This window comes from Delphinapterus leucas, chromosome 15, assembly GCF_059928025.1.
Source record: "Delphinapterus leucas isolate spDelLeu-1000000601 "Yukka" chromosome 15, BTC_Dleu_Yukka2, whole genome shotgun sequence".
NCBI lineage: Eukaryota > Metazoa > Chordata > Mammalia > Artiodactyla > Monodontidae > Delphinapterus > Delphinapterus leucas.
Window position 1 is genome coordinate 81,488,607 of NC_143143.1, and position 72,089 is coordinate 81,560,695.

The window sequence follows — 72,089 nt, forward strand, 5'->3', positions numbered from 1 at the left end:
TTTCCTTCAACAGAGTGTTGTATATCACTCATATGGGATAATTTGAGGAAAAATAAGGGGCAGCATTTGCCCTAAAATTTGTCACAAAATACCCTAAATTTTGAGTTCTTAATTGACTAAAGTTATAACTGCACAATAATTTCTTCAAGTTAAACACTACCTCTTCATTTCACGCCCACCTTCCTTCATTTATCCGTTTATTCATTCATTCATTCATTTAACAGTCATGCACTGAGCATAAAATTAGGTATGGAGACAGCCAGTTGAATGAAAGAAATGCACAGAAAGAACATCAGATCCCAAGCAAGAGGATGCAGATTTTGATTAATTCAGCAAATGTTTATTGAACCTCTCCTGATTATCAAGCATTGTGCTAGGCTCTGGAGATAGAGCTGTAAACAAAATACAGAAGTGCTGTCCTTATAGAACTTAAAGGATAGTGAGTCAGAAAACAAACACCTGAATAAACAATAGCGTGATCATTTCTATGAGAGTCATACATGGGGTGATATGATAGAAATCCGTTGCTGGTTATTTTCAACAGATAGGGTAGTTAGAAAAGACCTCTGAAAAGGTGGTCTGAGAACTGAAGGAACTGAAAGATGAGGACAAGCCATGTGAAAAGACAGGGAAAAGAATGTTCCAGGCTAAGGAACAGTATCTGCAAAGGTCCTTTTACATAAAGAATGATCTGGAAAGGAGACAAGGGTGGGTTAAGCGAAATAAAACAAGATGAGAAGTGGGGAAGGGTGCTAGATAAGGTATGCCTTAAGACATGGTAACAGTTTTGATACATTCCCTTTGATTAGAACTATGGTATTAATGGCCAACTATCATATATCCAATAACTATGTGTTGTATAAGGGATCAGAACATCAGGAGAAACTATATATCCTATATGAAAGATACAGAAGCAATTTCAAATTTACAGAGGAGTTGAAAGAGTAGTGCATAGAACTCCCATGTATCCTTTGCCTAGAGGCTTCTTTCAGGTTTCTAATTTTCCCGTTTATGTCCTTTGAAGTAAAAGGATGCATATCCAGGATTGCAGGGCACCAGCTGTCAGCTCTCTGATCTCCTCTAAACTGGGACAGGGCCCTAATGTGGCCTTGACATTAATTTTCAGTGCTTACAAGCCAGTTATTTTGTGGAATGGGGTTTCTCTAGTATTTGTTTATGATTTGACTAAGGTATGCATTTCTTCTTTTTTGACCAGATTATCACATATGTGATATTTTATTCTTCTGTCTGCATCCTACTGCATGGCTTGTGACACAGATTTGTTTCATTACTGGTGGTGCTAACTCTGGTTACTTCATTAAGATGGTACCTGCCTGGCATTATTGCCTCTACAGAGTAACTTTCCTCTCCCTTGTAATTAACAATGTTTTGTAGAGAGGTAACTTGAGACTAATTAAAATCCTATTCTTCTCACTTTTACCACTGGTTTTAGCACCACTGATATGCCTTGCCTGAATTAATTATTAGTATGATTATTACCATGAAATGGAGATTTTCTAATTACATAATTTCTTTTATAGTTGTTAGTTTGCATTTTTTTGTATGGAAAAAATCCCCCCCTTTTATTCATACAACTATTTGTTTATGTTAGTATGGACTTGTAGATTCCAGTTTAATTTAGTGAGTTATAATCTCTTAATATCTTTATTAATTTTGAGGCTCAAATTTTCCCTGATTTTAGCCAGTGGGAGCCCCTTCAAGCTGTCTTTGCATCCCTTTGACATGTCCTTATCAATCTTTGAGCATTTTCTTACTTTCTGGTACAACAAAGTGCTCCAGGCTATCTTGTGATTTTCCGGACCTAGTCCTGGGAATCTGCCATTTCTCTGATGAGACCTGGTTCCTTTCAATAGAGAAATGATATTTAGAAACCAAGATCTGGACACTAGCTGTACTCATGGCCACTAGGATGTCAGTGATCTTAGGATCTCAGGGTGGAGAATTCACATCAATATCTCCAATTCCAATCCAACAATAAAAAGTTCATTCTAGCTTTTCCCCTTTCCATTTTTCCCCTCCCTTCTCAGACAGTGAGAAACCTCCCTGAACTGTCATCTTATTGCATTTCAATACCCTCCTCATATGGACCACAGCTGTCACCAGACTGACTGAAAAAAAAAAAAAAGAAAGGAAGAAATGAAGGAAGATAGACATTCATTTTTTTTTTAATGAATGAATTTAGTGATACCACAGTGAAATCATTTCTATTGAATGTATTTTGTTTCAGGATCACTCCGTTTACAACCATATCCAGACTCTTTCAATCTAAATTGTTAGTCACCCAACAAGCTTCCCTCCTAGGGTCTTTTGGAGTCCAGCATCACTGTTGTGTCATTTTAACCTAGCCAGTGGCTGCGTGGATCTGCTTTTAGAAAGTTCTTGTTTAGGCACAGGTGGGGGGGCTGTAAAAAATATATAAGTTACAGTTCTTCAACCAAAAATGAGGGACTCTGCTCTAGCAGAATGGCTAATCAGTCAATGACTCTATCTCAGAAAAGACTGAAAATGTCATAAGAAAATGTCATAAGAAGAATAAACTGCATCAAAGGTGTAAAGGAGGGAAAACTGATAACTAGAAACAAACTGTTCTCACTAGGGCTTAGTTTGTATTCTACCTCAGTCTTACTTGGCGAACAAGTAAATACCTAAGAAAAGATAAAACTGTTAGATTTAATAGAATTTGCAGAAGACCTTAAACTAAACACATCTAACAACAGCAACCAAAAAAAATGTGATGATGGAAATGTCAATTTCCTTAACAGCTTCCTCTATTTTACTTTCTGATGCCAGGTACAAATTCACTCTAAATTCTGTCACAGGGATTTAGATGCACATGTTTGAGACATTGACAGTTGCTCTAGTGGATTTTAAAATACCATTGGTTTGCAGGAATGCCTGATAGAGGATATGCATGATTCATGGGGAAGTGGGCCTTCCTGACTCATTTTCTAGGCTGCTTCTATCACCAAAGGCAAACATTTGACCCTGAAATCCCCGACATTAATGTATCTTACCCAACTCTAAGTCTTGCTGCGTTATTTTTATCTTCTCACAAAGAAGTCATTCATCCGTTAATTCCTTCAGTCAATCAACAAACACCAATAATTCTCTTCTGTCCCATCAGCATGGGATAAAAAGATGTTTCTGAGATTCATATATTTATTCACAATTCTTTACTAAGTAGTTACTATGTGATAGGAATTATTCTTGGTGCTGGGGATGAACAAGGCAAAAGTTTCTGTTCTCATGAAGTTTGTGGGAGATTGACATATAAAGTAATGAGTACTTTTCAGAAAATTATAAATGCAGTGAAGACAATGAAACAGGCAACATGATGGAGTGTTGAGGAGTGCTACTTTCAATTTGATGGTCAAGGAAAGCCATCCCTGAAGAAGTGTTGCTGGGTCTGACTTTGAGAAGAGTATTTGAGATAGTGATATCCATTACATTTTAAAGAAACAGTACAATACAAACCGGACATTCGCTGTAACGATAAGTTCTTCAATGGAAGTATATATAGTGAGTTTAGGCAGACAGAAAGTAGTGCATTAGGAAGGCTGGGAGCATGAGACAGATATTGGAGATTAGGGAAAGCATTGCAGAAGGGTAGTATTTCAGAAGAGTTGATGGTATTTCTGAGCTTCTTAGGCAGATAAGAGAAAGACATGAAGTCAAATTATCATGGGCAAAGGCTGAAACCACACGGTATGTTCAGGCAATAAACTTTGGTGGATACACTTAGAGCTTATAATGAAAATGAGACTGAATGGAAATGAGTGGAAAGGTAGGAACAGGGAAATATATTTTTTAAGTTCTGCACTGAGTACTTAACACTCAGTTGAGCTACAATTTGATTGCTGTGATTTTTAAAAAATAGGTTAATGATCCTCACAAACCACCTAGATCTATGATATTCCAAGCATTTCTCCCAGTGTCTGGAAATTCTTAAGAGGGCCCCAAAGCTTATGCTAAGGAATGAGGGAGGGCTGAATGGGAAGACCTTGAGTATTCATGCCCTTGTTAAACTGGAGCTCTTGATTTTTTTTTTTTTAATGTTTCTCGCTTGTTGGGATTCTGTTTCACAGGTTGTTTTTGAATAATGAGTTTTAATATTAAATTAAAAACAAACATAATTACACAGATCTGAGAGTTTTACTTCTGGCTATGGCAGAATGGCTTCTGGCAGACTAATCCCCGCTCCCCCCAGCCCACCTCCACCCCACAGAGCACAACTATAAAGATGGAAAGAAATAAAAAGCCCTCTGAAAACCCTGGAGAGTGACCAAGATAGCTGGAACTTTCTCATAAATGATTAGTGATTGGTGCTACTAAATATTCAGTAAGAGAAGCATTTTCCCCCTTTTCCTATGTTCCTATTTTTGCCCTAAGTAGGAACTTTCCGCCTTTTAGAAGTAGTGGGAATTTCAGTACCTGGTCTATTATCCATCCAATTCCACACGCATTGGATTGGTGCCATTTGGATCTGAGCTTGTATATGTTCTATCTTCCCTGGACATGCCTGTGTACTTGGTTGTGCTTCTGTATTGTAAGCACCCTTGTGTAAAGAATCAGTCCTGTGTGTGCCCACTGTCACCACCTGAGCATATAAAGAAGTGACTCTGGGTGTCTGGATAAGTGTCCACCCCTGAGACCCTAACTCTTCTTGGGATGGACCACGGATTCAGCTCAGGAAGCACTGCAGAGCTTGACTGTGGCTGCAGATTGAAACGAAACTCTTCAAAATAAAGCCCACTAGTGTGAAAACCTAATTAAAAGGCTGAAATTTTGATTTCCATCTGTCTGACTCTTCTCTTTATTTTTCAGTTTATTCAGAACTTACAGGGAAAGAGAAGTGTCGTGATTCATTATCTCTCAAATCTCAACACACAATACAAATCAATAAATTATTGGTACTGTAGCTCTAAGAGAAGAAATTCCCAGGCCTAGAGCCTTCCTCATTTCGTGTCTTGCATTCCACAGTTCTGCTCTAATCCACTGAGAAAATGGGTTATCTCACAGGATTCATCTCAGCAATTGTTATTGAGTCACTTCCATTGGCCAAGTCTTGTGCTGGGTACTTTTGGGATATTAAAATCTTGCAGTTCAGTAGGGGAATTCCAATCTGTGTGAGTGAACCATAATCCGTTTAAGTTTGCAGCAAGGCCATTCTTGACTCCCCTTTGATAAAGCAACCTGAACCCTGACTCCATTCTCCACCCACCCATTTACTATCATGTTATTCTATCTATTTGCTTTGCTGCACTTGTCACAATGAACTGAGTTACCTTGTTTATTTCCATTGTTAAATTATGTATTTCTGGCCTAAAATGTTAGCTCCATGAGGCCTACAATACTGTTTTGGTCACCACTGCCTCCTTCTAAGCTAGAATATGATACTTGCACAATAAATGTGTTTACTGTCAAGAGAATTAATTAATTATAAATTAATAGTAGAATATCACTTTATAAAAAAGTCAATGATAGGGTATGGTGCCATTTTGTACTTCTTCCTTGGAAAATTAGGAAAGGCTAGGAAGAGGAGGTGTCATTGCCACTGGACTTGGAAGCTAGGTTTGGGATGTGTAGAGAGGAGAAGCATTCTGGGTTATGAGAGAAGCCTAAATACAAACATGGCACCGAAATCGCAAGATTATTTTCATTCAATGAGTATTAGAATAATGACTAACATTTATTCCTCGTCAACTTGCACATATTTCCAGTGGGACGAATCTTACTAGTTCTTTCCACTCCTACAAAGAAATTTTAAAATACAGTCAGATTCTCTCCTTGGGTTCATACAGAGAAGACTCACCATGCCAGAGGTTTTTTTAAATTTTGTTTTGTTTTTATCCCTCTTTTTGTATAAGAAGCTCTCTGTCTGACATTAAAGGGAATCTATCCCAACTGCAAGATTGTGAGTCAAGTTTGAGCAACAGTTCACTGAACAATAATTTTCTTCAATCGAATCTTGCTCTTGCTGGGGAAATTCTCTCTACACTTGACAGTACTGAGAGCTCCAGAATAAGAGTTATCTATCTTGTGCTCTCCAAGTCAAGCCTGTTGTCACCATCAGAAATCATTCATGGAGGGCCAAATCATCTAGATTTAGCCCCAGCTTTATCTCTGAACAAAACAAAATAAATGGACACCCTGTTTCTTCACATCACCTATGAACAAATTTTATCATAGTGTCTTTAACACTTTATCATCAGTTATTCATTTTTATGCTTGACCTCCCGTGGACAATGCGCCTTTGGTGGGTGCAAGCTTGTCTTATTCTCCTTGATATTCTTGTGGCCTGGCACCCAGAAGGGCCTCAAATATTAGCTGAATGAATGGGTTTTGTAAATGATAACATGAATAAACATCAGACTATGCAAATCACCATAAACATTGAACATATAAAGTATACTGTGTACATATTTGCAAGGTTTCTCAAGAATAAATAGGAAATTTTTAATGTCCATCATAAAGATATCTATTAAAACTCCTGTTCAGGTTTACCTTTTAAAAACGATAAACTATGTGTTAGAGGTATAAGCATCTAAGATTAGAGCCAGAAAATTTACTGGTTGGGGAATAGGAAAGAAATGTGACCTCAGATTTCCTTGTAGAGATACTATGTTTCTGTCTTCATTGGATTTTCATTGCATGGTACCAAATATAAATTCAGCAACACTAAATTCAGCAACACTAAGATGAATATTTTAATGTACTTTTGTATGTTGGTTTAGTTTCTTAGAATTCTTACACAGTGGATATTTCCTTTGATAATGTACACTATGGCAGGCGTCTTGACTCAGCGATCATATAATACAAAAAAAATTCGACTATTAAGCACCTACTAAATGACATACTATTCTGACAGCTGCTGATACCATAGGAACAAGAGAGATACGTGCTTATCATTAAGCAGCCTTATCAGGTGAAGTCTAAAGACACTGAATTAGTAATAATTAGTATGGTAAAAAGGAATATGCAGTGAACACATGTTGGAAAAAAGATATCAGACCTAAATTTCTTCTGTATTGGGTCACTGTAAATGTAAATTCTACTTATGATTTTCAAAAAATGTATGGAACTTGTGTAATTGTCACTCTGTTTATCCAGCCCAAACGGAGACTTGAGGAAATATCCTTGCCAGGCCCTTTCTGATGGAATGTATCTGAGGCCCAGGCAGTCTCTGTGATATTTCTCCAGGGATAAAGCCCAGAACCTTTCTGGCAGGTTGTTCAAAAGGCTAGAAGTTGATTTCCACAACTTCACCCCCTTTCGCTCCTCATGTGAATAAGCCAAGCCACGCTGTTCTGTGAGGTCAGAGGGCGGCATTCGTTTTCTTTAGCATAGCAAAGGGAATGATCAACATCTCTAAGATAATAAAGACTGTGTATATTGCAGATTTCTGATTTCAAGCAACAAAACCCCTTTCAGCTAGCTGAAGCTGAAAATGAGGCTATTCTATGTGGCAACAGGAATATTGCAAGGAACCAAGGGCAGGAAGACACCAGGGATCAAGTAGATGATAGAATCAGGAAGTAGCCCAAAGACAAGCTTTTCTTTCTTCATCTCTGATCCTTTTCTCATATTGACTTAATTTATGTTTGTTTCCCTTCCCTACTTCACAGGTTGGGTACAAGATTGACACCCCTTCTTTGAGGCAGTCTCTCTCTCTCTCTCTCCCCTAGATACTCCTAAAATAATCTGTTCACCCCTTTTCTTCTAGTAATAGATCCCCCAAATATCTTCAAGATTCATGCCCAACTGAAGTGTCTACACACCTCAACCTTTGCTGCAGCTACCTGTGGCATATGACTGTCAAATGAGATATAAGAAGACACAAGTACAATTTGCAAGAAGTCTTCTTAAAGGGAATCACATGGAAGAGAGCTTTTACCCCTTTTAGTCCATCTTGCTGCAGGATTGATAACTGTAACTAAAGCACCCATAGAAAGGACCATGGGAAAGATGGTAAAATGTGAAAAGAACCATGGGGTGAGAGAGTAAATGAACAACAGGAGGTTAGGAGTCTGGGACTCTGACCCCATACGGCACTATAACAACCCCGCAATGCCAATTCCTGGAAGTTGATGTGAGAGTTAAGTCCCATCTTTTGTAAACTACTCTTAATTTGTTTTGTTTTGTTTTGTTTTCTGTATCAACTTCTTAACTTAATCCTAACTGACTGATATACTTTCTCTCCCCCTATCTTTCTAATATTCTTTTCCTCTTACATTTTTTCCTACCCTCTTACTGTTTTCCAAAGACCTTTATCCCTGATCCTATGACTGGTCATGAGACTGTTTCACATTAAAATAAAGTGGCTGCCTCTCCAACTCCCACCTGGTGAGAGAACCAATTAGGAGGTCTTTGTGCACAAGATGGACTTTCTAAAGATTCCAGTAGAGTATGAGTCGGGGAGGCTGAACATTCAAAGGGGAGTCTTGGAATTGTTCTGAAAAGGATATTCTGCTAAGATGGATAAACCCAAACACCTTGTTACGCTAAAATATTACACTTATAGAGCTCATCCCTCCAAGAAAGTAAAGTTACTCCCAAATGTCAACAGGTTCAGAAACCGTTTAGTGACTATCTCAGAGCTTGATCAAAAAGACACTTTTAAGGGCTGTCTGGGGTGCAACCTTAATCTTGAAGTTGAGGCCAAGGAACGGCCACGAGGTCTTCCGTGGTGTCTCTTTTATAGTTGCCACAAAGGAAAGATTCTCAGCATCAAAAGGCCAAGGCTTTAGCCAACAAAGATTCTTAAATTCTTATCACAATTTCTAAGGAGAAAGAAAGGGTAAAAAGTGTTTGTTTTATGTTGCTTATCCTCAAAGATTCAGAAGCATGACTCTGTGAACTAAGTACGTCCCAAAGGCAGGTCAGGTTGGTCTGAGAGCCCAGCTGTTTGTAGATGCCCTGCTCTATTTCATGTGGCCAGACGGGGGCAAAACCTTTGGGGTTTTATCCCATAATTCAGCCACTGCTCCCGCCCTTTCCCTTCATCAGCCAACTTTCATTGTACCTTTTTTATTGAGATGGTTTCTTTGCTTCACTGATAATTGGAATGCGAGCCCTCTTTGCTGGTCTGTACATTTGGAAGTTACTGCATTTATGGCTGTGTCAATCTGACACAGTGTCTCAGCCCTTAGAACTGCAGCACGAGTTGATTTGTTGAGGGAAGGCAAACATTCAGAACATCATGCACGATTTGGATAGAGGCAAATCTATAATTTAACATTGCTCATGTCTGCACTGTTGCACCAGCGTACCAGTTGATGGGGCAACTTGATTTGGATGAGAGAAATAAGTATCTCAGGGCCATTCTTGCATGAAGCCTGATTTGGAAAAGGAAGTAGGTGGACCTCAAAAAATAGTGAACGTGGGTTTAATCCTATCTTTGTTACTTCATATGCTATTCACTAGGTACTTACTAGATTACTTAAATGTAAATGTTTAATATTCTCTATGTGTCTGATGTAATTTGGGTCTCTTTTATTTTCTCTTATAGTTTTAGTTGCTAATTTACTGGTCAGTATTCAGAAAGTCAGATTCACATAGTGGCTAAGGCCAATGGGCTTGGGAATCAGACTGGCTTTATTTAAACCCAACGCCACCTCTTCTAGCTGAAGACCATAGGAAAGATCTTGAAATTCTCAGAACTACAATGTCTTCTCTGCAATATAGTGATATTGACTATAATACCTGCCTCATAGTTCTGTTGGGAGAATTAACTGAGATCATGTCAGTAAGTGTTCTTTGTTGTTGTTTTTTTTAAATTTAATTTTATTTTTTTATTGTATTTATTTTTGGCTGTGTTGGGTCTTCGTTGCTGCATGTGGGCTTTCTCTAGTTGCAGTGAGCAGGGGCTACTCTTCGTTGCGGTACACGGGCTTCTTATTGCAGTGGCTTCTCTTGTTGCAGAGCATGGGCTCTAGGCGCATGGGCTTCAGTAGTTGTGGCACATGGGCTCAGTAGTTGTGGCTTGCGGGCTCTAGAGCTCAGGCTCAGTAGTTGTGGCGCACGGGCTTAGTTGCTCCGGGGTATGTGGGATCTTCCCAGACCAGGTCTCGAACCTGTGTCCCCTGCATTGGCAGGCAGATTCTTAACCACTGTGCCACCAGGAAGTTCCAGCAACTGCTCTGAATGCAAACTATCCCTGTTATAGACTATAACTGTGGCATTTGGGGCCATCGGGCAGGGTTCTGGGAAATCCTCCAAGAAGTTATTCACCTGTTCACCTGAAAGATAACCCAGTTTGACCTATTGGAAGCCTGGGATAGTGTGAGTCACATGGCCCTTTCATGACATAGTTTGCCATGTCCAGCCATGACCTCTAAAAATCAGACTGAAGTGACTATAATTGTAATGGGAACACCATATTCTGAGCAAGAACAGTCTCAGCTCTTCATCTTCTGGTCAAGTGCCTTCACAAGGCCCTGCCGTCCTGCCTTTGCTAAGGCGCTATGCGCTCTTAATTGATCTGATGGAGGTTAAAGACTGATAGACCACTAGGCATATAAATATGCTGTTGGCCACAGAGGGTGAATTTGTATGTTTTCTCCTAAGTTTTTTTTTCCATTAAATTTCTATTCTCATAGAAATAAGTGATCACTAAAGAGGTTCAAAACACTCACTTATAATAAAGTGATTCTTTTTTATTTTTGCAACTTGCTGTGTTTGTCCATCCATACATTCATTTGTCTATCCATCCAACCAGTAAACATTGCTCGAGGATGTACTTCATCACAGGCACTCTCTTGGGTGCTGGGGATTCAGAAATGGGTAAGGCACGTGGTCTTCGTCCTCCTGTATCTCACTATTTAGCACGGTTTACAGATGAGCTCATCAACCTAATGTAATGTGATATGTAACCGTAACAGGTAAAGGATTTTCCAAGAAGAGGACCTCCCCTCTCTGCTTGGGGGAATAGGAAAGAACAACACAGGATGTGAAGACTGGGTCATATTGCAAAAGATGGAATAGAGACCAAGAACAATCCAGTGATGAATCCCAGGAGAGAGTGCTGAGTCTGAGCTTCATTTCCTCCTCTGCCTCTCCTTAACTGCAACTTAAACCCAAACTTGTCTTCCCTTAGCATCTTATTTTTCTCATCTGTACAATGGAGACACAGTATATAGAGTAGTACCTCAACTTAGAATCCCCCATGTGGAGCTGTTAAAAAAAAAATAGCTGCCCGAGCCCTGTCTCAGACATGTTATTTAGCCATTCATAAATTCAGCCTACTTTTTGCGCACATGTTTATTAAGCGCCTGGTTGTACCAGATACTGTGCTAGGAACTGGGGAGCAAAAATTAAATGTCCTTGAGACGATATTAGGGGAGACAAGCATAGCAAGTAATCACTATAAGAAAAAGAAAAGAAAAAGAAGATAAATATTTCAAAAGAGAGCTTATAATAGCAGCAACCAACTTATTAGAAGGACAGATTCCTGGAAGAAGTGAAAGGTGAACTGAGGTATCAAGGATGAGGCAGAAGAAGAACAAATTAATTAGGCGAAAGATGGGGAGACCATGCCTGGAAAAGGAATCGCGTGTGCAAAAGTCCTATGAAATCAATCTCTTGGTAGGTGAGGCCAACAGAGCATTTTAAACTTTGCAGGTGATTTGGATGTTCATTCAGGGTTGAGAAGCTCTTACTAACCCCCGATTCTCAGTTTTACAGGGCTGCTGTAGGGAGCAAATAAAAAGAGGCTTCTAGAAAGCCTTTGAAGTGTAAACAGTGCTTTACACAGAGTGTTGTGTGTACAATAGCCCTCAATGATCATCAAATAAGAATTGTACTCAGGGTATTAAAACCGATGAGCCCTTGATATGACCATAAATTTGGGGGATTTCTCATATTTCACACCCAGATCGACATTTCATGTCCCTTTAGCCATAGTGATATGACTCTTACACTATCAACAGCTTCTCCATTTTCCATTTAAGAGGTCTTGTACCTCAGTGTGAACACTAATGGTGTGTAAGGATTGATGTTTATGAGAGTGAGGGAGAATGCCAGGAGAGTAGGATGAGCCCGGGAATGAAAGGGAAAGTTCTGGCTACTTGCCAAAAGAAATAGGAACTTACTCTGTAACGACCTATATGGGAAAATAATCTAAAAAAGAGAGGATGTATGTGTATGTATAACTGATTCACTTTGCTGTACAGCAGAAACTAACACAGCATTGTAAATCAACTATAGTCCAATAAAAAATTAATGTAAAAAAAAAGAAATAGGAACTTGCAGTCACCGATTGGATATCTGGTGGAAACAAATACATCACTGGTCTGGGGGGCAGGGCTACAGAGCTGTGGTCTTCACTGTCATAGTTAGACTTCTTGACTTTAAATGTGTGATAACCAAACCAAGCCGTCGTCCTATCCTTAGTTCATTATAACACCAAACCGTATAGCTAGATCTTTACAGGGTTGAGCTAACACATAAAGGGATATGCAAAGTCCTGAGGAGCGCAAGTGAAATAAACGATGGAAATGCCAACCTTAGATCAAGGAGATACACAGTAACCACAGTCCCTGCCGTTTCCATGGGCAGGACATTCCTCATCTGATAGAAATCAGAGGAGTGAATGGAGGTAACGAACCAAACCAGATGCTCCATGGGATAATTCACTTGGGCACAGAGATGTGATGGAATGGGAAATGGAGTCCCAGACGACAATATAAATCCTGCCTGCATTGTGACTGTATGTGAGTAACTCAACCCATCAGTGCCTACATTCTCTCATATACTAAACGGGGGTAGTAGCTATGATGGTGATTAAATGAGACATTGAAGTTAAAATGTTTGACACATGCACAGAAGAATTCCAAACCATGTACTGGAGATACTCTCTCCCTCTAACTCCCATGAAGGAGGTAGAGCATAACTCACTACCCCTTAACTGTGGACTGTCTATTGTTACTTTTCTGCAAAGGATACAGTACAGGAAGCAGGGGATTACAGGGAGCTATACACTGACAGATTGGACCTCAGCCAACAGTGATAAATCATGTAGATAATATGTACCCTTAATAGGATAGGGTAAGAATGACACTTTACCTCTTTGGTCTTCCCTCCCCCCAAATCTATAACCCCAGTCTAATTATGAGAATATTAGCAAACAAACCCAGATTGAGGGTATTCTACAAAATACCTCAGGAATGTTTCACAAAACTGTCACAAGCATCAAAAATAAGGAAAGTCGGAGTAATTGTCACATGATATCTGGATGGGATCATGACACAGAAAAGAAAGAAAAAAAAGGAGGAAGTAAAGAAGGACCTAAGTTAAGTACTCAGGTTCAAATCCAAACAAATAGAATGTACTTAATAATAAATGTAACAATATCGGTTCATTAGTTGTGACTAATGCAGCATAATAATGTAAGATATTAACAACAGAGGAAAATAGATGTGGGATAGATGGAACTCTGTACTATTTTTGCAAATTTTCTATAAATCTAAAACTATTCTAAAATTTTAAAAGCTTATTTTAAAAATGTTGGCGCCACACGAGGGACATAGTAAGAACTCAGCATGTGTTCTCTCTCTATTTCCTCTTCCTTCTTCTCCCTCCTCCAGTTTATACAACTTGAAAACTTAGTCAGCGTTCAGAGGCATGCCTCGAGGTATATGGGTCTAATCCCACATACACACACATATATGTTCCTCAAACTTAATGCATATATAAATATATAAGTTATGATGATTCTGCTTGCAAATAAGACGGCTTATAAAATAAAACCATGTTGTTTTCTCACAATATAAGAAGTCTAGAAAAAATAGGTACAGGAATGTCCTGGAAGTCATCATTACCATTAAATATCCAGGTCTTCCCATCACTTGACTTTTCCATCTTCAGAACACAGATGATGTCATCTCTGATTCCCAGTGACGTCTGCTCTAACCATGCTAATTCAACATTGTGTTGGCAGTTCTACCTGGTCAAAAAGACAAGAAAAGGAAATTAAAAGCATACATCTAAGAAAGAAGGAATTAGCAGTCAGAATTTGTGAATGACGTGAGTACCTATGTGAAAAATCACAAGGTATCTACAAAAAAAAGAAAGAAAATCCTTCTAGAACATATAAGTAAGTTCAGTGAGAGCATAGGATGCAAGATAAATATACCAAAAAAAAAAAATCACTGTGTTATACTAGCAACAACCGTGTGTACACTGAAATTTATAATATCAATATAATACCATTATGTGTCCAAAAGTCAACCACTTAGGTATAAATCTAACACAACAGGTATAGGACTTGTGTACTGAAAAATACAATATGCTAATGAAAGAAATCAAAGATTAAAATGGAGAGTCACACTGCAGGCATGTATTGGAAGGTTCAACTTAGTAAAGAAGTTAGTGCTCTCTAGATTCTTATACAGGCCTAATAAAATTCCTATCAAATGAACCTACACACTGTCATACAGAGTGGAGTAAGTCAGAAAGAGAAAAACAAATACCGTATGCTAACACATACATATGGAATCTAAAAACAAAAAAAATAGGTTCTGAAGAGCCTAGGGGCAGGACAGGAATAAAGGCACAGACGTAGAGAATGGACTTGAGGACACAAGAGGGGGAAGGGTAAGCTGGGACGAAGTGAGAGGGTGGCATGGACATATATACACTACCAAATGTAAAACCGATAGCTAGTGGGAAGCAGCCGCATAGCACAGGAAGGTCAGCTCAGTGCATTGTGACCACCTAGAGGGGCGGGATAGGGAGGGTGGGAGGGAGATGCAAGAGAGAGGAGATATGGGGATATATGTATAGCTGATTCACTTTGTTATACAGCAGAAACTAACACACCATTATAAAGCAATTATTCTCCAATAAAGATGTTAAATAAATATATTTTTAAAAATTCCTATCGAAATCCCAGCAAAATTTTCTGTAGAGACAAAATTATTCTAAAATTTGTATGGAAAGGCAAAGGAATTAGAATAGCTAAAACAATCTTAGAAAAGGAAGGTGAGATGAATCAGTCTACCTGATTTTAAGAGTTATTATATAGCTACAGTAATCAAGACTATATGGGATTGGCAAAGAGATAGACACATAGATCAATGGAACAGAATAGATTCTAGCATGTACGTATTCCCAAATGATTTTGAACAAAAGTGCAAAACCAATTCAATGAAGGAAAAATAGCCTTTTCGATACATGGTGCTAGAGAGTAATTGAATATCCACAGACAAAGAAATAAAAACAAACTTCGACCTAAGTCGCATACCTTATACAAAAATTAACTCAGAATAGATCACAGTTGTAAATGTAAAACTTGAAACCATAAAACTCTCAGGAAGAAAAAGAGAAGTCTTCAGGACCTAGAGCTAGGCAAGAACATGTTAGATTTCACACGGAAAACACAGTCCATAAAAGGGAAAATCAATACATTGGACCTCACCTAAATTAAAAACTTTTGTCTTGAAAGGTCTCTGTTAAGAGGATGAAAAGCCAAGCACCAGACTGGAAGAAAATTTTGCAAGCTCCATATCTGATGAAGGTTGAAGAATATAATGAATGTTCAAAATTCAACATTTAAAAAAAATCCATTTAGAAAATGGACAAAAGACATAGTCATTTTACCAAAGAGGAATACAAATAACAAAGAAGCATGGAAAAAGGTGTTTGACATTACTAACCATAAAAAAATAAAAGTTAAAATCACAATGTGCTATCATCACTATACACATACTAGAATGGCTAAAAATTTTTTTTTAAAAGTGACCAAAGCAAATGTTGGCAAGGATGCCGAGAAACCAGACCACATATATTTCTGGTGGCATGTTTTTTAAATAACTAAACATGTGACTGCCATACAACCCAACAATTGTACCTCTGAGCATTTATCCCAGAGAAAAGAAAATCGGTGTTCACACAGGAACCCCCACGTGAACGTTTATAGCAGCTTTATTCATAATAGCCCAAAACAGAAGCCCAGATGTCCCTTAATGGGTGAACAGTTAAATAAACTGTGGGACATCTATGATAAACTATTCAGCTGTAAAAAGGAATGAGCTACTGGTATACACAACACCTAGATGAATTTCCACAGAAAAGTGATGAGTGAAAACTGCCAGTCCTAACAGGGGATGTATTGTGTGGTTTCAATTTATGTAATATTCTTTTTTTTTAATTTTTATTTTGTATTCGAGTAAAGTTGATTTACAAGGTTGTGTTAGTTTCAGGTGCAGCAAAGTGATTCAGTTATACATAAACATATACCTATTCTTATAATATTCTTGAAATGAATGACAAAGTTATAGAAATAGATAACAGGTTACTGGTTTCCAGGAGTTACAGAGGGCTATGGTTTGGGAGAGAAGTGGATGTGGCTCTAAAAGGGCAGCAGGAGTGATCTTGTGGGGATGGAACTGTTCTGTATCTTAACTGTATCCGTGTCAACATCCTGGTTGAGATGCTGTGCAGATGTTTTTCAGCTTATGATGGAGTTAATGTCCCGACAAACCCATCATAAGTTGAAAGTATCCGTAAGTGGAAAACCCATTTAATGCACCTGACCTACCTATCAGCATAGCTTAGCCTCATCTACCTTAAACATGCTCAGAACACTTACATTAACCTAGAGTTGAGCAAAATCATCTAACACAAGACCTATTTTATAATATAGTGTTGAATATCTCATGTAATTCATTGAATACTGTACTGAAAGTGAAAAGCAGGATGGTTATCTGGGTACATAATGGTTGGAAGTGTCTGGGTGGTTGAACCTCGTGATGGCATGGCTGCCTGGAAGCTGCAGCCCACTACTGCTGCCCAGCATCACAAGAAAGTATCGTTCCCCGTATCCTGAGTCCAGGAAAAGATCGAAATGCAAAATTTGAAGTACGGTTTCTGATGGATATGCATCGCTTTTGCACCATCATAAAGCTAAAAAATCAGAAGTTGGGGATGGTCTGTACTATAGTTCTGCAAGTTGTTACTGTGGAGAAACTGGGGAAAGAGCACAGGAGATATCTTTGTATTATTCTTACAACTGTGTGCAAATCTACAATGATCTCAAATAAAAAGTTAAATTTAAAAACAATTATGCTAGCTTGGTCTTAATACCTCATTTGCACAATGAAATTAAATCCACTGGCATTTATTGACACTGTATTTTAGGTACAGTTAGGTACTGCAGGGGGTCCAATATGTGTATGTGTGTAATTTGTCTGTACAAAATTATAAGAGAGCAGAGCACGGAAGACACATTGCATTGACTCGGTGGTAAAGGCTGGGAGACTCTTGTCTTTTCCTCAGTCTCAGTTGCAGTATCAACCTCTTTGGTAGAGGGACTTCCACGGGCATGTACTTTAGACTTATGGGTACTTGCAGATAACTCATGATCACATCCTTGAACTAGAAATGACCTTTTACTTCTTTCCCAAGATAGATGTAGATATAGATATAGATGATATAGACAGAGGTATAGATTATGATTTCCAGTTATTTTATTAATGATATGTAAACTTTAACTCCTTTCTGTTGAGAAAAAGCCTGAAGGATTAAATGATTAATAATAGAGACTTGTCTGGGCCCAGAGTGACTGCTTGAGCTGAGCTAGTCACTAGCTGTGTGACACTGAGAAGGATGCTTACCCTCTCTGTCCCTTTCTTTACATAGAATAAAAATAAATATTACTTCAGAGAGTTGAAATGAGCTCTAAATGAATTAGTATTTGTAAAGCACATGGAACAGTGCTCTCAACAGCATTTGTAAAATAAATTCCCTCTGAATTTCTTCTGTAGTTTCTCCTGCAACTACAGTTTATGAAGTGAAAATAAATTCACTGTCAATTTTTTGTAACTTCTAAGCTGATAACACAGATTTATTTGCCTAGTTGTAAATGATCACAAGGAATTTGAATACTTTTGTAAGAAAAAAATGAAGTTAAAATAATACATCTTTTAAAAGATACGATTTGAATGCTTCAGTTTGTCAAAATGTTGTTCATTTAAACATTTAACAATTTTGTTTTGTTTTTCTAGTTTCAATCCACATATTTCAAGAAGAAAACCCTGCAGTCTGTGTTTTTTTTTTAACATCTTTATTCGAGTATAATTGCTTTACAATGGTGTGTTAGTTTCTGCTTTATAACACAGTGAATGAGATATACATATACATATGTTCCCATATCTCTTCCCTCTTGCATCTCCATCCCTCCCACCCTCCCTATCCCACCCCTCTAGGTGGTCACAAAGCACCGAGCTGATCTACCTGTGCCATGCGGCTGCTTCCCACTAGCTATCTATTTTACATTTGGTAGTGTATATATGTCCATATAGGCTGTGTTTTATTATAATTATTTTGTCAGTGTCAAGAATGCAGATGCATGGATTTGATTTGTTTGTTGAGCATTAACCCACTATGTGCCGGGACCCTCATCCTTGCACCACTTTTTGGACCAATGAACTCCCTGGGGCATGTCAATCAAAAGATCAACCGTGTTGCATTTAACCAGGGAAATGGGATAAAGATATTTTTAAAAATACATACATGCCTTACTCACGGTTCTCAGTATGACATGAATGCTGGCGATTTGCCGAGCAGCACAGTTGATAACCAGAAAATCTGGACCCCTTTCCTCTCAACTTAGAACAATGTCACTTCTCAGAGTGACAGCAGAATGGATGCTTAAAGATAATAAATTCATTAATCTTACCCTCATAACATTTCAAATGAATAATGAGAGATGAGTAAGTGACTCAAAAAGAACTTATCACCAGAGGTCTCCACTTTGTAAGGCAATTAACAAAACAAAACAGAGCAAAAAGGAGCTTCAAAAGGAGGGTTGATTTAGGGCAATGGGCCTTGTCAGGGGGAGATTTTGCATCTCCAGGTGACAGCTGTCAATGCTGGAGACATTTTTTGATTGTCACAACTAGAAGAAGGGGTATTACTGGTATCTAGTGGGTAGAAGCCAGGGATGCTGCTAAACATCCTACAATGCACAGAACAGCCCTCCTTAACAAAGAATCATCTATCCCAAAACATCAGTGGCACCGAGGTTGAGAAACTCTTTTCAGGATGTTTGATTTACTTGGTTGGCATTATAATTTACCAAGCCTCCCCAGTCTTTTTTTCCTTTTTCCATGTAGAATAGTAAAAGGTGATAAGAAAAATGGATATGAGGCTCAACACAGTTTTCTAACAGGCTCTATTGCAGGCTCTCTGTAATATTCTTTTTTTTTTTTTTGGATTACTTAGCATTGCCTTCTGTTTTCTTTTTTAAAATTTTATCAGAGTTATAACTGAATTACAATGTTATGTTAGTTTCAGGCGTACAGCAAAGTGAATCAGTTATACATATACATATATGTATATGTATATATATATATATATATATATCCATTCTTTTTAAGATTCTTTTCCCATATAGGTTATTTCAGAATATTGAGGAGTTCCCTGTGCTAAGTAGGTCCTTATTAGTTACCTGTTTTATATATATCAGTGTACCTCTGTTAATCCCAATCTCCTCATGTCGCCCCAGTGTTCATTGCAGCACTATTTACAATAGCCAAGACATGGAAGCAACCTAAATGTCCATTGACAGAGGAATGGATAAAGAAGATGTGGTACATATATACAATGGAACATTACTCAGCCATAAAAAGAATGAAATAGCCTTTACAATATAATTTCCTTTTGACTTGACTGTCCTCCTTGGGAGGTGATGTCTCACCGAGAGCCTGGCCAAGATCATTTCCGTCTTTATGTGCCTAGTGGTTAGAGTGTGTGATGTGAAGTTCTACACACTCAGCAAAAGTTTGTCAAATGAATGGTTTCATGAGTCATCATAGTAGGATACTTCTCTAAAAGGAGCACCAAAGAAACTCTACATTTAAAGAACGTGTGCTTCAGAATCAATCAGTCCTGGATTTAAGGGAAGATTGTGGCATTAGCAAGCAGGCAAGGTATAGTGGAACAGGTAGTGTAGACTGTTAGGAGGAAAATTGAGATATGAACAAAGTTTTGAAGGAAGATGTCAAGCAAGAATACTCTACACAATTAAGAAGTTATCCAAGTATAAAGACAATGGCCAACCTTCTCAATCTGAAATGCCTATGAATTCCTCCTTGGGAAGAAAAAATTTGTCAATACTATCCAGACATTTAAGATTTTAATGTAAATAACAAACTTCAAACAGAGGACTGACAAAAGGACTGGTGATAAGTACTCAATATGTATAGATGTTTGCATATATATTCAACATATACATTTATATATATATGTGTGTGTGTCTGATTATACATATATATTTATAAAAATATATAAGTGTGTACTCAAATATAAATACCACATTACTGATCAACAACTATAGAAATTATGTTCAGGGTGTATAGATAGTAAACCTGAAAAAGTAAAAATACTATAATGAATGAGTAACAAATTAGAAAGTGGCATTAGGGTCCTTATTCACACAACTGAGTAAAACTAAAACTATAGGTTACAAAAAATGACTCCTGGGCTTCCCTGGTGGTGCAGTGGTTGAGAGTCCGCCTGCCAATGCAGGGGACACGGGTTCGTGCCCCAGTCCAGGAAGATCCCACATGCCGCGGAGCGGCTAGGCCCGTGAGCCATGGCCGCTGTGCCTGCGCGTCTGGAGCCTGTGCTCCGCAACGGGAGAGGCCACAACAGTGAGAGGCCCGTGTACCGCAAAAAAAAAAAAAAAAAAAAAGATGACTCCTGATTTTTAATGTTATTTATTCTTTCTAAATTTTAGAGATATTGGGAAGATCCTTTTTTAGAGCAGAATAATTTATTTGCCTTTCAATAATTTTATATATTTTTTTCAGTTTATTTCTTATGTTAAATTTAACAAAATATTTAATATTCTTTATTTTAAAATTCCCTATAACGTTTCCCTAGAGTATTTCTCTTTTTCTCTCCTCTCTCTCTCCCTATCTATCCAATCATCCATTTATCCATTCAGGTTTGTAGGAAGATACCTGGAATGGTGCTAAGAAATGTTTCTTATGCTATTTCCATGTGGTTGGATTTGGAGTAAATTTAAAATTTCATATTTTTCTTCAATTAATTTTTATAATAAACATTATTATTTTAGCAAAAACAGTGGACCAAACTTTTTATTTAAAACTTTCCCCTCAGTTTATTGACACATAATTGTCATACATTATATCATTATGCTGTACACTTTAAATTTTTATCATGCTGTGTGTCAAAACTTTGCTTTTTAAATACAGTAAAATTGTTTTTCTTCAGCACACAATTCTATGAATGTTAACATGTATGTAGATCTGTGTAAGCGCCATTACAGTCAGGGTACACAGCAAGTCCACAGCTCCAAGAACCAGCCTCATGTTGTCCCTTTATAGTAACACCTCCCCCCAGTCCCTAAGCCCTTTCAGCTACTGATCTGTTCTTTGTCACTATAGTTTTGTCTTTTTGTCTTGTAAGTAGAATCACATAGTGTTTAATCAGGGTTCTCTGGAGAACAGGACCAGTAGGATGTATGTATATTGTAAGGAATTGGTTCACGTGATTATGGAGTCTGAGAGTCTAAAAAATCCAAGAGCTGCAGTTGGCAAGCTGGAGGTCTAGGGCAGTCGACGGTACAGTTCCAATCAGAAGGCAGGAAAACAAGTGAACTTAACTTATAAAACAGAAACAGTCTCACAAACATAGCAAACAAACTTACTGTTACCAAAGGGGAAAGGAGGTGGGGGAGGGATAGATCAGGAGTTTGAGATTAGCAGATACAAACTACGATATATAAAATAGATAAACAACAAGGTTCTACTGTATAGCACAGGGAACTATAGTCAATATCCTGTAATAAACCATAATGGAAAAGAATATATATATATATATATATATATATATATATACACACACACACACACATATAACTGAATCACTTTGCTTTACACTGGAAATTAACACAACATTGTAAATCAACTATACTTCAATTTAGAAAAATCTTTTTTGAAAAGGGAGGAAAAGACCAATGTCCCAGCTCAAGGCAGTCAGGATGCAGAGTTCCCTCTTCCCTGCAGAAGGCTCACCATCTTTGTTCTCTTCAGGCCTTCAACTGATTGATGAAGACCACCTACATTAGGAAGGGCAATCTGCTTTTGAGTGTTGAGCCCTATCACTTCTTAAAAAGATTTTGAACACAGATAGGACAAAATATTGACAGTGGTTAATTCTGAGTAGTAGTGGTATGAATGACCTATTTCTTCCTGATGCTCTTTGTATATTTTGCTTTGAAAAGTTAAGTTTTCCAAGAGGAGAAAAATTTTTCAGTAGATCATTCTACAGTTTGTATGTAGAGACTGGAAAGACTTCTGTGATTCATCCAGAAGATAAACTTAAGAATAGAAAACACCGAGGAAATACAGAACACAGACCTTCAGCATTCCTGCTTATCTCCTCTTTGACTCGGTCCAAGATAGTTTACTCTTGGTTGTCAGCTTGAGCAACCGGCTGTTCTCTGTAACTTTGGGCTTAAGTGGTCGCTTCGTGGCACCTAAGAGAAAATACAGAGTTGGAGGAAAGTGACTTAGAACCAGAATCAAAGGAAACTGTGAAAGTAAATACACTTTATTAAACTTCATCTGTCACAAAGGAGTAAAACAAAGCGCAGACTCTGGAGCGATTGAGCAGCACCAGACTTTACGCTGAGCTCAGCTATTAAATATTGTCATGTATCACTGTGCTCTTTCTCTTGCCTCTAAATGAACTTCCTTTGCTCCCTTTAGATTCATTTATTATGCAGTGAGTTGCTATTTAAAAAAAATTATTTGGAAGAAGTGACTAATATACTTGCACAGACCACCTTTTGTGCTAACTGGGTTTATTTGTCTGCATCAATGCAAACTCACAAAGTTTTTCTCGTGAAAAAGGCAAAATCTACAGGTAGGATACCTACTCACAAAATTCCTGCCTGTTATGAAATCCGTATACTGTCTAAGACAAAGTTTTTAGCAACTAAGTTCGGGGCCGAACTACTGAAAACCTTCTTTCTTAAGGACATCAATTTATACGGAGTATAAAATAACAACAACAAAAAAAGAACTGAAAAAACAACCACCCAGAAATCCAAGCAATCCAGTAGATATGAAAGGGAGCCAGGAGGTTCTAGATTGTTAGGTCCAAGCCATGATGAAGGTAGAATATACTAATGTTTCTATTAATGCATGTTCATTTAGGGTTTAAAGAGAAAAGATTCTGCTTAACAAAAAGAAATGAATAGATCAAAATTGCTCTATTTTGTACAGCAATTTCTAATATTTATACTTTTTTGAAGTTTTTTTAAAATTAATAAACTTTAGTTTTTAGAACAGTTTTGGGTTCACTGCAAAATTAAAAAAAAAAAAAGAATTGGGTCTCCTCTTTTGGGTTAATAACTGTATAGTATCTGAGTTAACTGGATACTTGTGGAATCCTCTTCATTGAAAGAAATGGGACTCTGACTCCCAAGCTTAAAATCCTTTGTTGGATGCTGGTGGCCCCTAGTTTTAAGCACCTATAGCCCAGTGAGAGTTCTTTCCTAATGGGGCCATTGATGATCCAGAGTGAGGTGAGGGAACTCAGAACAGCGGATGGAGGTTCTCATAAACTAGATTTTTTTCAGTTTAACATATCTGTGGTCTGCAGAATAATGCCCCCCTTCAGGTGCCCACTTTCTAATCCCCAGAACCCTGTGATTATGTTACTTTACATGGCAGAGAGGACTTTGCAGATGTGATGGAATTAAAGACACTGAGACCAGGAGTTTAGCCTGGATTTTCCAGGTAGGCCCAATGTAATCATTAGAATCCTTAAAAGTGAAAAATCCCTCTCAGTTTTGGCCAGAGAAAGAAATGTGATGACCGAAGGAGAGACAGAGATACGTGATGTGAAAAAGACTCACTTCATCATTGCTGGCTTGAAGATGAAAAAAAGGACCATGAACCAATGGATTTGAGCAGCCTCTAGAAGCTGGAAAAGGCGAAGAAACAGACTTCCCTGCAGAGCTTGCAGGAAGGAGGCAGCCCTGCCGACACCTCATCTTTAGCCCAGTGAGACCCATGTCTGATCGCTGAACTACAGAATCATATGATAATAAGCCTGTGTTACATGAAGCCACTAAGTTCGTGGAAATTCGTTATGGCGACAACCAAAAACTAATACAACATTTTTATTATTTTTGTGAGATCATGACTTTTGGCATCTTTTTTTTTCTATGAAACAATAGAAAATGGTACTCTGTGTGTGTGAGGGGGTTTAGTTTCTTACTTACCAAAAGAAAGCATAATCATCTTGTCATTAGTCCTCTAATCTCCCTCCGCTGTTCCCTCTGTTCTCCATCTCTCGGCCCCCCCCTTCCTTCCTTCCTTTTTTAAACTGTCATGAAACCTAATTGTTCACATTACAAAGTCCACGTGTATTGTTCATACGTACATTTCTTGGATGGCCTTTCTGATCCTGTCCACCTCTCCAGATGCACATCTCCCCGCCCTCCAACTCTTTATGCTCTGCAATAGTGGATCCCAATTCCCAATTCCTGTGATAGTGGAATCACAATTCCTCGGGGTACTTACGAAGATCCACACACCCACTTCCCACCATGCACCTGCTGAACCAGCATCCCCCAGGGAGGGGTCTGAAAATCTGCATATTTATCAGGGAATACAGGCCTTAGTGAAGTATGAGAAACGTCATTCCAACAGCACCAAGCTGGTGATATGCCTTGTGCTTGCTGAGTCCCCTCACCCTGTGCTTCTAAGCAGGCGCCCCTCTGCCTAGAATCCCCTCTCCCCACTCTGGTTCCCTCCCTGACTTTTCCTGGCAAGCACCTCCTCATGCGTCAATTGATATCGTTGGATTCTGCTTCTCGCCTCCTGGGAAAGAGTTCCCCGGTCAACCTTGACTCCTCGAGTCCTGTGGAGCGTTCGGCATAAACTACAGTGAAGGCACTTGCCACACTGTTTCGTAATCATCTTTTTGTCTTCATCAGCAAGATTCTATCCTTGAACAGAGAGGTCGTGCCTTATTCCTTTTTCTCCCCCAGTGTCCAGCATGGTGCTGGAGAGGTTATTAGGCGCTAAATAAATGCTTATAAAGTGACCGAGTAGGAGAGGGAATACAAGAACACATTAAATAGTAGAGGCGTGATGTCATGAGGCAATCCTCTGCTTTCTCCTTTAAGCATCAAGCTCATTTTCTGATAATTGCCTAGGGACCCAATTTAGAGAGTCTGTCACAAATGTCTGCATGAGAGGAGAAATCTGATGTATGGGTTTTCTATGATAGAAAGGCTCGCCATGACAATGTTACCTTCAAAATGTATTTCACTTATTTCTGAACACTTCTCACCATTTCTATGAACGGCACTGCGGTCCAAGCTTCTATCCTCTCTGTGGTCTCCCCGTACTTCCTCCAATATGATGAGCACATGGGCTTTTGTCCTCACTACTTCCTCTGCTTGAGAAAATCTTTTTATATCATGGTATATGGATCATGGCTGAGTCCCTCCCAGAGAGGCTGTGCCTAGACAACCTGTCTAAAATGTGCTCCTATCACAAGCTATTAATTTACCCTGCTTTATTCTTTTTTTTAAGTACTCATATAAAATGTCTACTATGTATTTAAATGTTTGCTTTTAACCTGTCTTGACAATTAGAATATAAGTTCCATGAAGGCAGAAATTTTGTTTGCTTTGTTCACTGCTCTTTCCTAGTGCCTAGAGTAGTTCAACATATACTGTAGAGGTTTAATACATGTAGTAGGCAGCATATATAGTGGGCATTCAGTACGTTGGGTGCAGTAGGTATCCAACACCAATATATGTTGAAGGCTGCATATGGGTGTGGCAGAATATTCCATGATAATCATGCAGCCCGGCACAAGGCACGATGCATATGTGTACTCATCTAGGACACATCAGATACCTGAAAGTGCATTTTAAAGGCACAGCAGCTATGCCTGTGATTGCCAGTATACAAGAATTTGATGCACATTCTGTTTCTCAGTTGTATATGGTTATTTCCTAGGAAAGCATGTGAGAGTTTTCCTGTTGTTTTTTCCCTTATGAAAGTGGTCCCTGACTTGTCCACGGCAGCCTGTGGGAGCACGGCTGGGTTTGTTGTGGGCTATGGTGTTTCTGGATGTAGGTCCAGTTTAGCTTTTCCTGTTCTGCTGCTGAGATCCATTAAAAATCAAATAAGCAAAGAGAGGTGAGCTCAGAGACAGTGCCAGCCCCGGAAACCTTGTTTGCTTGTGCAAGACAGCCACATGCTCTGTTTCCACCTCCCTCCAGAACACCCTCTTTGTTTTGAATTCCTGGAGTGCAGTGAGCCATCCATCTGCAGGATTTGATCCTGGGATTTTTTTTTTTTTTAACTGCATAGTAACTCTTATATCAAGCACAGCACTTTTTTTTGTTAGCTTCGGGCCATTGCTGTCTGTATTATCTTCCTACCTAGGAGTCTCTTGCTTCATTTTGCTGATGCCCTGCAGGGATTTCTGAACTCTGATCCATTTCCTTTCCATACCTTGAAGTTTTTTCTTTTTTTTTTTCCTTCTGGGCTATAGCTGCAGCAACTATATAGCCTTAGCTCTTAGACACTGACTTCCTTTCTTTGCTTTTCGTGGTTTTTCTTTCTGTCTTTGGTGGATCAGATGTTTCCTAATTGCAAGAATAAAAAATATACTCCAGGGACCAGCGTCCGAGGCTGCATAGTTTTCTATTTTGAGTTACATTTGTGTTGCTTCCCTGCCCGACTCTTCACATCTCCATGCCTGGGATGGCACAGTCGGCATACGATGGTGCCGTGGATGTCTCGTTCATTTGATGGGCATGAACAGCTCTGGGACAGTGCATGCGATGCCTTTTCAGAGAAGCAACCCTGCCTTTGAAATTATATTTTAAAAGCTCTTAGATGTCTGGGTTTACATCTTTCTGCCTGAAAGAAATAAAAGGAAAGAAAGAATATGCTGGATATATCAAAGGAGAATACTTCTTTCTTCCCTTGCCATCCTTCCCGTCTCCAAGTGCAGGGTCCACATGGACACAGTATGGGCATGTGCTTTGAACTTGATGATTGGAAAGAGAGGGGTGAGCGGGTATGAGCCTAGATGAGACATTGGTTAGCACGGGGTGGATGAGTTGGATGAGTTGGATGAGTCTGGGCTATCAGAATCCTCCGAAGTTTAGTCAGATCTGCTAATCTAAGATGACCAACTTGTCCCAGTTTTCCTGGGGCTTTCTCGATTTTAACACTGAAACTCATATATCCCAAGCAAACCAGGATGGTTGGTCACCTGACAAAATCATGCAAACACAGTTTTGAGTGCCTGCTATGTGCCAGCATGTCCCTTAAGGAAGCTCATGGTTTGGTCAGCCAGTCCTTTATCCTGTCCTCATCTGTGTTTTTCTTCCTTCTGTTTACATAAACCTTTAAAAGTTGCCCTTTCGTTAACGATTTCACATTCACGCCTGGCCTTCGTTGTCCCGAATGTTTGACCCTCCGTTAATTTGATTTTATTCTCTGACATGACCTTGGTCTCCCATAGATCCAAAGTGAAAATGCGTTTGGAGTGACAACAAAAATTGAACGTGGGTAAATATTAGGGAAGACAGTAACCCACAGAGGAAAAGAGGTACAGAATGCAGGGGTAGCACGATGGGGCTCTGTCCCACCACCGCATGCAGAGAGTATGCCCTCGGATTTGCACAAACGCTGGTAAAATGTCAAAAGCAGGTGTTTCTTCTTTCTTCAGTCTGAGCTTCAAGCTAACATGGGCATTCAGCTAAATCCCTCCCAGGTGCTGAAACAGTATGCGGTTTAGGATTTGAGAGGTAATTATTGCTGAATGCATTGTACGGCCAGTGCACCTGCCAGGTAGATGTTATGAAAGAGAGTGCGGGGGGAGGAGGGAACCAAAAGAATTTGGGGGACAATTTTTCCATCACAAGACCTCTTAGAAAACCTAAGACCCTCAAAAGCCAGTCATGGAGCTAAGTATATTCACAATATGGTTAACAACACAATGAGGCAGGAGGAACTGAGAATTCTAGCAAGATAAGCCAAGGGTTCCTGGTCACAGAAAACAACAACAACAGGCCAGTGGCCCTGCCCTGAAGGAACTCAGGATCCAGTGGGAGAGTCAGAAATAGATCAAATAACTGCCTAAGTTGATGTAAAATCACCGATGTGATGACGCCATGAAGGGGAGGTACCAGGATTTCTGAAGGCAGATAACGGAAGGATTTGAACCAGTTGGGTGGCTTCCCGAGAAATAGGAAATTGGGCTCAAATGAATAATACCTGTGCTTATTTAGTGCTTAACCTGTGCTGGCACTGCCAACAGCTTTCCTTGCACTTTCTTGATTAATTCTTACATATCAAATTTGAAGGTAGGCGTTATCCTTTCAAACCACCTTTGCTGTAAGAAGAGTGTTCCAGCATTATCCTTAATCTCTGGGGGGATGTTTCATCATTATCAATATCCTAAGGAAGAATATTCCATTAAGATTCCCTAGAATGGAGGTGAGGTGGAGCAGAATTTGCCACCCCAAAGGTACCTCTTTGTCAGTAAAAGGCTGATTATTTTTGGAAACAGCACACACAGGGAAAACTCAGTAGAAGTTACCCTTTTACCCTTTTGTAAGAGACATTTACATTTATTGAGGAAATCTCCATTTGTAAGCGTGTCTCCCTCTCTGTACCTGGATGACTAAATCTCTAGAAACTTATCCATAGAGAAGGCAAGGACTTAAATCTGTACAACAGCCATACCCTTGTTTACCTTTCTTTTCCTGATAACCTCCCATAACTGACTCTCCCCACGGGCAAGCTGAAGATGGTATTTAAGGTAATGGCTTGGGCCTTTTCGGGGAGTTACTCAGTCTTCCTGGGTTTCTCCCTTGTATACAGGAGACATATGTTATTAAACTTCTGTTTGTTTTTTTCCTGTTAATCTTTTATAACCAAGGGGTCTTAGCTAAGAACTTAGAAGGGTAGACGCAGAGGTTTCCCTATTTTCCTTCCTCACTGAGGTTCCCTGAGCCTGTCTTTTGTACCTCTGTAACTAGTGCCTAGAGATTCTGCAAAAGTACAAGTCCTGCAAAGACTAAAACTCAGATGTTAGTTGAACGAATTTATTTATTCTCCATATACAGATTAGAAAATTTGGCCTAGAGAGGTCAGGCAGTGACCTTACAGCTAGTAAGCAGTGACCTTACAGTGACCTTACAGCTAGTAAGAGGCAGAACCATGGTGAAAACCATGCTCTATATCTGTAGGGTATCTTCCAAGGGAGGAAGCAGGGATGCATCCTGATGTGAGGGTGCAGCAAGTGCACAGTGCATGGTCCTGCGCAGTTCACGGGTTTGCAGCCTCTCCTATATGTCCTTGAAGGGCAGCACCCACAGTGCTGCCTTGGTGTCATGTGTGTTTCCTCTAAAAGCAGGATCTAGGCCGTGTCCCGCCCTCATAGTCAGGAGAATCATATTTCACAAATGGTAGAGAGGAGCTGCGGGACTTTGAAACCTGGCCCCTCAAGATCGCCTGGCCTGCTGATAAAACTACAAATAGGCACGTCCGGGCTCCTGTTTCAAGGACTGACATCCCTGGCTCTGGATTGCTTGTGTGTCGACAATTCCTCTTGGAAAATCTTATAAGCACCTTTTGAAAGCCACGCAGTGCCGAGGAGCTTGCATACAGCACAGGCACAAAAGCTTGAAGCCTTGAGGCTCTGCCCACGTGGATTAAATAAAATGCTTTAAGTGACTTTGCAGCTACTTAGAAAAAACAATTTACATAAGTTGATGTGCTGTTGGAGGAGGGTAGAAAGGGTGGTTTTAATTTTTTTTAACCTTCTCTTCCCCTTAGTTTAACAGCTGCAGACACCTCAAAGAGGCAAGTCCTTTTAATAAAACCTGCTTGTAAATTTACTGAGACAGAGTCCAGATGCCCTGATTTCAGGCAGCTCCCCAGGGCCTCCCACATCCACTGCGCCAGCGCGGAAGGGCCCCGGGCTGGGCGATGCCCGAGGAGGCCATGCGCTATGACTCATGCTTTCTGGGCCCTGAGATGCTCCAGTCATTCCAGGATATTTAATTGCTAAAAGTATTCAAGGTTTTACTGAAGAACTAGGCAATGCTCAGAGGTTTTACCTTGCTTTACCTTGATGAAAATGGACTCTGGAGAACTGAGGTGCCAGCACACAGCAATCACACACACACGCACACGCACACACACACATATGCACAATACACACATACGTACACGCACAATCCATACATATACACACATACATAATACACATGCACATGTGTACACATATGCACACATCCATACATACACATGCATACACATATACACACATGCACACGCATACAAATATATACACATGTACACACATGCACTATACACATATACACACATGCACACATCCATACATAAACACACATACACATACCCATATACGCAATACACATAAACACACATGTGCACACATAGACATATACACATACATACATACACACACACTCACACATACAGAGGCAAATATTAGGCTCATTGATGTGGCCTAGATAGGAGGGATGGTGAAAAATATGAAATTGTTGCTTACATAATGATTGCATATATTCATTTATTTTATCTAGCTTGGTTTTATTGTTATTTTTTAAACAGGTGATATATATATATGGTAAATATTCCAAACAGATTAAATTGTTTTTCGAATTAGGAATAATTCTCCCTCGTTTTCTCCCATCACACTCAGTTGTCTGTTTACTCTCCAAAGAGATAACAACATGGTGAATTTCTTCTAAATTCTTTCAGAAATGTGTTGTACATAGGACATATTTCCCATCCTCTAATGCACAAACAGTAGCATGTAGGTATAATTATGCGTCTGGATTTTTTACTTCATAATATATCTTTGAAATTTTCCACTTCAGTGATGTTGATGATGGTGGTGGTGATAGCAGTGATGACGCAACACACCCATACATGTATAGTATATGTTCTAAATCTGACATAACTAAGTCTTTAACCCTTACAGCATCCTTACAACAGCTCTGTACTCCATTCCCCAAATCATTCTGCAGCATCAGCTCTCTGCATGAAATCACTGCCTCTCACTCAGGGATGCCTTATTCTTAAGGGCTGCGTAACATTCCTTTAAACAGATGTATCCCATTAATATATCCTGTGCACTGTTAATGATGTCTTAGGTTTCTTTTTCCTACTTTTTTGCTATTTCAAGCAGTGTTTCAATCTTTCAATATTTGACTACATACCTTTGAACTTGTGCTTTGTGTACATATTTGTAATATCAATTAATCAAGTTATAATAGCAGTTTTTTAAAATACCAAATGCTGATTTTCTTCTTACCTAGAGGAGAAATGGAGAGGGCTTACTGAAGCAGGCATTTCCTGTGTCTCTACTCTTGCAGCCAATATGAAATGGCCCCATGAAGTCCAAGGGCTCACTAATTATTTGTTAAATGAAATAATTAAATAAACAAAAGTTGTCATGTTTTAATTATACACAATGTATAAAATATTTTGAGTTACCGGATGTCATAAAATTTATAGAAACATTACCCTCATTCTACAGATCAGGAAGGGAGACACAGAGTCTCAAAGATAAGAAGGAGCAGTGTCATCTTTAAACTGCAGCTCTTTGGAATCCAAATCTATACACTATGTGTATCTATGTGTATGTGTGTATATGTGTATGTGTATGTATGTGGATGTATGGATGTGTGCATGTATGTATATGTGCATTGTGCATATGTTTCCTCTAGTTCCAACCTCAACAGGGTTTGACTCAGGGAATGCTCCACTTTGTTTCCACTTGTACGGGATGAATGCCAATTTGCAAGAGAAAATATTAGATACAATGATGGATAAAACTAAAATGATACCTAACATGCCTTAAACGCTTATTGCGTGGGACACTTGAGACAAATACTTGGCCTCACATTATCTCACATACTGAGGACAGTCACCCTAGGAGGCTCAGTCTATTGCTGTTGCCATTTTGCAGACTAGAAAAAGCAAATTGAAGCTAAGCAAAGTTTAGTGACTTGCCTAATATCATAGGAACTGGTAAGTGACTAAAGAAGACTCAACTCCAGATGGGATGGTCTCCAGAGCCCCAAAGCCTTAAACGCTACTTCTCTACTGGAAGTTAGAATAAATATGGCATAGATACCTTTTAAGACCTTGAAGATGATACATATGGGTTGTGCTGAATCCCCAGTGCATCTATATTTCCTACAGTTTCCTGTCCTTTATTTTCAAGTCTTCACTATACCTCTTGAGGACTCTGTCTCAGCTTCTATTATAATGAGATCTCTTCTGTAGTGAATATTCAGTTGTTTACTAAATAACTACATATTTTTTAAATGACAGACTCACCAGAATTGGCCATTACTTAATAATCACAAACACCAAGCTTATGAATATTTCATGCTCACTCATTTCTGCTGAGACTGTAAGCGTCGCACATTTCTATAGCTACAGATTATGCAGGGAACAATGGAAAACATATGTTTTGTGTGTTTTCTTTAACAATTTGATGATGGAAGAACACCTTGCAGTGTTGGAGGTAATGTAAGAAATAGTTGCTTTTTGTTTTTTGAGTGCTTGAAATAAAACTCTCAAATGGCAAGTTGATTGTAGAAGACTGTATAAAAAGGTATACATTTAAAATTCATAAATCTAAATGACTGTCTGCAAGTAAGTCAACTTTATTCCATTTTCCACAGCAGCTACCCGATGCCATCACCCAAAAAACTGCAGACACTGTACTGCTTAGATGTTAAAAAGTTTCAGTGTGGGATTCAATTGTTCTCTCCTGTTTTCTTTCAATCAGTGAATATTAGAGTTGTTATAAGTGATCTGAGGGAGGGGCACACCGTCGAATGAGAGTGCAGAATAAGGAGCCTGATGAAGGATGGCGACACAGGAAAGACCTCCTCGAAGAAGAATGTTTAAACCTGATGAGGGGATCCAGAGGAGGTTACCTGGCAGAAAGGTGGGATGTAGAGGCAGTAACAGGCATTGGAAGAGCCCATAGAAAAAGCAGGGCACTTTCTAAAAGCTGGAGAGAGCCAGGGTGGTGATAGCATAGTGACTGAGAGGAACAGCAGTATGAGATGGGCAGAAGCCAGATCCTGCCGAGACTAGTAAACCATGAATAACAAAGAATTTGAACATTTGCCCAGGAATGGTCACAAGCCATTGAAGGGTGTGAAGCTGGGGAGAGACACGATCTGAGTCCTGATTATAAAAATCATGATCATTCCAGCTGATGAGGGCTGAGTGCTGAGTGAGAAATGGAGAAAGACAGAGAGGCAGAGAGAGAGAGAGAGAGAGAGAGAGAGAGAGGGAGGGAGAGAGAGAGGATTTAGGACATACGTGCAATCGTCCAGATAAAGATTGTGCTGGCCTGGAGGCTTGGATCAGAAGAGTGAAAGTGACCTGGAGAGCAGTACGTGGACTTGAGAGCTATTGTGGAAGTGAAATACACGGTCGAGAGTGATTGATTAGATGTTGGCAGTAAAAAGAGGAGAGTGTCAAGAGTGACTTAGAGATGAATGACTTGGCAAACTGGGGAGACCGTGAGTTCTGTTTTGAACTTTATAACATTATTTCAAAATTCCCTATTTTATTGCCTGGGAATTTGTAGCAAGAAGAGAAAGGCATATACACACACACACACACACACACACACACACACACACACACACAAGGACCACTTCCAAATCGTGCTTCACAATGCCAAGATTTTCAGCTACATCTTTGTGGGAAGGGCCGCTCTTTCTGTTAAGTTCACCACTCTATTCCCAGTGGCTCTGACACCTGGGCATACAGTAGGTGCCCAATAATGAGTCTATTAGAGCAGCTAAGCTGTGTTCTGATCTGGGATATAAGAGTCTTGGGGAGATGGCTGTCCTTTCCTTGTCCTTCCTTCCCCCTTCTTTATTTCTTTCTAAACTTGTACCTAAGTTTCTCATTTATGGGCTATTTTATGGAGTTAGACAAACTGATACTAAAGTTCATGTGGAAGAAGAAATATATAAGAAGAGCCAGGAAAAAAAAAAACTTTGAAAAGAAAAGCTCTGATGTGGTCTAGTCTTAGCAAACATTAAAACATACTATAAAGCCTCTATAATTAAATCAGCATGGAACAGGTCCATATATAGACTAATAGACCAGTGAAATAGAAGAGAAAGCCTAGCCAGAAAGAGAAAAACAAATATCGTATATTAACACATCTATGCGGAATCTAGAAAAATGGTACAGATGAACCGGTTTGCAAGGCAGAAATAGAGACACAGATGTAGAGAACAAGCGTATGGACACCAAGGGGGGAAAGCGGGAGCAGGTGGGTGGTGGTGGTGTGATGAATTGGGAGATTGGGATTGACATATATACACTAATATGTATAAAATGGGTAACTAATAAGAAACTGCTGTATAAAAGATAAAATAAAATTCAAAAATTAATTAATTAATTAATTAAAAAAAAAAGATGAGAACGCCTAGTACAGTCCGAGGTACTTATGGAAATTTAGTATATAATGAAGGTAGCATCTCAAAGCACTGAGATAAAGAAGGGCTTTTTAATAAATGACATTGGGACAACTGAGTAGCCATCTGGAAAATGATAAAATTTGATCCATATTTCACACCATGTATAAGAATACACTCCAAATAGATTAGGGATCTAAAGTAAAAATATGAAACTATACAAGTATTAGAAAAAAAACATAGGTAAACTCTACTTCAACCATAGTGGAGAGAAAGCCTTCCAACTGTTACTCCAAATCCAAAAGTAATATAAGAAAAGATTGACAAATTTACTACAATAAAAGGAAGAAGTTACATGGGGGGAAAAAACCTAACAATAACATATATGAAATCAAAATACAACTGAAAACTGGGAGAAAATATGTATAAAATATGCCACAATAATGTCTCTAATGGATTAAAATCTCTAAAAATTGAGAGACAAAGTGGCAAAAACTGATATTTTAAAATGTCAAAAAACAAGGAGTTCACTGGTGGTCTAGTGGTTAGGACTCAGCACTTTCACTGATGGGGCCCAGGTTCTGTCCCTGGTCGGGGAACTGAGATCCCACAAGCCGTGAGGCACAGCCAAAATAAATTGCTCTGAAATTGATGAAGAACCAACCACTCATAATTAGAGAAATGAAAGTTAAGACACTGACACAGAATTCGTCACCTATAACACTGGCACAAATTAAACAGTGTGACAGTACATTCTGTTGTTGAGGCTGAGAGAGGCAGGAACTCTCAGACACTGCTGGTGGGAATGCCGACAGGGAATTGGGCAAAATCTAACAAAACTCCACGCGCATGCACCTTTGATCCTGCAGTTCCTCTTCTAGAAGTCTACCTGAAGGTGCACTCCCAACAATATGAAAATACATATGCACAAGGTTGTCCCTTGCAGCGTCATTTGTCATTGCAAAATTTTGGAGAAAACCTAAGTGCCCATCCCTAGGAACAGAGTTGAATAAATGATGGTGCATCCACAAAATGAAGCACTGTGAGGCTGTAAGAAGAATGAGGACAAGTTCTACAATGTGATTTGGAGGGATTTCCAGAACATGCTGTTAAGTGAAAATAGCCAAATACAGAAAAATATCTATAGTACATTCTCCTTCATGTAAGAAAAAGACGCTATTAAAAATACGCATGTATCTGCTCATTTGTACAAAAGAAATGCAGGATGGTTAAACAAAAAACTAAATAGATGCATTACCTCCGTGGGGTGGGTGAGAAAAGGGTAGAAAGAAGTTGAAAGTGGGAACAGGGTAGCGGGAAAGGAAGGAGAGACATTTCTCTGAGTGTACTTTATCGTAGTGCTCTGACTTTTAGAACCAGAGTAATGAAAAATACACCAAAAAAATAAACATATAAGCACAAAAATATTTATAAGCAAAATCAATCAGGATGTGAGGGAAAGCCAAATGTGGAATATAAATAGTAATAAGTTAACGTAAGCATATCACAAATGAAGGGGTAGAAGGAAAGAAGCAACCTAAGTGACTTTGGAAAACAGAATTTTAAGTGGATATTATAAGGCCAAAGGCAAATAAGACCTGTTTTAAAATGCTGGGCTTGACTTTATAAATCTGTTTCTCATAGAAGAATGAGTGAGCAACTCTAAGGTAATTTTATGTGTATATAAGGATAAAAAATAAGTAAATATATTACAGGTAATATAGTCAGGTTTCTCACTGTCAAAGAAAAAATGCACAAATTAATAAGATAAATAAGTCCTGGGGATGTCATGCACAACAGAATGATCATATTTAACAACACTGTATTGTATATTTGAAAGTTGCTGAGAGAGTAGATCTTAAAAGTTCTCATCACAAGAAAAAAATTGTAACTATATGAAGTGATGGATGTTAACCAAATTTATTGTGGTGGCCATTTCACAATATATACAAATATCAAATTATTTAGTAATACACCTTAAACTAATACAGTGTTATATGTCAGTTATATCTAAGGGATGTGTCTATATGCGGTTTGGGAAACTGGATTGACAGGACTGAAAGAAAACTGAGACAGAAGTAGAAATATCAACTTCAAAATTTCAGCATCATCTATAATCTGAGAGGCTATTTTTTTCACTATGTATTATTTCTCAATAATATCACACTTAGGCATTCAATGAACATGTTTGTTATAAGAGAAAAAGGGACCAGATATCATTAAAAAAAAAAAACCACTTAGGATGATTAAAAAAGTGTATTCCCACAGTAGTTAGCATGATATAACCTAGGAGTTAACAAACTTTCTGTAAAGACGGTAAGCATATATGGCTTTGTGCACCAAGAGGCAAAATCAAGGATACTACTAGGTACTTTCATCAGAAAAAAGAAAACAAATTTTGACAAAAGTCTTTGGTGAATTTCAAAATATTAAAAAAATTATTCTTATTAAATAACAAAAGGTTATTATTAAAATATATAAGTATAATTTTTGTAATCATTAACTAATAATTACAAGAGTGAAATTCTTGTTTGTGAGAGGGATAGCACTAACTGTTATTCAGTGTCCCCTATCACCATAGTGATTGCAAGTGTGCATTTGTAAAAAACATTATCGGTTCACCAAAAACAGGTAACTAGGGAGAGTTTGCCCATGCGCCATATCTTGCCAACCCCTAACCTGGCCCATGCCTACCCCTCCAACTTCACCTCTGCCATTTGCTCCCCTGTTACGCTGCCCAAGACCCAGTGGCTTTCTTTCCATTCCTCAAGCACCCCGAGTTTCCCCCTGAAGCTGTGGGGTCTTGACCCTTGCTGTTGCCTCTACCGGATACAGAGTCCCCAACTCTGCACCTGGCCAGTCGCATCATTTAAATCTCAGTTCAAATGTCAGTTTCTTAGGGAGACTCACTCTGATCACCCCGTCTAAGTGCCAGCCCCGACCTCAGCCACTTCCTATTGCCCAAGTTAATGTCCTTTATAGCTCTTTTCACTCTCTGCAATGTCCTGCTTACGTATTGTTTAAAAGATTTCCTGTCTGCACCTCTAGTTGAAGGTCCGTGACACAGAGAGTTAATGTTTGGTTCCAGCTAATGAATTAACCATTGCTTGGCATGTAGTGACTTCTTAATAAACACTTGAATCAATAACGATTGAAGAGAGAAAAAAGGGATTTACCGTAACCCACATATTGCATATGCAATACAATGAAGGCTGGGCGGGAAAGACAGCAGTCACAGCGGGAGTTTTGGACACTGAAAGATTTCGCTGCTGTTCTGTTGGGACCCTGAGGGAAAGCGGCTAGCTGTAACCTTATAAATGCTTGGTAAGAACATCCATTTCAGGCCTGTCATTAACTTGTTCCAGGTCTGGAATCACCGCTAATGGTTCACCTACCTTATACTTTGACCTTCGGAAGCAAATGAACATCACATGAGATACAGACATTCACACAAACTTGACTGCATTCCATGCAAACTATAAAAATAGCAAAATGAAACATCACATTAAAAATGGCATGACCCGGGCTTCCCTGGTGGTGCAGTGGTTGAGAGTCTGCCTGCCGATGCAGCGGACACGGGTTCGTGCCCCGGTCCGGGAGGATCCTACATGCTGCGGAGCGGCTGGGCCCGTGAGCCATGGCCGCTGAGCCTGAGTGTCCAGAGCTTGTGCTCTGCAACAGGAGAGGCCACAACAGTGAAAGGCCCACGTACTGCAAAAAAAAAAAAAATGGCATGACCCTACAGTTCCCCCAAATGATCAGGGTGTCCAGAGTCATATGTGAGTCACTAAGTAGAAAGATTCATATGAACACATACTGGTAGCCAGTGTCTCTGAAAATAAAAGATTTCCTATTCTAAATGTAATGGTATTCTAAGTGGAGATGGTAAAATGCAAATGACTTAGTATCAAAATTTAGTATAAAAGCTGCTGGGTATACAAAGAAATGAAAAGGAGAAGGGAAGCTGGAATTAGAAAAGATTCTAAAATTATAATTGTCACAAGCTTAGGGGAGAAAATTAGCCATCTTACCAGACACTGCAGTGAGGAGAAAACTTGTAAATTAGATTTATAGGGAAGTAACCTCAACATAGACAAAAAATAAACAGAAAAGAACAAAGTCAAGCACCACTTGTAACTAACCTTGGCGAGATCAACTCTTTGATGGATTCAGTAGCCTACCTGGAGTACGTGTCTGTCTAGCGATGATTAACTACTGAATTGAAAACAGATTTACGTGTAGTTTAGGACACCCATTTGCAAGAGCAACATATATTAAAACTTTTATAGAATAATACTTTATATGAAAGTCAAATAAGGAAAACTTTTTCTTCCCCTCAATGAAGTCAGCGGGGATTGTTCAAAATCGTTAGAGTGCTTGCTTTGTTTTAAAATCATATGAGCAGTTTAAAAATAATTTCTTAAATACCAAGAATAAGAAAATATCATATACAATCCAATTTCCCTACTATTCAACTGACTTTATTGTCTGGGCAATGTTCATCTCTTTGTTTTATGCATGTAAAATATTATGTCGTTATAATAGCTGTCATAAATAATTTTGTATTCCGTATATTCTTACTGTATCACGAACATTCGTAGGCGGCTGTATTGTCTTTATTGTTCTCATTTTTTATGACAGCTGAGTAGTCCATATCAACATTGCATGATTGTTTAGTTTTGTATTTTTTCCTAATTTTTCTTTATTAAAATACAGTTGAAGCTTTTACATTGTTTTTGAAGGGAAAGCATTTTAAATGCATTGTTTCACTACAGACTAGTTTGAAAATAATATCAACACAAGAAGAGAATTACCCACAAAAGTCATTCTGAAAACATCCATGTTTTATTTATGTGCATCTTCAGTTTCATGTCACAAAAAGTATAGAGAGAACATTGTACTCTATACTTTCCATTAACATTATGCCCAACATATTCTGTTTCTATTCAGTGATTTTTTTGTACCCTCTCTACAGTTACTGTGGCTCACATTACTCTATATTTTTTTCTTTAGGTAATTCACTGTTCTCTGAAAGTGGTCCTCTAATGAACTTGTGTCCTGATGCATTACCTGCTTCCTCCCGCTGAAATGTAAGTATCGTGAGGGCAAGAACCTGGCCTGTCTGTCCAGTGCTGTCTCTGCAAGGTCTGGAAAGGTGCTAGACCCAGACTGGGTACTCAATGAATGATACTGGACAAAAGAGCAAATGAAAATCAGAATGGTTGCAGAGCAAGTGTAGAGCTACGTTTTGAATCCCAGAGCTCTGACTCCACAATGGTTCTCTAATACAAAATGGAAGGATAACCCATGTGCCATCTTCCTTTCTGTCATTCCCTCAATGAGGTGGTGATAGTGAATGTTTCTTAAAAGGATTATAACTTCCTATGGTTACAAGGGATTTTGCAGTAAATCTTCACAACCCCTCGAGAAAAAGGGAAACTTAGATTCCCAAGATCTAGCAGTAAACTAAGAGCGGTCTAGAGATGCTTAGCTGTTCTCAACTGTAAATATTATGACATACTCTTTTATGATACTATTTTATAATATTTTAGTGATGTCAAAGGATGTGAGCTTTGAAGTCACTTGGCAGATGACGTAATATCAATTCTACTAATTCCCAGCTGCATAACCTTGTCCAAGTCACTTCCTCCTTTCTACCTCAGGTTCCTCTTCTGCAAAATGGGGGACAATAATAATGCCCTTTCAGATGATTGTGGTGAGGACTAAGTGAATTGATATAAAAACAGCCGTATGTCTATACTTACACGTATTTGGAGTGCTGCATTGTCTATAGAAAACATTCCATAAATGTTAACTATAATCACCAGCATGTAATGGTCAGTAGTTTTGCAAATCCAATGAACTTTTCACTTGTAGAGTTTAAAAAAACAGAGTTCACAAAGTATTCCTTTAAATAAATAGGACACGTTCAAGGCTATTCCTCGAATATCCCTCTTACTTATTTGCATCACACTATGTCTCTTGACTGGAAGAGAGAAGGAAGGATGACCAACGTTTTGCTGGAAATGGTGCATAACCGTGGCTTTGAACATGCAAATGCATCATTCATGTGAATGTCATTGATCACGTGTGCTCAGGAGAGGTGGGGGGGGGGATGTTAAGTGATGCTGCTTTTGACTATAAAAATCCCAGGGGCCAAATTATGTAAATTCTTTTGGAGCTCAAAAGAGTATCCTGCCAACTAGTGGATGTAATAAATGTTGTTGGTGTTGTAATGAAGATACTTAAGTTTCTGATAAAATGGCTTCTTCTTTGGTTCTTGCTTTAGGACCAAAGGCTTTCCTTGAAGGTGAAGGGGATTTATGTTTTTACCTAGACTCATAAATTAAGTGGAAAAAAATCCTATCTGAGGCAAGGAAAGACTCTTCTCTCAGACATAAGTGTGTTCATAGGCTCTAGCATATTCTTTCTCACAGGCAGCACCTGCTGGAAATCTTTTAGTAAGAAACGCAGCTTATTGTACTGACTCTCTTCCCACCTTTTCAAAAATTCTTTTCTTTTCTTCCAAATACTTGTTAAGCAATGATGAGTTGGTAAAATCTGCACACAAATGAGAACACGTAATTATGGTCAGGAAGACAATCCATTTTGTATAGATAGAATTCCATGCCATACATAAAAAGTGTCATCCAGGGGCTTCCATGGTGGCGCAGTGGTTGAGGGTCCGCCTGCCGGTGCAGGGGACGCGGGTTCGTGCCCCGGTCCGGGAGGATCCCTCATGCCGTGGAGCGGCTGGGCCCGTGAGCCATGGCCGCTGGGCCTGCGCGTCCAGAGCCTGTGCTCCGCAACAGGAGAGGCCACAACAGTGAGAGGCCCGCGTACCGCAAAAAAAAAAAAAAAAAAAGAAAAAAATGTCATCCACAGTAGCTTCATTATAGACAGAGAGGCCAGGATCAGCTGGGCTGCAGTAACATACTTCAAAACCTTAGAGTTTCAAAACCATAAGAGTTTATTTCCTACTCATGCCGATTCCACTCTAGTCTTTGTCTCTTCACAGTCACTTTCTTGAAATGCTGACTCAGAGATTCAGACCTTTCTCGTCTTTTGACCTCAACATCTCATTCTTCATCCCCTGTGATCACCACTAGAGGGAAAGACAGAGCCTGTAGAACTCACAACCATTCTGCGATGCGTTGATTTGCTGAAGACCATAGGCCACAACTAGTCATAATGACCACACCTAACTGCAGGGAAAATGGAAAAGGTTCGGGGAGAGGAAAATGGAAAAGGTTCGGGGAGAGGGAGGTGTCACATAAATATTAATGATCAGTAGAACGTAAAGATACAATTACCAAAATATATTCTGAGAAATATGAGGGCTATGGGTATTCTGAAGAAAAATGCAAGAGGCCAGAGGCATCCAGTTAACTAAAACACTATTGCTAATCTGACCCTTTAAATTCCCCACTTAGAAATTCTCAATGCACGTTAGCCTACTGTCAACTCTGAGAAACCATTCTTCCAATAGGCATGATTACCTTTGTTTAATGCAGTTTTTTTTGCCAACTCGATTGACCATAGAATAATTCCTTTTCACAACACCCATGAACCTAATGTCCCATTGAACTCACATTAGACAAATATTCCATTAGGCAACTTGAAATACTAAAGTGAAAAACATAATGGGCACTTAATACATATTTATTGCCAGAACAGTAAATGAATGAATGAGAAGTCACTTTTCAGAGTCAGGGACACCCATTAAATCAGATTTTCGGGGGTAAAGTTCTACACAACACCTACCTTAAAGTTGAAAAATAAAAACCCTAGGTCAAGCAACTAGCTTTTGCTTATAAGATGCTACACACCAATTTTGATGGGTTTTGTTGTTGTTGTTTTGTGTGTCAGCCATAGCTCATCTGCCCAAGATTTCATCAGGGTGATTGTACATGTACAGCTCAGCATGTACAACCCATCCCACACTTCTGTCCACACAGAAATTTAGGAATGGAAAACAAACCCCGCATTGTGATGAAGAGAATTGAAATTATGTGTTGCATAAGCCAAGCTCTAGATGGTGTTCCGCGCTAAAAACCTCACAGACTCACAGTAGGGAGACGCAGCAACAGACGCAGTGCTAGTGTACATTCCACATAATCCAGTGCAGTGCGGTTTTGAGCAATGCTCAGGCATTGGAACAATACCTAATGGTTTGCCTTGGGTCCAGAGAGTGGCTGGCTGTTGGCGGCAAACCCTGGAATCTGGGAGGAGAAAACAGTATGGAAGCAATATTATTTGCCATCTGATTTTCTATAATCCAGAAGGGCGTTGTGCTGAGTGATAACACACAGAGGAAAGACTAAATGTAATAACATAATATTCACACTCTGCGTCAGAAGTTGCTCCTCTTGGCGCCGTGGAGGCAGGCGGCTGGCACTGGCCGTTGCCAGGAGGTGTTAAGTGGGTAAGTGGTACTGAGGAATAGAGTCATCTGTGGGGAAAATGACAGTCACGAACTGCTTGTAATGCTGTGAAAACTCAATGAATTTGATTAAACGCAGATTGCAAAACTGTTTCCTGGACAACCACTGGACACAATCGTTTATACCGAAACGTGACAAGTCTGACAGGAAAACTGCCGTTTCTGCTGCCAGTTTGTTGAGCATCTTGACAAAGGACATGACCAAGGAGATGAAAATAGCCCTGTCCTCCTAGCAGAGTCACCAGGTCCCCATACACACAGTTGTCTAACTCTGTGGGAAGGTCTTCTGGGAGGGGCAAGGTGAGCGTGATTACAAGCCATCCTAGCCCTGGGAGACAAATTTGTGTAAAGTTTTTGTGAGATCTTATCCTATATTCTCAGTGACCACACTACCTGTGTTAGATTAAGGTGCCTACCATACAGTTTATTTAGTGTGAGTGAGACAGAGACACTACAGTGGTAACAGAGCAGTTACGTGTATAAGGTTTGCAGGCTCATGTCAAGGGCACATATAGAAAGAGATGGGAATAGGGAGGCATATAGATTAGGGTGGCCCTGCACCAAGTGTGGTTCTAGGACCCATGGGGATATGCCAACACTTCCTTACTGTTCACGATAAGACAAATGCAAAAATTGAGAGTAGAAATGTTTAACCATTTGACAATTTTGTTGAACCTCATACTAAACAAGTGGACTTTGTATTATTTGTACCTTTTTGAATTTTTACTTTTCTGGTAATTCCTTTTTATTATACTTTACAAAAGTTCTGTGATGGATTGGGAATTTCACCACAGACAGTTTGAGAATCAACAAATTGGAGTTGCAGAGGCAGATTTAGTCTGCATTTCTTACAAGGTTTATTGCTTTTAGCAAAGTACTAACCTATCTACATTTTGTTTTTCTCAACATTTGATAAGTAGATTATATCATTATTAAATAACTGGGTACACCAGGAACCCCTCACATAAACTACTGAAAAATAATTAAAATGTTTAGATAATCCACGCCTACTAATCTGAACATTGCACAAGGTGAGTGAGTGATTAAGTTCACTTGTGGAAGAGTGAATGGCTCAGGTAACACACACTTGCTTTTTTCCTGTATTCAGTCCATGCAGCAAGTATTTGTTAAGCATAAGCCTTGTTCCAGACAGGGTTCCAACTGCTGAGGGAATGCAAGTGAATAAAAATTGTAAAGACTCCTGCCTATGGGGAGTTTATGTATGATCAGGGGCTACAGTTGAGACAGAATAGTTATAATTAATAAGTAAATGGTATGATTGATTTGAGATTGAAAGTTGCTGTAGAAAAATAAGAGAAGTATAGCAAGGCATGGAAAGAGGGAAGATTTCTAACGTGGGTTCAGACTGAGCTCCAGGTTAAAAAAATGACATTTCAACGAAGACATGAAGAGGTCAAGTTAGCCATGTGGATATCTGGAGGGGGAATAGGCCAAGTAGAGGTAACAGCCAGTGCAAAGGTCCTGTGTTAACAAGTATATAGCATATTTGAGAAGCAGCGTGGAGGCCAGTGTGGCTGAAAGAGAGAGCACAAGAGAAAAGTGAGTAGTTGAAGACAGAGAGGCAATTTGAGTCCTTGTAGACCATTGTGAGGATTTAGTTTTTTTTCACTCTGAGTGAGATAGGAGCCCTTGACAGTTTGAAAAGAGGACTGACATGGCTTTTCTTATTATTTTAAAGGATTATAAGGCTATCACAGCAATCCAGGTAAAAGATGATGACGGATCCAACCAGAATGGTAGCGATGGAAAAGGTGGAAAGCAGTCAGGTTCTAGGTATATTTTTAAGGCAGAATCAACAGGATTTCCTGACATACTGGATATAAGGTATACCTTATACTCAGTATACCTGCAAAATATGGGTAGAGCAGATCATATAGCCACGGGGGTATATCTGAGCTTTGTTTGGAACATGTGAAATCATTCTTGTCTATTAGGCATCTAAGTACCTCAAGATGTCAAGTATGCAGTTGCAGTCCAGAGTTTGCAGGAGACATAAATTTGGAAATAGTTGCAAATAAATACATTGAAAGCAGTAAAACTGGATGAGATTACCAAAGGAACGAGTGTAGATAGAGAAAAGGACTACAGACTGAGATCTGAGATACTTGGGCATCAAGAAGTTATGGAAAAGAGAAATTGGCAAAGGAGACTGAGAAGGAGGGACCAATAGGACAAGAGGACAGTCAATAGGGGGAGGGATTTTGGAACCAAGTGAAGAAAGTATGTCAGGGAGGAAGAACTCATCAACTGTGTCAAATGCTGCTGATGGTCACATATGGTGAGGACTGAGACCTTTGGATTGAGAAATGTGGAGCTCATGGATGACCCTGTAATGGTATAATGGTGTGTGGAATGGCGAAGAAAAAGTCCTATGGGAGTAGTTTAAAAGAGCCTGGCCAGAGATGAATTGGAGACAGGGAACAAAAACAAGTCTCTTAAGGTGTTATGATCACAAGGGAGCAAATATATGGAACAATCGCTGATGGCAGAAGTGGGGTCAAGAGAGATGCTTTATGTAAATTCCAAGAGAGTTTCTTCTGGGGAAAACATCAAATCAGTAATAGGACCAGTCATTGAGAGGGAAGACACACTCCGAGGTGGTCCTCAAATGAGCCAGTTTGGGAGACTAAGTAATGGAGCTGCCAGAGGTGAACACAGTCACAGCAGAGAACCCTCTAACGCAAGAACAGGAACCGCTGTATGAATTACTTGTCTGATTTCAGGGGCTACACTTTTTAAATTCTGTAAGTGGTGCTTACCAGGCAAATTGCAGACATTTGTTTGCAAATGCAAACTCCTTTGTAACCATCATTGAGCCATTTGTACAATCACATATTTCTTCACACGAGTAATTAATACTGATACTTAATACTAAATTGATAGGGTTTCTTGCTCTCTTGCTTACAAGCTCTTCACAGTCTAGCTGTAATTAAGAATCAGCAGAGACAGTTCTTCAAGGGAATGGGTGGAAGTCTACTGTCCTCAGTTTTGGATTGACATGTATTAACTAAAGTAGAAGTAAAAGCAACAAGGCTCCTTTCTTTTCAGTTTTTTGCCTTTCAGAACATTTTATCCTAATGAAGGAAGATAAAAATATATCATATATTTATTATATATAAATATAATATATACTTTTGCAAAATATATAATTATATCAATTATGTAATGTAATTATATTTACAAAATACAAAAATATTAAAAAATACAAAGCATTATATATATATCTGCCATAGGTGTGTGTGTGTATGCATGTATGTGTGTATATACAGCATATATGTAATATAAAATATTGTATATATTTATATATTATAAAATATATTTACATATATATACACACCTTTGACAAATATATATAAATACATAATATTTTATATTTTGTAATATTTTTTGTATTTGTAGTTTATATTTTGTAAGTTTATATGTTGTGATCTTTTATATATAATATATACTGTATTTCAATATCATGGTACTCACTTATATTAAATATTACTATCTCAGAGGTATAATACAAAAGGAAAATTTTGGTCAGCAATGCCTTTGTCCATTGCAGATGTACCTGGTCAATGGATGGTTTACTTTTGTCATTCAGGATCCCAGGCTTCTTCCCTATTGTGACTTTGCCTTCCTTTAGGGTCCTGGATAAAGCCTATCTTCTTCTTAACTACTTTGACCTAGAAGTGACATATATCTCTTCTACTCACATTGCATCAGTGAGAACTAGTTGTATGGCACCCCTTAGATGCAAGGAGCCCCGGGGACTGCAGCCATGTTTACTCTAGTCAGCCCCTTCTAACACAACTCCGTACTATGTAAGGAAATCATGTCACTCTGGGGGCCAGCCAGCCATCTGCTACAGGGAAAGAGTATTTCAAGGTCAGAGGCAATCATTTCAGTATCTGATGCTCTTTGCCTACATAATATTCCAAAGAATTTAGAGTTCTGCTATAGGGAGAAAAGCAAAGGGAAGACGTAAGAATGTTCTAATATGACTTAATCTTTGATAAATTAGAGCCCTCTGAATTAAGTGAGAAAACTTGGGAGTTTTTTTATCTTATAGAATTTATCAGCCTGGGAATCTGGAAAATGAATCATGAATCTTGTCATACCCTATACTTCACAACTAGCACTAATTATATATTTGCACCATGAGGCATTTGTTGCTTTCTTATTTACAAGATCACATTAATGACTAGTGGCAATGATGAAGAACAGTCGACATCAGTGCCACTCTAGAGAGTAACAACAGGAAGAATAATGTCCTGGGACAGCCACTAAAATCAAACTTAGATTGAAGACTAGGGAAATGATCATTCCTCATCATAATTGTAATATATAAAATATTAAACATTTTTCTTCATTTTGACATTTTAATCACATCCCATACTCCTCATATAGAGGTATTTCTTTGAATTTTTTGAGACTTCTTTAGTTTATATAAATACATATACTTATATTGTATATAATATGTATATATTTAACATAACATTTGGTTTGTGTTTTTCATTTTTTGGTATTGGTGTTGGTGAATTCTTTATTTAAAAGCTTAACGTCTGAACTGAGAGCAATGCACACAACAATCGCAGTATTAGAATCTCAATAAGTCTACTCAGCATAATGAACTGAATTCCTTGTACTTTAGGTGTCACGTTACTCTTTCTTTGACTTAATGTGTATTAAGGTCTGTGAAAATAGATAGCCACAGTGAAAGTTCAAGGTAGATAGCAAGTTAAAATGGAAAAGAAAACTTGCTTTTTAAATAATCTTTGGCAAGAGACATGTGAAATTTAGGAACCAGGTAGATCACTTTTTACCAAACTTCTTCGCTGCTCCCCTCCACCGGAAAATTGTCATTTTTAAAATCTACATTTAAAAAACAATCCCTGTGTCAGCATCAGTTTATTGAAAAGTCATCTCATCTCATAAGAAATATCATAAGAGTACACATTTCGGGGAAGAAAAAAAGGCTTTTCCTATATCACTGAGATGAGTAGAGTGTAAAAGTATGCTTAGAAACAAATAGTAAAGGAAATCAACTAGACCTTACAACCTTTAAAATATCTCAACCTCAAAATGTCATGAAGTAGTATTTGCAACTTGAAGGGGTATTCCATAAATATTTATTAAATGTTTAATTAAATTAATTTACTAAATGTAAAATCTTAGTGATTGTGTCAGAACCCCTCTCTACCTTTCTCCACCCAATTTGCTGCCACAGGAAATGTAGAGTCATCAGGCAACTTTGCCCTTTGGTCCTGAATTATGTTTGGCCAATCGGAGCACCAATAGGAGGTTGTAGAAGAGAAGGATGAAGGTGTGGCGTTACTGCACCTGGACCCTCCCTACAAGATTGTCTCAAGCTGGGTGGAAAGATCACATCACTGCTCAATGCTGCCATAACTTCAAAGGTCAGTGCTTCTAAAAGTCACTCACTTCCCTAAAGTGTGGAGATGGTAACAGCTCTGCTGTTATGAGCCCGGAATATGCCAGTGTCCCTGTGGTTTCTCTACACCTTGCCCTCACTTTCCAAGACCTCTTAATTTGAGAGTGCCATCTGTGACCCCAACTCAGGATTCTGACTGATTCAATGATAATGATTTACAAAATATGATGCCTATCACTATAGGGTTCTATACGGTCATGTATGAAAATAAGACACATAGAGAAATAAATACAATACATGTTAAAAGCAGTAAGGGCCATATGAGAACAACTAAAATGTCATGGAAGTTTCAAAGACAGAGTAATTGCTTCTTGGGCAATCAGGGAAGATTTCATGGAGGACATTTAAGAGGGACCTTGAAAGATGGGCACTATTTCCATAAGGAAAAATACACTTTCAGGTGAAAGAAATAGTGTAAAAAAGTGAGCATTTTTGGGCTTGGTTTATTTGGGGAACTGTAATTGTTTTATTGGAGTATATAATAGACAAAGAGAATAAAAAGGAGAATAAAAATAAGTAGGCCAGGGATGAGTTGAACTCAAATATTGGAGTGATTAGAAATTTGGTAGATATTTTAAAATCAGTGATTCCAACAGGTGCATGAAAAAGTACTCAACATCACTAATCATTAGGGAAATACAAATTAAAACCACAAAAAGATATCACCTCACACTTTTTAGAATGGCTGCCGTCCAAAAGACAAGAGATAACAAATGCTGGTGAGGTTGTAGAGAAAAGAGAACCTTTTTGTACTTTTGGTGGGAATGTAAATTGGTGCAGCCACTATGGAAAACTATATAGAGGTTGCTCAAAAAATTAAAAATAGAACTGCCATATGATCCAGCAATTCCATTTTTGTGTATGTATCTAAAGGAAATCACCTGAAGAGATATCTGTACACCCACGTTTATTTCAGCATTATTTACAATAGCCACAGTAAGGAAACAGCTGGAATATCCATCGATGAATGAACAAAGAACGCATGGTATATATATAATAGAAATCTATTCAGCCACAAGAAAGAAGAAAATCCTGCCAGTTGTGACAACCTGGAGGAATCTTGATGGCATTATGCTAAGTGAAATAAGTCAGACAGAGAAAGAGAGATACTGTGTAATTTCGCTTATATGTGAAATCTAAAAAGCCCAAGTTCATAGAAACAGATCAGATTTGAGGTTACCAGAGATGGGTGTTGGGGATGGAGGAATTAGGTGAAGGTGGTTAAAAGATACCCATTTCTAGTTATAAGGTAAGTGAGCTCTGGGGATGTAATGTATAGTATGACTATAGTTAGCAATACTGTTTTATATATTTGAAAGTTGCTGAGAGAGTAGTTCTTAAAAGTTCTCACCACAAGAAAAAAAATTGTTACTGTGTGAGGCGATGGATGTTAGCGAAAGTTGTGCTAATCGTTTTGCAATATATACATATTTCAAATCATTATGCCATTCCCCTGAAACTGATACAGTCAATTATATCTCAATAAAACTGGGGGAAGAAAGAAGAAATTTACATATATCAGAAAAATTAGTAAAAATAAAAACCAATGGTGAGTTCATAACTATCTTATTGCAGATAAAATTGTCATCAATATATAAGAATTTGAGAAAAAACCCTGAACATTAGGAAAATTAATTTGGCAATAAGATTAAAGATTAAAAAGGGAAACTTTGGGTGGAATTGTTAGAGTCTGCCCGAGGGTGTAACGTGGAGTGAAGGCGAAGAGTTGATGGAAAGCGACAGAAAGAGCTATGAGTCTGGGGGACGGGAGAGCCAGTCTGTAGAGGCAGGACTTGGAGGAACGTGGCAAAGGCGGTTCCAGATGGCAGACGGGAAGGATGGAGGTGGCACTAATGGTCATTTGGAAGTCATTAGAAGAAACAGTTTGGGGAAGAAATCACCTTGAATTTTGATAAAAAACAAACGTCACTTCTGCCAGCCCGACATTAAGATGAACTTGAGGACCAGATGCTCACAAATGTGAAGTTGGATCCCAGCAAAGAGGGTAGAGCCAGGATATAAACTTGGGAAAGGTCTGAAAGAGGGGATCATTGAATCACATGCAGGAAAGGAAACTTGCATCAGTGCTCACTTATATGAAGAGGAGGAATGAGAAGGTTAAGAGGTATGAAGGTAGAGTTAAACATGTTAATGTGTAGAAAGTATTTAGTGCAGTGCCTGGGTCAGAGTAAATGTGTTTAATAAAAAGTTGGCTATTACTGAAGTCACTGTTAACATTGAGTTAAGGTGAGTCAGGACAGTGAAGTATTACGGAAGTTAAGAGGCTTTAAAGAAGGACTAATTTTGCTACAGTTTCAAATGCTCTAATGCTGGGATATATAGAGATATGTATTTGGAATATATATCTAGAAAGATATAGAGAGATGGAGAAAGAAATAGATAAACAGATAGTCTGCTCTCTGGTTGTCCTCACATATTCTGACATTCCGGGATCAGTGTTTATCTTTTGTATCCCTTCCAGTGAACTGTGGAAGGCTTAGTGATTCATTTTCAATATCATCAAAATTTGTGTTGGTTTGTGTTGGTTAAGAGCACAGTCCATCCAGTCAGACTGCCTGGGTTGAATCCTGGCTTCATTTCTTACTAGATCTGTGAGGTTGGACAAGTTGCTTAACCTTTCTGTTCCTCAACTTTTTCATCTGTAAAATGGAGTCATGATATTACCTACTTCTGTTATGGAAATGAGTTAAGTACTTTAAAAGCAACTTTCCTAACGTAACTAATAAAGGTTAGTTGCTATAGTATTTATTGTTTTCTGCTCCTACATAATTATATATCCCTGTTCTCATCTCACTTTCTACATGTGTTATTCTCTTTGCACCCATGTTGCACCACACTGGATATTGTTATAATTGTTGTAGCTGAAGTACTGGAGAAAATTGAGAAAGACAACACAGTGTAAAACAGAATGGGCATGAGTTTACCTTCAAGAAACAGGTTTCCTTGCCATCTTGGCTGTGAGGAATGTGTAAGAGCTCTCCATCTCACTCAGGATGTGTCCCACTACCGAAATAATCTTCTCAAATCTGTGTTACTCTCTATGTCTGGACTAAGAAACAGAGAGCAATGAGGTGTACGGAGATTAAATAAACTGTCTATGATTAAAAAATAAATCAATGAAACAGAAATTGCCAATTAGCATAAGAACCAAAAGCAGTTCTAGAATATAAAAACATAGGTTCCTTATACATACAAAAGTATACTGTAATAATAGTGGTTACATCCACCAGCCCTGAAAGAGTTTGTCACAATTTGAAAGCTCCATAAACAACTTAAAATCTGTTCTCCGTCTTCCAACTAAGTGAAACTAAAATTGTTCTTTTTAAGTGAAAGCTTTACGTATAATATAAAACAGAGGTAGTGCATGATTGCCCCGACCTCCTGACTACAACTGTGTTTTGTAGTGTGATTTTGTACATGGAATTCAAATGCTTTGAAGAGGTAAATGTTAGCCACAAACCCCACAATCCCCAGTCTTTAAAACTGATCTGATTCACATGGGTTTTGGTTTTTTTTTCTTTTAACATCTTTATTGGAGTATAATTGCTTTACTATGTTGTGTTAGTTTCTGCTGTATAACAAAGTGAATCAGCTATATGTATACATATATCCCCATATCCCCTCCCTCTTGCGTCTCCCTCCCACCACTCTAGATGGTCACGAAGCACCTAGCTGATCTCCCTGTGCTATGCAGCTGCTTCACATTAGCTATCTATTTTACATCTGATAGTGTAAACATGTCAATGCTACTCTCTCACTTCGTCCCAGCTTACCCTTCCCTCTCCCCATGACCTCAAGTTCATTTTCTATGTCTGCACCTTTAGTCCTGTCCTGCCCCTAGGTTCTTCAGAACCTTTTTTTTTTTTTAGATTCCATATATACGTGTTAGCATATAGTATTTATTTTTCTCTTTCTGACTTACTTCGCTCTGTATGACAGACTCTAGGTCCATCCACCTCACTACAAATAACTCAATTTCGTTTCTTGTTATGGCTGAGTAATATTCCATTGTATATATGTGCCATATCTTCTTTATCCATTCATCTGTCGATGGACACTTAGGTTGCTTCCATGTCCTGGCTATTGTAAATAGAGCTGCAATGAACATTGTGGTACGTGACTCTTTTTGAATTATGGTTTCCTCAGGGTATATGCCCAGTAGTGGGATTGCTGGGTCGTATGGTAGTTCTATTTTTAGTTTTTAAAAGAACCTCCATATTCTTCTCCATAGTGGCTGTATCAATTTACATTCCCACCAACAGTGCAAGAGGGTTCCCTTTTCTCCACACCCTCTCCAGCATTTATTGTTTATAGATTTTTTGATGATGACCATTCTGACTGGTGTGAGGTGATACCTCACTGTAGTTTTGATTTGCATTTCTCTAATGATTAGTGATGTTGAGCATCCTTTCATGTGTTTGTTGGCAATCTGTATGTCTTCTGTGGAGAAATGTCTGTTTAGGTCTTCTGCCCATTTTTGGATTGTGTTGTTAGTTTTTTGGATATTGAGCTGCATGAGCTGCTTGCATATTTTGGACATTAATCCTTTGTCAGTTGCTTCATTTACAAATATTTTCTCCCATTCTGAGGGTTGTCTTTTGGTCTTGTTTATGGTTTCCTTTGCTGTGCAAAAGCTTTGAGGTTTCATTAGGTCCCAATTGTTGATTTTTTTTTTTTTCCATTTCTGTAGGAGGTGAGTCAAAAAGGATCTTGCTGTGAATTATGTCACAGAGTGTTCTGCCTATGTTTTCCTCTAAGAGTTTTATAGTGTCTAGCCTTACATTTAAGTCTTTGATCCATTTTGAGGTTATTTTTGTACACAGTGTTAGGGAGTGTTCTAATTTCACTTTTTACATGTAGCTGTCCAGTTTTCCCAGCACCACTTATTGAAGAGGCTGTCTTTCTTCACTGTATACTCTTACATCCTTTATCAAAGATAAGGTGATCATATGTGTGTGGGTTTATCTCTGGGCTTTCGATCCTGTTCCATTGATCTATCTTTCTGTTTTTGTGCCAGTACCATACTGTCTTGATTACTGTACCTTTGTACTGTAGTCTGAAGTCAGAGAGCCTGATTCCCCCAGCTCCATTTTTCTTGCTCAGGATTGCTTTAGCTTTGGGGGTCTTTTGTCTTTCCATACAAATTGTGAAATCTTTTGTTCTAGTTCTGTGAAAAATGCCACTGGTAGTTTGATAGGGATTGCATTGAATCTGTAGATTGCTTTGGGTAGTAGAGTCATTTTCACAATGTTGATTCTTCCAATCCAAGAACATGGTATATCTCTCCATCTGTTTGTATCATCTTTAATTTCTTTCATCAGTGTCTTATAGTTTTCTGCATACAGGTCTTTTCTCTCCTTAGGTAGGTTTATTCCTAGGTATTTTATTCTTTTTGTTGCAATGGTAAGTGGAGTGTTTCCTTAATTTCTTTTTCAGGTTTTTCTTCATTAGTGTATAAGAATGAAAGAGATTTCTGTGCATTAATTTTGTATCCTGCTACTTTACCAAATTCATTGATTAGCTCTAGTCGTTTTCTGGTAGCATCTTTAGGATTCTCTATGTATAGTATCATGTCATCGGCAAACAGTGACAGTTTTACTTCTTTTCCGATTTGGATTCCTTTTATTTCTTTTTCTTCTCTGATTGCTGTGGCTAAAACTTCCAAAACTATGTTGAATAAGAGTGGTGCGAGTGGGCAACCTTGTCTTGTTCCTGCTCTTAGTGGAAATGGTTTCAGTTTTTCACCATTGAGAACGATGTTGGCTGTGGGCTTGTCATATATGGCCTTTATTATGTTCAGGTAAGTTCCCTCTATGCCCACTTTCTGGAGGGTTTTTATCATAAATGGGTGTTGTATTTTTCGAAAGATTTTTCTATTATCTATTGAGATTATCATATGGTTTTTATCCCTCAGTTTGTTAATATGGTGTATCACATTGATTGATTTGCATATATTGAAGAATCCTTGCATTCCTGGAATAAACCCCACTTCATCATGGTGTATGATCCTTTTAATGTGCTGTTGGATTCTGCTTGCTAGTATTTTGTTAAGGATTTTTGCATCTATGTTCATCTGTGATATTGGCCTGTAGTTTTCTTTTTTTGTGACATCTTTGTCTGGTTTTGGTATCAGGGTGATGGTGGCCTCATAGAATGAGTTTGGGAGTGTTCCTCCCTCTGCTATATTTTATAAGCATTTGAGAAGGACAGGTGTTAGCTCTTCTCGAAATGTTTGATAGAATTCGCCTGTGAAGCCCTCTGGTCCTGGGCTTTTGTTTGCTGGAAAATTTTTAATCACAGTTTCAATTTCAGTGCTTGTGACTGGTCTGTTTATATTTGCTGTTTCCTCCTGGTTTAGTCTCGGAAGGTTCTGCTTTTCTAAGTATTTGTCCATTTCTTCCAGGTTGTCCATTTTATTGGCATAGAGTTGCTTGTAGTAATCTCTTATGATCCTTTGTATTCCTGCAGTGTCAGTTGTTAATTCTCGTTTTTCATTTCTAATTCTGTTGATTTGAGTCTTCTTTTCTTTCTTGATGAGTCTGGCTAAAGGTTTATCAATTTTGTTTATCTTCTCAAACAACCAGCTTTTAGTTTTATTGATCTTTGCTATTGTTTCCTTCATTTCTTTTTCATTTATTTCTGATCTGATCTTTATGATTTCTTTCCTTCTGCTAACTTTGGGGGTTTTTTGTTCTTCTTTTTCTAATTGCTTTAGGTGTAAAGTTAGATTGTTTATTTGAGATTTTTCTTGTTCCTTGAGGTAAGATTGTATTGCTATAAACTTCCCTCTTAGAACTGCTTTTTCTGCATCCCATAGGTTTTGGATCCCATAGGTTTTGGATCATCGTGATTTCACTGTCATTTGTTTCTAGGTATTTTTTGATTTCCTCTTTGATTTCTTCAGTAATTTCTTGGTTATTTAGTAACATATTGTTTAGCCTCCATGTGTTTGTATTTTTTACATATTTTTTCCTGTAATTGATATCTAGTCTCAGTGTTGTAGTCAGAAAAGATAATTTATACAATTTCAGTTTTTTTAAATTTAACAAGACTGGTTCTGTGACCCAAGATATGATCTCTCCTGGCGTATTTTCCATGAGCACTTGAGAAGAAAGTGTATTCTGTTGTTTTTGGATGGAATGTCCTATAAATATCAATTAAGTCCATCTTGTTCAGTGTATTATTTAAAGCTTGTGTTTCCTTATTTATTTTCATTTTGGATGATCTGTCTATTGCTGTTAAAGTCCCTTACTATTATTGTGTTACTGTCAATTTCCTCTTTTATGGCTGTTAGCATTTGCCTTATGTATTGAGGTGCTCCTATGTTGGGTGCATAAATATTTACAATTGTTATATCTTCTTTTTGGACTGATCCCTTGATCATTATGTAGTGTCCTTGTTTGTCTCTTGTAATAGTCTTTATTTTAAAGTCTGTTTTGTCTGATATGAGAATTGCTACTCCAGCTTTCTTTTGATATCCATTTGCATGGAATATCTTTTTCCATCCCCTCACTTTCTGTCTACATGTGTCCCTAGGTCTGAAGTGGGTCTCTTGTAGACAGCATATATACGTGTTTTGTTTTCGTATCTATTCAGCCAGTCTATGTCTTTTGGTTGGAGCATTTAATCCATTTAAGGTAATTATCAATATGTATGTTCCTATTACCATTTTCTTAATTGTTTTGGGTTTGTTTTTGTAGGTCTTTTCCTTCTCTTTGTTTCCTTTAGTATTTGTTGTAAAGCTGGTTTGGTGGTGCTGAATTGTCTTAAATTTTGCTTGTCTGTAAAGTTTTTAATTTCGCTGTTGAATCTGAATGAGATCCTTGCTGGGTAGAGTTATCTTGGTTGTAGGTTTTTCCCTTTCATCACTTTAAATATGTCCTGCCACTCCCTTCTGGCTTGCAGAGTTTCTACCGAACGATCAGCTGTTAACCTTATGGGGATTCCCATGTATGTTATTTTCCCTTGCTGCTTTTAATATTTTTTCTCTGTATTTGATTTTTGATAGTTTGATTAATACATGTCCTGGTGTGTTTCTCCTTGGATTTATCTTGTATAGGACTCTCTGCGCTTCCTGGACTTGATTGACTATTTCCTTTCCCATGTTAGGGGAGTTTTCCAGTATAATCTCTTCAAATATTTTCTCAGACCCTTTCTTTTTCTCTTCTTCTTCTTGGACCCCTATAATTCGAATGTTGGCGCGTTTAATGTTGTCCCAGAGGTCTCTCAGACTGTTCTCAATTCTTTTCTTTCTTTTTTCTTTATTCTGTTCCATGGTAGTTATTTCCACTATTTTATCTTCCAGGTCACTTATCTGTTCTTCTGCCTCAGTTATTCTGCTATTGATTCTTTCTAGAGAATTTTTAATTTCATTTTATTGTGTTGTTCATTATTGTTTGCTTGCTCTCTAGTTCTCCTAGGTCCTTGTTAAATGTTCCTTGTATTTTCTCCATTCTCTTTCCAAGCTTTTGGATCATCTTTACTATCATTATTCTGAATTCTTTTTCAGGTAGACTGCCTATTTCCTCTTCATTTGTTTGGTCTGGTGGGTTTTTACCTTGCTCCTTCATCCGCTGCATATTTCTCTGTTTTCTTATTTTGTTTAACTTACTGTGTTTGGGGTCTCCTTTTCACAGGCTGCAGGTTCGTAGCTCCCGTTGTTTTTGGTGTCTGCCAGTGGGTGAGGTTGGTTTAGTGGCTTGTGTAAGCTTCCTAGTGGAGGGAACTGGTGCCTGTGTTCTAGTGGGTGGGGCTGGATCTTGTCTTTCTGGTGGGCAGGGCTGTGTCCAGTGGTATGTTTTGTGGTGTCTGTGAACTTAGTATGATTTTAGGCAGCCTCTCTGCTAATGGGTGCTGTTGTGTTCCTGTCTTGCAAGTTGATTGGCATGGGACGTCCAGCACTGAAGCTTGCTGGCCATTGGGAGGAGCTGGGTCTTAGGGTTGAGATGGAGATCTCTCAGAGAGCTTTCACCAATTGATGTTATGTGGGGCTGGGAGGTCCCTGGTGGTCCCATGTCCTGAACTCGACTCTCCCACCTCAGAGGCTCGGGCCTGATACCAGGCTGGAGCACCAAGACCCTGTCAGACACATGGCTGAGAAGGAAAGGGAGAAAAAAAGAAAGAAAAAAAGTTTGCTAAGAAGAGAATTTTAAAAATAATAACAATAAAAAAAAGAAGACAGCAAGCAAACCAATAAACAAATCCACTAGTGATAACAACGCTGAAAACTATACTAAAGTAAACATAAAAATCAGAAGCAAATCAGTTGTACACAACAGACCCCAAGTCTACAGTTGCTCCCAAAGTCCACCACCTCGATTTTGGGATGATTCATTTTCTATTCAGGTATTCCACAGATGCAGGGTACATCAAGTTACTTGTGGGGATTTAATCCGCTGCTCCTGTGGCTGCACGGAGAAATTTCCCTTTCTCTTCTTTGTTTGCACAGCTCCTGTGGTTCAGCTTTGGTTTTGGCCCCACCTCTGTGTGTAGGTCACCCTCAGGCATCTGTTCCTTTTGGGAAGTCTGAGGTCTTCTGCCAGCGTTCAGTACGTGTTCTTTAAGAGTTGTTCCACATGTAGATGTAGTTTTGATGTATTTGTGGGGAGGAAGGTGATCTCCATGTCTTACTCCTCCACCATCTTGAAGGTCTCCCTTCTGTGTATATTTTAAAGTAGAAGGATAATCCAAATAATTTAGTTTTTAGGTTAGCTCCTCCCCGAGCTCCTTTCGCAAGTGCAGTCCAGAGGTGGCACTGCTCCCGCCGCCCCGAGGAGCAGGGGAGGTGACTTTCTTTCCCCACACCTGGCTCCAGGAAGACGACAGCAAGGAGAAGGAGGTGCACACACAGCTCCCAGGAACCAGTCCTCAGCTAGCAAGGGACTCCAGGATGGCTGGGGAGTGGTACTCGCCCGCCATTTCGCCAGGGTCAAGAGATCCTGGGACGTAGGAAAAAAAGGAATGAAGAGAGATGGGTTTTTTTTACTACCTGGCAGGATCTGCGGCCATTTGAGTTTGTAACTTAGTAGTCACCAGAGAAAAGACACATTTTGACTATCTTTATTGGATTTTATGTATCCACATTATTCAGGGGAACTGACTGTCCCAAATTCAAGTCTAGACAATGAATTTATTCAAAATACATTAAACATTTATATTGAAACTTTTATTGACAATATTATGTCATTGATGTTTTATTTCCTATATCTCCCATGTCAGAAATACTTTCATTTACAAATGTAGAACCCACCTGACATGCCCCAGGGAAAGGAACATGAAAGCCTTTTGTTTTGCAGCCCAAAACCTAGACAGATACAATTTTGTACTTGTCAATCATACCTCAATAAAGCTGGAGGGAAAAAAGAATCTGGGCTTTCAGAAAATCCAATTGCTCATTTACCCCTATTCTTGTCAAAGGCATATTTTCATAAACATTCACACACTCTAAATCTTGGAGGAGAAGAATATTAGCTAGTCTTATTTTTTTCTAATCATTGGCTCATTTAACATGAAAAAGTAAATGATGTTCGAGCTTATTTCATTTATTTTTTATATTGATTTTTTACTAAAACTGTAAAAGAACAAGGCCTTAGGTATCATAACGTGCAATCGGGAATGATTAGATGGATGCAAATACTCAGTTAATCACCAAAGAACACCATTTTGGGGTCTGCATGGCCTTCTTTACAGTGGCAATAAAGACTGGGGGGTGTTTTGGCATTCGGTTTTCACATAAAGTGTTAATGAGATGCACAACGGATGACTATTCTTTCCTTTCTGGATTTTAAAAGATGATCTGTGCCATTGTTCTGTTTATCCTAAGAAGGATTTTTTAAGTAGTAGAATCCTAAAGACTTCTTAACAGGTGTTTCCATGTTTCTGATAGATATTTATGTAATATATGGCTAAGAAAACAACATAAAACAATGGCATAGCAGAAATATAACAATTTATAAGTGCAGAGTGCTTTGCAGTTATCTTAGGTTGGGCTCCCCGGCAGACAGATTCTACGAAGGAGATAAAGTTACCACAGTGTACCCTTGGGAAGGAAGAAGAAGATAACTGGAGAGGGAAGAGGGAGAGATGGGTTGTGATGCAGCCATGGTGAAGGTCTAGGCCAGCCCAATGGGGCCTCTGAAGTTGGGAGGCCCTTTTGGGGTGCCCTGAGTTGGGGCTTTTATATTTCTCCCTTGACAAACCATTACATGTGGGCTGCCCCGGGAAAGGGGCATGACCTCGGGAGAGGCAAATTATCTCCGTTGAGGCATTTCCAACAGACCTTAAATATTTGGGTATTTTCCTCCTCCTCCCCTGCCAGTGCCTGTTTACCAAAGCAACTGGCCATAGGTCCCTTGGAAGGATGAGTGGAGGAATCATTACCACGTGTGGTGGTCAGTACAGGATTCTTCCTCCCAGACACCTGGCCTCTTCAGTCAAATGATGCCTGATCTGAACACTGGCTTTCTTGCAGAGCCTGGGAAAGGGACTGTAACATTTTATTGAGGCAGCTTCCCTCATGCATCTTCCCTGGTCCTCCATGCGTCTTCTGATTGTGCACACACAGCAGTACACTTACCAGCTGTCCATCCGTTTGGCTGCAGGGACAGGTTCTATTAATTATCTCCGTAACTCTCTGGGTCTGGCCCTCTGGCTGCCATGCTGACCTGCCACTCAGTTCAGTGCTCACGTTCACCTGGCTTCTGATGGTTAAGCTCTGCCACCTGGCTTCTATAGTTTTGGGGTTCCACTCTTCCTATCGTTACTAACCCAGCTGAGTGATGGCACCTCCCACCATTAGCCTTGGTCTACTGAGAATGGACACTACTGATGTAGTGTGATGAAGGTGCCTCTGCCAGCAGCACATCCCCTATAGCTTCGGAAAAGGGCTTGTCTTTCCTGGCATCCCATGGAACATGGTCATCGGGTGGGTTTTCCAGACTGACAGAGTGTACCCATCACAGCTGCCTGCTGAGCTGAGCTTTTTATTCCCCTCTTCCACCACCTGCCCTGGCATGGGGCATTTCTGCCTCACTTGCTGTGCGCCTCTTTGCCACTTCTAGGAGCTTTCCTAGCATTTGTGCTAGGTATGTTTGTACCATCTCTACTAGTTTTCTATGCATAACAAAGTTAGCTGTTTATAACAGCCCCCGTTTGTTATCAGTTCTGTCCATCAGAAGTCCATGTGGGCTCCACTGGGCTCTCTAGTGACGGGACCCACCAGGCTGACATCCAGATGTTGGCTTAGGGGGAGCTCTCATCTGGAGGCTGTGTGGGAGAACCCACTTACAGGGTCATTCAGAAACTGGAGATTTTAGAAAATATGTTGGAAAAATTCTGGATTCAAATGTTTTTGCCCCTGAAGGTTGTGCTTATGGCCCTTTCTTCCTTCCTTCTATAACTTAACTAGGTGAATCTGTTAATTCTCTCTGTCGGTGAGGTGTGTCTGCTGATGCCTTTGCTCACTTTTAAAAACTCTTTTAAATTTCGCTTTTAATCCTGACTTCCTAGGGGTCACCCCTGTGTCTGTGTAGATTTGTGTCAGCCGGTGATGGCACAGAGGTTATGCTCACGTCAGCTTGAGTCAGTAAGTCTTCCATCTCTACCGATGGATTTGGTTGTAGGAGAAGCACATTTGAGGTTCAGAAGGTTTTCAGTTCTGCCCCAGACTTCACCTTCTACTGGGCCCTTTCACATCTCCTATGCAAATGTCGCAGCTTCAGGGCTAACCAGGAGTGTGTGGCTAGCATGTGCCCCCTCCAGAGTCCATTGTCTGTGTTTGCAGCCTCAGCCTGGAATATGCTGCCCTCATCTCGAAACCTCAGGCCAGTGTGTCCATTGGCCTACCCGACCTGAGCAACTGCTACATAATCACTTTTAATATTAAGGCTGCTGGGTGGGCCACCACCCACTGCTCCGAACAACCAGGGCACAGAAGCTGCCAGTCCCCATGACCTGTCTCACCTGGCAAAACCTGCATATGCCTCCCAAGCTGGGGCAGGCGGGGAGAAGGCCTACCCCAGAATGCCACAGATTCCCAGTGTTCTTATCCAGAGTTGAGCAGATTTTTCAAGATTAACCACTTCTCAGATTGTTGTGATGTTGGTTCATATCCAGAACACTTAAATGGTTGTGCTTATTTGTCTCTCTATAGTTGCTCTCTGGGGAGAGGATTTGCCCACCTCCTTGCTTGATCGTGGTTCAGCTTTTGGAGACTTCTTTTGGAATCTGTGATTTATCTCATTTTCTCCCCAGAATTAAGTTAGAGCCAGTTTGGGTTGCTTAAAAGCAGAGAACCTTAATGAATAAAACTAGATTTGGGGGCTTATTTTCCAAGTCAGCATTTCAGAAATGCACTTTGCTTTGCTTGTTTCATAGTGTTACAGAGTGCTTCAGATGAAGGGCTTTTGCCTTCTTTTCAAATACATTTTCTTTTTCCTGTGAAGGTGAGTTCTTGACTAAAGAAATCAGGAAAATCCTAAAGGAAACTCCATGGTGAGATTACGTATCTGCTTCCTTTAGTTCACACGCACTGTTGACTGAGAGCTCTGTTTCTGTCTGAGAACTCTTTGCGATGTGAGTATGTTGAGCTTGGTTAGAGACTCCAAGTGTGGGAATGCCCTGGCAGTCCAGTGATTAAGACTCGGTGCTTTCATTGCCGAGGGCCCGAGTTCGATCCCTGGTCGGGGAACTAAGATCCCGCAAGCCGCCCAATGTGGCCAAAGAAAAAAAATAAAAAGACTCCCAAGTGTGAGAATGCAAACCAGACACCAATTCCGGGCCAAATGTAATATCTGAAGATCTATTTGAAAGGCCAACTTATGAGAATGCTGGAAGCAAAAATATATTTGGAAATGTCTCCGTAACTACTTTATTTGAGAAGGAAGTAGAAGTCATTCTGAAACGCGATCCGGAAAAAAGGTATATCCATTTCCTCAGAACATCAGAAGCAGGGTTTTGAGGTTGATCTGAGACTTTACAAAGGCTCCAGCTGCTATGTGGGCTGCTGCCTGATAGCAGAAGCATACGGGCCACCTGCACATCCCATCAGAGCTCCAACAAAAATCAGCTGTGTTGCTAACAGCTGTGAGGCAGCATGGACTTGGAGTGGATTTAAACAGCAATTTCAGTAGAATTACATCTCCATTTACCGGGACATTCAAAAGGCCAATGGGAAGGTCTAAAATAATTTGACTTGAGTCTCTTCTTTTCGTTTAGCAAATTAAGCACAATTATGTGTATAGACATGATGAAAAACATTCCTTCTTTCTTAGATTGTACCTGAGCTCCGATGCCCTAGAAAATCAACCAGAAGTTCCTTTTCTTTGCCAGGAAGGTCAACATGTGTAGAAGAATCATTTTTTTAACGGTTATGATGAAAAACATGAGTGGTTCGGCTCTGAAGCTAAATAAGATTCTTTCTCTGAATAACAATCACCCAGAGGTCAGAATATTCCCTGGCTGGCCTTTAATGATCCTTATGAGAGGACTCTTCAAAGAAAGCTTTCTACAACTGGAGGCTCAGTTGGCTTCCTGGTCTTGAGCAAAGTGAATAGATGTGGTCCTTATGCCCCAAAATGCTTCCAGTTCTAGAAAGAAAACTAACTTTTGTGGGCACATTCATACTCTAGAATTTAATAAATGCTTGGGCTTGAGGATGGGGCAAGGTGTAATGGTAATACACAAACATCTTTTTATTCTTACCTTTCTTATAGTTTCTCCCAGATATCAACTCCTTCCTATACTCATAGTATCCACAGATTTTTAGCCCCCAGTCTCTCCAGCCATGCTTACAAATGTGAATTTGTTGAAAAGAATAAAAGTAACTTCATCTTGAAAACTGGTGCTGAAAGGCAGTTTATTTTAATTCTTATAGGTATGTGTGTCTGTATGTATATGTGTGTGTGTCTGTGTGTGTGTATAAGGAAATGGTTAAGTTCTAATCAGTAGATAAGACAAACATCTTGTACAGTCAAAACTACCCTTGAAATTTTATCTTAGAATATATCCACCACATCCAGTTTTTCCTCCAGTGTCAGAACAGTAGCTCTTTCTTTGGTTGAACACCAGATGAAGTAGGTAAATTGTGTTTAGGGACCAAAACAAATGAACAAACAAACAACTTATCTTTAAACATTAGAATCATAGGCACACAATGTGAGGGATATAAGACTTAGACCAGAGTAGGGAAAACAAGCTTCATGCCTCCCATGTCCTGCTCACTTTTAGGCTGCCAGGAGCAAAATAGCCAGCATTACTTGAACTATCCCTTTATCTCATTTTAATTATTACTTTAAAATTAGCTGCTAAGCACACATAGATGAATTGTATTGGTTGTTGTGCCTCATGATATATTCATAATAAACCACACACACACACAAACACACACACACACTTTGGAATAGTGGAGATACATGCATGTTATTTTCCACGTTCTCCTAAACTTATTTTTCCCCATGCACCATGGCAAAACACCAGCTGACTGAGACATCTCCAAAAATCTTCCCCTATCAAACATGCAACTCTAAGCTTCTCCTCTGTTAAAACAAGTTCAACAAGGGGATGTTGTCAAGAGTTCTTTAACCAGTTAGGTACATTATCCTGTCCCTTGAGTTATCCTAATTATTTGAATGGTTTGATTTCCACAAGATTCAAAATTGCATATTAAAAAGGAAGGTGGGGAGAAACGCTGGGAGAAAAGGATGCTTTCAGATGCCAGATGAAAAGCAGTGATAGGTTCCCTCAAGTAATCAACACTCAGCTTCGTTTGGAACACAATTGATCCTGTCAGGGCTAAAAACCCATCTGCCTCTGCTGTTGATATCCCCAACAAGGAAGAATAATTAGAAAATTCCTTAATTAGTGTTCCATTTAATCTTCCATTGTCAAGGTAAACACTTTGATTAAAGTAAGTAGTACTCAGGAGTAACTACAGACTATTGGAATTTCCATAAACATATTTAATTTTTCCATCTTTCACCATCTCAACCAATATTGCCCTTCCTGAGACTTGCAGTAACAGGGAAAGATTTTAAGCAAAGCAAGTGAAGTGCTGGTTTTCACCAAGATCTGATCCCCAAGGAACAGATTGTCAGCTTTTCTTTTCTGCTGAAGATACAGATGAGTTCATAAGCCATCTTCAAGGTGCTCCTGTTAGCAGGGTCACCCTGCAGCGACCATGATGCTTCCTGTAGTGATCCACACAAGGCTCACTGGGGACTGTAGTCAAATGCACTTTCCTGATGCAACTAGAGATTCTCATACTAAGTGAAGTAAGTCAGAAAGAGAAAGACAAATATCATATGATATCACTTATATGTGGAATCTAAAATATGGCACAAATGAACCTATCTACCAAACAGAAACTGACTCAGACATAGAGAACAGACGTGTGGTTGCCAAGGGGGAGGGGGAGGGGGAGGGAGAGGGATGGATGGGGAGTTTGGGGATGGTAGATACAAACCATTCTAAATGTAATCAAACTATTACATTTAGAATGGATAAACAACAAGGTCCTAATGTATAACACAGGGAACTGTACCCAGTATTCTGTGATGAACCATAATGGAAAAGAATATAAAAAAAGAATGTATATATGGGTATAACCGAGTCACTTTGCTGTACAGCAGAGACTGGCACAACTTAAATTTAAAAAAAATTTTTAATGCCCATTCCTGGGCCCACTCTTAGATTTTAATTACATAATTGGATGGTGGTAGGGTTCAGGTATTTGAATTTTTATCTCCCCAGGGATTCTAAAGCAGAAATACTACTTTTACAATCCACCTATGACTCCTGTTTACCTTATTTAGGCAAGCTACCTATGGGACTCAGCTCTTTCTGTTGGAAAGCCCCCTAACTCAGAGATATAAGCCGTGCTAATGTTATCTTTATCTGTTTTCCCGGTTTTAGCCTCTTATTCATTCATTCATTTGTTAAAAAAGTATTCCTTTTTTTTTTTTTTTTTGCAGTACGCGGGCCTCTCACTGCTGTGGCCTCTCCCATTGCGGAGCACAGGCTCCGGACGCGCAGGCTCAGCGGCCATGGCTCACGGGCCCAGCCGCTCCACAGCATGTGGGATCCTCCCGGACCAGGGCACGAACCCGCGTCCCCAGTATCGGCAGGTGGACTCTCAACCACTGCGCCACCAGGGAAGCCCAACAAGTATTTCTTGATCACTTACTACGTGCAAAGCAATTTTAGGTGCTGGAGATTTAGGAATGAAAAGCAAAAAAATTAATAACATCAGGGGCTTATATTCTACTGAAAGGAGGCAAAGAAGAAAGAATTACCCAATAATTTAGAATACCAGGAGTGATGAACACAATGGAGAAAAAAATAAAGCAAGGGCAAAGGATAACGTGTGGGAGATAGGTTCTGATTTTAAACTGGATTGACATGATAGCTGACAAGTTGGGGCTTTGAATGACCGTCCCCCCCCCCTTGTGGTTGGGAATCCTCCATTCACTTAAGCGTCACACCCTGCCAGAAAGTAAAGCCAACACAGGAGAAAGCAGAGGGAGAGAAATTGGTTCAGGCATCCTTGTCACAGACCCTGAATTCAACCATGCCTCTATTTTTTGGTAAGACATTAGAAAGACATTTAGTAAGGAAGCTATTAAACCCACTCCTCCATTTTTTAGTAAGACAAAACATTAAATTCCCTTTCTGATTAAATAAAGAATACATCGTACTTGTCCTTTGCAACCAAAAATTCTAACAAATACTCTAATGAAATTTATTTTTAAAAATTAAAATCTATTTTACTTTCTCACTACATAAGAATATTATAGAAAATTTAGAAAATACAGAAAGGCAAAGGGGGAAAAAATAAATCTTAGGACATCATTGTAATGATTTTGCTGAGTATTCTATAATATGGCTTAATTGAACCAAACTCTACTGTTGTGTGTTTAAAAAATTTATCATTGCTGTTGGTAATGACTCCCAACAAAATTGTAAGAAATATCTTTGAGGCAAATTCTTTCCCATCCATAGTTATTTCCTTAAGATATATTACTGGAAGTGGAATTGCAGTCTCAAACAGTATACACATATTTGTGGCTTTTGAAATGAAAGTGTCAGTTTGCCCTCAATTATAATTGTTACCAGTTTTGAGCACCACTACAAGTAGATTAAAGTGTTTATTACTTTATACATTCACCAACAGCAGAAAATAGGAAAAAAAAAGTTTTAATATCTTTCTCTTATCAAATTAGGGATATCATTATTTTATATATATTTATTTTTTCATTCCATGTAATATTCCTTTTTTCACCCTATTAAGAATTTAATATATTTCTTCTTTTGTGAATTGACAGTTCCTTGATTTTAATGCCTTTCAAATATTTGGGTACCTATCATGTTCTTACTGATTTCTAAGAATGCTTTATATATTAAATGTGTTCCTTTGTTGATGACAAAAATTCAAATTATAAGCATTGTTACTTATTGTGCCCAGAACAATGATAAGTTCTTCATACACCATTTAATTTTCCTACTTTAATAATATGATCTATTATCATGCTTTTCTCTTAGCTGTATACCATGCAAGATACTCACTTAACCAAGGATGAAATTGCAATTTAGAGAAATGAACCTGTTCGAAATCACACAGCAAGTAAACATTAGAGCTGGAATTTTAAGTCCAGTCTGCTTGAACCCAAACCAGTGTTTAACATGATGCTAAGTTGCTATTGATTCTTATTTCCTCTCTATCTCGTAGTTCAGGGGTCAGCAAACTACATTTCTTAGGCCAAATTTGGCCTGCCACCTGATTTCATAAGTAAAGTTTTACTGTAACACAGCCATACAATCATTTATTGTTACTTTCCTGCTACAAGAGCAGACTCAGTTGTGACAGAGACCACATGGTCTGCAGCACGCTAAACTATTTACTCTCTGGCCCTTTACAGAAAAAGTTTGCTGACCCTTGCAGTAGCTTCTTGTCCCCTAAATAGATATAGATATTAGATGTCCTGAATCTATCCTTCTCTCTCTGTATCTTAGTGTTCTCTCAACATTTCTATCTAGAATTAAATAACCAGTTATCCTGCTTTTATTTTAGCTGTACACTGTGCAAGACTGTGATTGATTGTCCCTACGGATACTTTCATTCAAAAACTAACTAGCAGTTTTTTATTTCCAAAATATCTTATTCTCAGCCCCTCTTATTTCTTAGCATCCTGCCTTGTTTTAATGACACAGCATCTTCCTGAATTTCATTAAGAATAATATTTACCTTTTTAAAGATGTTATTTTTAATGAAAGCTGTTTCATTTGTGGGTTGTTTCTGACTTTTAATCAGGTGTTCATATGAGTTTCTGGATTTGTCATTGCTGGAAGCCATTGTGGAACTCTCTTAGCAGAGATACAGAAAAACCTAGGCAGACTTTCCTTCCAATGGCCTCCCAGTTCACCCCTGCACACAGGCAAAATCAGTCTACTGCCTGTGTGCCCTGCCAGCTCTGCCCCTGGATGTTGCTGTAGGAAAATGGATTCTGTGTGTGTGTGTGTGTGTGTGTGTGTGTGCAGGCACATGTGGTTGAGGTGGATTGTGATGTCTCTGTACTCAAAATGCTCCTAACTAACCCTCACTCTCTCTGGTATGGGTCAAATTCCTCTGGGTCTTCACTGCCATGACAATTCCGTGTGCTTCTGTGATATTGTGATTTATAAGAAATCTATGTTTGGTCATTCAGACGACCAAAATATACTTCTCATGTATATTTGGTCTTCCTCCACAGTTCCTGGCTCACCGTACCCCCAACCCTTGGAATTTCCTAAGTGATGAGAGCTATCAAGCTGTCTTTTGTTATGTAAATGAGGTAACTTTGGAGAATGGAGGCTGGTTGCCAGAGAACCAGTCCCCATGATTGAGGGCTTAAACTTTCAGTCCCACACCTTGATTTCCAGGGAGGGGAGAAGGGCTTCAGGTTGAATCAGTAGCCACTGGCAATGATTTATGTAATGAAGCCTCCATAAAAACCCAAAAAAGGATAGCTTTTTGACCCTTTTCAGAGCTTCATGCTGGGGAACCAGAACACTTCCCTGTGGCTGGCAGCATGCTCCAGGAGGACAGAAGCTCCTTTGTTCAGGACCTTGCCCTCTGTATCTCTTCATCTGTCTCTTGATTCATATTCTTTAATATCCTTTTATAATAAATTGGTGATCTAGCTGTTCTAGCAAATTAATCAAGCCTGAAGAGGGGTTGTGGGAACCTCTGATTTATAGCCAGTCAGTTAGAAACACAGGTGACAACTTGGACTTGCTATTGGCATCCTGAGTTGGAGGGGATTGTGGGAACCTCCAATCTGTAGACAGTTGGTCAGAAATGCAGGTAACAACCCCTAGGCTTGTGACTGAGCCTTTTACCTGTGGAAACTGATTCTGTCTTCAGTAGATAGTGTAGAATTGAGTCAAATTCTCAGATACCCCGCTGGTGTCCAAGAATTGCTTTGTTGGGTGGAGAAGCCTCCACACACATGTGTTGGAATTGGGTCCAGGAACCCTTATCAGCGTCTAAGAAGAACAACTTATCAGCTGGATAGATATGTTTCCTTTCATGGTGATCATAATGGAATTTATTCTGGCAAATAGTCTTTTGTGTTTGTAGTAGGAGGTTGGGCCCTTCCTAGGCATCAAGGCGGGTAAAGCTCTGTTCTCTGTTCCTTCTTTGTGTTTAATAGGGATAAATCTATGGGAACATTTAGGCTAGAAGAATACATTACACAAGAGCTGATTGTTCTTAATCTGTAGTATTTTAGATGAAGCTCAACAGAATTTGTTAAGTAAGACTCATTTGCTAAATAAGCTAAGGCAACAAACAGGCTACAGAACTGGAACACAGTATACAAATCAGCAATAATAAAGCGCTCATCGAAAAGTACAGGAGACACATCATACTGGGAAAATCCCTTCCCAGCCTGGCACCACATTTTGAAAGTGATGTTGATAAGTTCCTCTATATCAAAAAGTGGGCAACCATGGTAGAGAATTGTCTGGAAAGAGAGTCATATTTTTGAAGATCGTTTTCAAATTTTGTAGTGGCTTCCAGATGGAAAAGAGAACAATATTATGAGTGACTTTAATCAGCAGAAAAAATATTAATGATGAGATGTTATAGGGAGGAATTTTTTGATTTATATTAAGTAATGTAATTTATATTTATTTTTAGTTTAGAAAGAGATATCCTTCTAACAATTAGATATATCCCAAAACAGAATAGGTCACCTTCTGAAAAATATTAGATCATTTTAGTTAAGAGCTTAATTTGAGGTTAAAATAAGCTTTGTCTTTGTTTTGAATCACTAAGTGTGACCTTGGGGCAAATTACTAACTTTCTCTGAGCCACTAGTTCTAAATTTGCAACATTTTCATAAATGTTGTTATAAAGATAAAATTATAATGAGATGTTCTTAGAACAGCACTCACACTCAACAAATACATTTGTGTTGTTACTGGTGAGTGGTGAGTTTCCCATTTCCCAGGTGTATTCAGGTAGAATCTGGATATTCTACCTCGACTAGTGTACAGGGGATTCCAGTGTTGAAATGGAGGTTGGATTAGATTTGGTCAAGTAAGTTTTGACCACATATGTACTGACTTTAATTTGCACATCCTTTGGTTTATTCATTTGTCCCAACAAATATTTACTGACTGACCATTATGTACCAGGACCAGGCTAGGTGCTAGAATTCCAGCTGATAAAGGAGATAAGATAAATCCTTGGTCTCTTAGAACTTGTACTTCAAGGTGGGGAGAAGAGATAAGAAATAAACCTTAGGGCTTCCCTGGTGGCGCAGTGGCTGAGAGTCCGCCTGCCGATGCAGGGGACGCGGGTTCGTGCCCCGGTCCGGGAAGATCCCACATGCCGCGGAGCGGCTGCGCCCGTGAGCCATGGCCGCTGAGCCTGCGCGTCCGGAGCCTGTGCTCCGCAACGGGAGAGGCCACGACAGTGAGAGGCCCGCGTAGCGCAAAAAAAAAAAAAAGAAATAAACCTTAAAAAGCAAGGAAACATTATATAGTGGTAAATGTTCTACTTAAAGTTAAAGGAGGATAAAATAGCAGAGTGTGACTGGGAAGGCCTCTCTATGTGAAACCATTGAGATGGTGGAGTTGTTCATTAAAGCAGCACAATCTAACTTAGTCTGACTAAATTCAGGGAATGACTAGTAGTAGAGGATATGGTTAGAGATGCAGGCCAGGGCCAGATAATATTGGGTGTTGTAGGCCAGAATAAAGTGAGGATTTGTGAACAAAATTAATGAACAGCCGCTGTTATCTACTGACTGATAACAACACTGCCATAACTCTTCAACTCTCAAACCCAAATCTCTAAAAATTTGCATGATCTGCTGAGGTCCTACCTCCTCACCCTGCATCAACTACATCATGTCATGAGAAAGTCAACCTAAATATATTTTATGGATTTAAGGGCAAAAGGGAAAAAGAAAGAAAGCAACAGATTTTACAAGTCCTGTAAGGATGTCTTCCGATATACACTTTACCACCTCTTCACTATAATCATTTTTTTCTATTTTTTCTTGGTTTGGTTTTGTTTTTGTTTTCTGACTTTTGCAAAGTATTTTGCCAAAAAGTATTTATCAAGTAAAGGATTAATTTATAAACATTTGTTGTAATTTTCTTTTTCTATCTTTGTATGTCCTTTTAAAGAAGGAAAGATTGCCAAGTCCCAAACTGCATTAAATGCACACCTGTCTAAGTGCTAAACATGAGTCATAATTAACAGGAAATAAGCCAAGTAACCGTATTCTTTTCTGTCAACAATCAAATACAGTTTTACGCCATGCATAGAAGTCATGACCGCATGTTTAATTATAGTTTTCAAATGTCTTTGTTATGAGGATATTATTGCTAACATTTACAGAAGATTTACCACTGATATATGCCAGGCAGAGTCCTAAGCACTGTATATATACTATCTTGTTTAATCTTTACAATGATTCCATAAAGTAGATTTTATCGTTATGCCATTTTATAGATAAGGAAACTGAAGCTCAAGAAAAGTTTAGCAAGTTGACTAAGTTTACACAACTAATAAGGGGTTAAACTGAAACTGAATTAAGGCAATTTGACCAAGCATCCTACATTCTCAATTATTCTAAAAGCTGTCATAATATAAGAAAGATAATGAGGAAGACATTTACTTGAAGTCAGGAAGGCTGTCTACTTACAGAGTGACCACTCTGATTTGGGGCAGATATGTGATATTTTCTCTGTCCTGAGATGGAAAGTTAGCTGTGGGAAATGGAGAAAGATGTGCTATGTAGAACAGATTATTTAATCTCTTTGATTCTCAACTTTCTTGTCGGTAAAATGGGGATTAGAATACCTACCATATAGATTCCTGATGAAGATTAAATGAGATGATGGGCCAAGAGTAGGCATTCTATAAATACCAATTATCTGATTAAGTTCTTTATTTCTTTCCCATCTCTCACTGAAATCCTGGAGATGAGTGGTACCAAACTGTAAATCATTTTACAATCCAGGGATGAAAGCTGATGCAAACATACAGTGTTATAATTCCTTCTGGAATCAAAAAAGATTTTTACAATATCCTTTGATTTACTGTGGAGGAAAATGTCATGCACACTAAAGGTAAATTAAGT